Below are 70,746 nucleotides of genomic sequence, written 5' to 3'. Positions count from 1 at the left end.
CTTCCTGACAGTGAGAACAATTAACCAGTGGAACAACCTGCCTCCAGAAGTGGTGAATGCTCCAACACTGGAAGTTTTTAAGAAGAGACTGGACAGCCATTTGTCCGAAATGGTATAGGGTTTCCTGCCTGAGCAGGGGGTTGGACTAGATGACCTTCAAGGTCCCTTCCAACTTTACTATTATTATTATTATTATTATAGAATATTGTGTAAAGGTAGATTTGTGTGAGGATATAAAGTACAAATCCTTTTTAAGAAATAAATACTTTATATTTTTAAAGATATATTTTCATTCAAAACTAAAAATTATTTGACAACCAATATTATCAATATTAAGAAGTCTATAGGTCAATCACATTGCAGATTACATACTAAGAAAAATGTGCTATTAGTAATCACAAATATTCAGATATTTTATACATGAAAAATCATACTTGTAATGTTCATCTTCCAATGATAAAATCTATTCTACTGTGATCAGAAGATATAAATTATGATTGTAATTTTTCCTATATAAATTACCATGCATAGTAAATTTTTAAACAAAATATCTTACCTATTTAAAGAATACATATGTTGCTTTAGTGAACCAACTCTGAACAGTGTTACACACCTTCTAAAACAACCTTTATAGTTGAAGCCGGGCATTCCATAAAGAGAATGAAAAATACCTATCAATGAACAGAGATAGTCATGTTTCCATACGGTAAAACAACCAAGTCCTCACAGATCTTCTGATGAACAAGAGAGAGAGATATTATTCCAATTCTGTTCATTTTTCAGTACTTGATTTGTAAAAGGGTTATATCTATTGTATGAAGGAAAAAACTAAGTCTTATACAAAATAATTATTCAAATATTGTTGAAACAAAGGGTACTATGCAAGTCATTAATAGGATGAATGTTATTTGCAAATATTTCAGAGTAATAAAAAGTATAATTATATTTCATTCTTCCAAATTTTCAAAAAAAACAATGCCAAAAAACAGGCACTTACAAAACAGCACTCTCCAAATGCTGAGGTGTTTTTTTTTCATACAGTATGGTCACATGCCTATACTGAGATTTGGTAAGCAGGATAGTTTGGTGGTAATGTAGTAATGTAATAATATCAATTACTGCTTATCTACGGCTACCTAGATTATGGTAGTTAGCACTCTTCAAACTTTATGAGTGCATTGAAACATCTGTAGATATTTCAGGGCAGCTGTATGAAAAAGACATATCAAATTATTAATTTATCTGTAGACAAAATGCTGAACATGATGAATGGTACACCTTCTAGAAAACTTTGTTTATAATATAATAAGAAAAATAATTAAACAGGAATACAAATATCTGAAATATCCTGATTGTGCTTATTTGGAACAAAGCTTACAATAGGAACTCTCTTTTTTTCACCTTAAAATGATATTACCTGAACATCAATGAATGAATTAAAACTTCAATGAGCTAAATGGAACTTTTAAATAACATTTAAAAAAACACATTGCATTAAACAATCAGTTATGCTCTTCAAATTATAATTTTCATTTTTTATTCTAAGATGTAGTTACATAAATTCCTGAGATACATGGATTAAGAAAATGAAACTGCAATCCTATATGTGCATACTCAGAAAAAGTTCTGTTGAGTCCAATGAAGATTATTTCAGTATAAGAAAATACAGAGATGTAGCATATTTACTATTAAATAACTAATTTATTAATTGCCAGAAGAAAAAAATGACCTGTGGTGTTTATAAATGTAAATGCAGGACATATTTCTCATAAGGTGACTTTATTGTACCAAATGAACAATAAAACAAATGTATTCACAGCAAGAAAACATTTTACAAAGTAAAAGAATTCAAATTCATATTATAAATTTCTTCTTGGTATTAAGAGACGTTTTTCTTCTAGGTAGTTTATAATACACATATATAAGGGTATTGCTTTTGCTGATTCTGGATGGGCTTTTTCTCTTTTAATTTCTACTGTTTATAGTGCCTTATAGTCATTCCCTTTTTCAGAATAACTTTTGAATATTATAAGCAGCTAGAGCTGGAAATGCAGATGGAACTAGTGAACATTAGAAGACCCATTTCTCTATACTTACCCAAATCAAATTCTATGGATGAGATTACAGAGCCATCAAAAGTGTTGGTCCTAATAAAGCAAACAGTAAAATAAGTTTGCACATGCATCTTATTAAATTTCATAAATTTTTATTTATAATGCTTATTTTTTTAACAATGTGTGTTCTAAAAGTCTTTATAAATCATACCCTTTAATAAATCTGTCAAGATAATAATAATCAGAACAGAGCTGGAAGGGACCTTGGAGGTCTTCTAGTCCAGTCCCCTGCTCAAGTAGGAGTCCCTATATCATTTCAGACAAGTGATTGTCCAATCTCTTCTTAAAAACCTTGAGTGATGAAGTACCTACAACATTGGATTCAAAGAACTTTGAATAAAGTCATTATACAAAATTAAGTGGATAATTTATACAATTAACAAACTATGAATAGTATGTTCAAAGAGAAAGTAAATTATGATTGTATCTGTTATTTTTGTAGAATCCTTTTCAACTGTAGGTGGAGATTTTTTTTTTTTTAAAAAAGGAACTCATCAAGTGAATCCCTTTAAAAGTCCACTGATTATTAGCAAAGCTAGTGTACAAATCTTGACAGGAATGTGTGATTATCTGGAATTTGGCCATGTCTGAATATCTTTAATCTTTATGGATTAAAAATAATATACAATGGAAGAGATTTAGTACAAAGGTACAATAAAAAATAGTGCAATTTTGATTGACGTTCCATTTGAACAATGAATAAAATGTCATTTATTCTAAACATATTGACATTTAAGAAGCTAAAATAATGAAGGATGATATATATAATTATTTAATGTGTTATCATTTTGTACATTGTATCATGTATTTTATTTGATTTTATCTATTTTATTGTAAGCTTTCAAATCCACATCTGTGAAATGGGCAGCTGTGTAAATCAAGTAAGCAAGCAAGTAAATAAGTAAGTAAATACAGTATTATTTCAGTCAATTTCTTTTAAAGGCATGTATTTGTGGATGAAATAAATTTTGATTATTCTCTGGTTTGGAAGACTTACGTGGAATTTCACGGACATCATACCAGTTTCTAGTAGCTCTTAATGAACATGGGAAGAAGAGTTTTGAAGATGACAAAATGTCATGTCATTACAGGAAAGAAATACAAAATTTATTTATTTATTTAAAATGTGTATATATGTGTGTATATGTGCATCTCTGTGTGTATATATATGTATGTGTGTGTGTGTGTGTGTGTGTATTTCTCATTTTTAATGGACATCTGCTGGTTAACATTGAAAGATGAGATTTTATTATTTGCCAATAAATAAAAGTTGATATATGGGATGAACAGAATTGTGGTTGAAATATTAGAGAATGTGTTAAGCTATTGAAAAAGTTTATATTCATCTTGATGAAGGAGGAAATTATTTATTTCTATATTTTCTGTTTATTTTTCCCTTTTATATATTCCCCCTTTTCCCACTCAGTTCCCCTTTTTCCGTTTTGCATTTTCTATTTTTTTCTTGTTTATATTATTTTGATTTAGTATTTTATCTTTGCAATTTTAAACCAATAAAGATCACTGTATAAAATATATAACACACACACACATATATACATTACAACATATAACATTCCATATTTGAAAAATACAATACTGTATGAAAAAATATTTAAATAGTTTGCAGATTTATAAATAGATATTTGGACTAACTCACTTGTTTTATCTATTATTTCATAAATATCATCAAAAATGTATAAATAAATAAATAAATATTCGTTCCAAAAACATACAGTATGTAGTATTTTGCTGTAATTGACATTTAACAATATTCTAAAATGTGAATACATCAATACTTTATAAATCTAGTAATTCACCTACATAATTGAACAAACAGCATAAAAGACAGTATGATCTATTTTATTACACATTTTACATATATAAGAAAATTATTTTATATATTATTTTCTTTAACAAAAATATTTTGGGAATAACCTTTTGCAGTTGTACAACTTTATGCATTCACAGTACTAAATAATCCTATCTAATTAAAATAAATAAGGGACTCCTTAAAATCCAGAGCACTCCTTGTGACTGATACATCTATGAAAGACCAAAACAAGATGCATGCAACACATTTAAATAATGTTGTTTTCATTATTTTCTTTTCCTTTTATGTATCTCTCACTATCCATTACACATGCACAAGTATTGAAAGGTTAGTTCATTCCCATTTTTTTCTCTTTTTCTTATGCATAATTCCTTTTAACTATGATAGCATACTTTCTATCTGTAGTGCTAAAGTGCCAGATTTCATTTGTCTTTGAACTGGAACATTAACTATTTTAAGTAGCCTCTTCACTTAGTGGCTTGAAGCATTTTATGGCTCAAACTGAGTGGTCAACTTTGTTGCCTTTTCTAAACCCCCCCCCCCTTTCAAAGCTCCTTGTCCCACATCAACAATGAGTGATTGACAGCAACAGGTTGGGAAGATATTTCAAGGCACATTAACCATGGAAAATAAGGGAAGAGAATTTAGCCCAAATCATGGGCTTATTCCACCTACCAGAGATTAAAGGCAACACTGTTTATAGTTCACCTGAAACACCAGGGTGATATTTGCCTTTGAGATTCCCAGTTATTTCTCCAAACCATCTTAATGAAAATTAAAGTAATTGTGTTAAAATTTTGTATTTTACCAAATGGCAACAGGGAGGGTCTCAAATTGCCAGTGCACCTTTACTTACATCAGTTCAAAACTAAGTCTCATTTTTAATGAAAGTTTAACTGTTTGTGCATTTGCAGCCAAATAACAGCTTTACCAACATACCACAACTGTACAGTAGAGGCATTTTTAAAGCTGCTACATATTAATAGATATGAGAAAGGAAGGAAGGAAGGAAGGAAGGAAGGAAGGAAGGAAGGAAGGAAGGAAGGAAGGAAAGAAGGAAGGAAGGAAAGTATTCCTCAGAAAGATCAGCAATAGAGGAAGCTGTATTTCATTTCAACCACATATACTGGAACTTCCAACTGAAAGCATAAGGCATAGAAAATTCAACCAGAGTTGTTATATTCCTTTGGAAAAAGAAGGGGCAGAAAACGATGTACTGCAACTCTGGATTTCTCAGTCGCTATAGCCATCACTATTTTTTCCCAGAAAGAAATACTAGAAAGCATCATCACAAACAATGATTTCAGACGATTATAAACATCATAAGAAATAGGGTCAAAAAGTGGAGAAAAGTCTTACCAGCCCCAGAAGATCGCCGTGGAGCCGGGCGACCTGAAGAGCATCTGTTGAACAAAACTTTTCTATTTTTTTTTTTTTTTTTGAAAGAAAGTCTGCAAAACTAATTTCCCACAAAATCAGACTCAATTTCCGTTTAAGCCACTGCCTCTTGCAATTCTCATAACGGCCCCCGCCGGCCCGCCAATGGTTAGATGAAAATGACGCGGGTGCGTGTTTTCATGCAAAGCACTGGAAATCTCATGGATTGGGACTAAATATCTGGAACAACAAAGAATCAAAACAAGAATTTTGGAGGTGCGCGAAGGGAGGAAAAATAACCCCGATGTCTTTAAAGATCCTTCCTTTTACTAACAGTTACTTTGTTGAACTAGTGTGACCTAATACTGCTCGTTCTACCGCCCTTGCCTCTCGCGAAGCGCCCTCGAATTTTTTCCAGACACCTGAGACAATGCAGACGAGGCCACCAAGGGAGACAAAATAAACTTTCCGCTAAATGGGAAGGTGTCGCATAAAGCGAAGGCGGAAACGTTATTTTGAAAGGACGGCAATCAAGGCTCTTAGCGTGTCTTGCGCTTGGGTTTTTTTTTTTTTTTTCCCTTTTCAGGGGACAAGCGGAGTTTTTCAATCAGGCACGTGTTCTTGCGACGAGTGTTTTGTGGATAAATGGAACGAGAGAGAGAGAGAGAGAGGGTGGGGAGTACTAGACAATTGGTTTTGCCTGGATATTGATTTCGAGTCTCTTGAGCTGGGTCGCTGTAAAAGTCGACCTTGATGCCGCCATGGAAGTCTTCCAGGGCAATTGCGGGCACGGCAGCATCGGTTCCACCCGATTTGTCAAGAGCTGTTTGTTATATGGGCATTTTCAGGGGATTTGCAGTAATCCCGGGGGGGGGGCTGAGATTTCTATTTTTGTTAGGCGTGACAAAACGGGAGGAGTCCAATCTCTCCTGCCTCTGAGACGCTCCCGGATCTGCTGAAAATGAACCAAACTGATCTGGCGGGAAACGGTTCTCGCGCCGCGGATGCATTTCGGCTCCAGCGCTTCCCATTAGCGCCCCGCATATCCGAAGGTCTGGGTCTTTGCCTCGAAGGTATACCTTTCTGGACCCAGCCTCTCTCTTGCCCCCCGTTTTGCATTTACACTTCATTTGCTTATTTTTCCCCTATCCAAGTGAGCTTTTCCTAGTGAGGACAGCTTGTCCTTCGAAATGAGGTCCAGCATGACAAAGGCTCAACGCTAAACTTCCTTTCTCCTTAATGATACGGTGCCCAAATTTGTAGAAAAAAGCAGTGCCAGATGTAGAACATGATTCCCCAAATCGCCGGTCTAAACAGAACTCCACAAACTGTGCTCAATAAGAATTGAAGCTTTTGGGTCAGATGTTTTGAAAAGTGTCTGTGTGCCTTTAGGAGATTATCAGATATTTCCAGAGACAATATGTGTGGATCCAGACCTTAACAATTGTTTAGTTTTTACCAGGATTTCTCAGTCTTGGCAACTTGAAAAGGTGTGGACATCAATTCTCAGAATTCCCCAACTAGCTTGCTGGTAGTTGAACTTCACACCTCTTTTACCAGTAGTTGCCAGAGTTGAGAAGCACTGGTCTACAGTTTCAACCTGAAGAATCTATTAACAGAACTTGGAAAGTCTAGAAATGATTTCATAGGAAGATAATTTATCTATATCATAATTTTTGTGCCATTCTGTACCTGATACAAAACCAGATCCCCCAAATTTATCCATAGAGTTCATAAAATAATCTGCATGAAGACTGTAATAAAAAATGAATTGCCTGTAAACCATTGCACTCATTATCCATCAGTTGTCTATGTCTTCACCATACAGACTTCATGTCTCTATTGGGTTAATAGACCAGAGCTTGTCAAATTCAGATGCTCGCTGCATAACTTCTCTCACTCAGCCCAAACATCTTATAGAGTTTTTTTTTTTTTTAAGGGAGAAAGGAATGGAGCCAGGAATATTGAGCAAAAAGAGGATATAAACCAGTCAATCAAATAATGAGGTTTTATCCAACCCAATTAAAGCATTTGTACACTTTAATCAGGTTGGATAAGCCCTATTGGGGAAATGTTCTGTATTATTTTTCTTTACCACAAAAAATTAGCCCAAATTATTTATATTCTAGTGTAAAGTGACACTTCATAAGAATGAATTATAAATTATAAAATTATTGGTTCATTCATTGCATTTGTATCCAAAGAATTAAATGCAGTAGAAACATGTTACCTTTTTCCTAATCTAATCATTTATAGGAAGTGGCAATTTTTATAATGAATTCCTTTGAAATCTATACATTATGACCTTTTGAAGGAAAGGGAGTGTTCCTATCTGACATTAAAACAAATTTAAAATAATTCCATATTTGTGGCACATTCTGAGAATTACTATTTGGACAGAATAATGAGAACACCTGAAGACTGGCTTGGCAATCAATATTAATATAAACCCAGGTATTATTATTCCTATATTTGTAAACTGTGACAAAAAAATTCCTTAGATTATTTTGTAATATCAAGCCTTTTATAAGTTTTGGAGTCACACAATTCTAGATAACAGCCCAATCCTATGCAGTTTTATTAAGATTCATTGCCACATCTAATGATGCTTTCTCTACAATGCTTGCATAATTCCATGGAATGTGACCAAGAAAAGGCTCTACTGAGAAGATGACAAGAAGGAAATATTTATTTGCTAATGAAGACTTAATCATAATTGTCATAGGATACATTCTGTGAGAAACCTCTGCTTCTGTTCCAGGTGTATCATGAAATACAGCTGCTAAATCTGAACATCATAGGACATACATTAGCTAATGTGACATATTAGAATCCCCAACAGTTGAAACTAGGAAATGAAGCTGTTATTCAGAACTTTAAACCAATCAATGGAATTTTAAAAGCGCCTTCATTTTTATCCCATAAAGTAGAATCTCAAAAGGTAAATTTCAGTATTGTTTTCAAAATCATCAAATTCAAAAAAAGCTTGTCACATACAATGTGCTGATCAAATGGCAAGCTTCTAACAAAGCCACACACCTGGATCTGTTTAGCATAATAAACTATGCTTAAAACCATGGTTGATCACGTTAATACATTTCTATGTTGCTTTTTAAATGTAGTCATTGATGATTGAAAGTTGCAATTGTCCAAACTTTTCCTCTGTGAATAAACAGGTTGAAATAAATGGGTGCTGTTAATTTGACTTCAACATTGGCTTGAATATTGGTTGGAAATGAATTGTGATTTTACTTCATTCTCAGCATTGTTACTTTCCTTGTGAGGAGATGTCCACAATCAATATGAATGTAATGATCAGTGTGCTAGCCTGACCTTGCAGGAATTGTAATGTATAGATAGAGAAATGTTTGTGAGCAACTGGATCATAAAAGCCTTGGCGAGGCGAAAAATACACTGAATAGTGGGTATTTCTGATTTGGATATTCCCAAAGAATACAGATTTTGAATGTTCATCAACCAGGATATTCTGAGACACAATAATGCTTGTCCTGCTGATGCTATAGAGCTGGTACTGTTAGAATACTCCCACAAGATATGATACTTTTCAAGTGACAGAAAGTGGAAAGTAGAAAGACATCAAGCCATATATAGGAGCAGCTAGCCCACATCAATTCACTTTCACTCTCCAGAGCATCGAAAGCTCGGTAAAGAAATAGTAGGCAGTTTGTAGGGTCACTTGGTCCATTCACTTACTCATTCTTCTTTTTTCTGGGTGACAAAATGAGAACCTGGATTACAAAGCCCCCATTTCATATCATTGCGCTACTTAAAGAACAATTGCAGGTGGATGAATGAGAAATGACAAGAAAGTGATCTCTAGAAGGTATAGTAAGAAGGTCTGGGTTACACCAAGAAATATGAGCAAAAACAGACACCGTTCCTTGCTCACATCTGGAATAACCCAAATCCTCTCCTTCATTCTGACCAGAAAGAATACTTTACCCAGTATTTATCACAAAACCTCTTAAAGAAATTAATAGCTAAATGTTGCCCTTCCAGACTTTCCTGATTGCACTTTCTGGAACATCCTTATTTCCAGTATATCCACCACTAGCCCAAACGAGGCCACAAAGAACGACGAGGAAGCTCCAGATGTGACAGGTGTACTTCTCTTACCTTCACTCTCGTTCTGCGCCACATAAAGAGCAAGGTCTGAGCCTTCATGCCCGCGCCTTATGAGGGGCGTGTTGGGCGGAGCTCGGCGCTGGAAGGGCCACGGATGAGGGCAGGCTGGGCCCCCTAAAGGTTTCTCGCCCAGAGCTTATTAAGGTCTTGGAACTGCCTGCTTCTTGGGACTGACCCGACGCCTGGCAAGCAAGAGCGAGGCTGAACTGGGGTCGGGGGTGAGGGCAGCTGCAGGTCGCTGTTGGGGTGGCTGTTGGGCTGGCGTTCGTATGTGGTCAGCGCCGCGCCGCTAAGCCAGCCCCCGGCTCACGTTACACACTCCTGTATTTATAACTTCGGCGAGGCGCTTCCCCCTCCGATCATTAGCGCGGACCACCTCTGTTCCGCCGCCTGCGAGCCCCGAGCGGCCGCTTCTTGAAACATCCGAGCGAAGCCACGGCCGGGATTGGTAGCCAAGCGCAGGAGATCTGGATTACACCCGAGCGACGCGGCGCGCAGCCACCGGCCTTAGAGGTGGCTGGGAGGAGAGGGGAGGACCGAGTCGCTCCTTGTCCTCCGGCGGGCGTTCTCTGGCAGCGGGGTGGCCGCTCGGAGCCCTGCCGCATGCCATGGATCACACGCTTTTCGGCTGCCTGCGCAGTCCCCACCATCCCCCTGGCCAGGGCTTGCACCCATTCTCACAGTCTGCGCTTGCCCTGCACGGCCGCTCAGATCACATGTCCTACCCGGAGCTCTCCGCGTCCTCCTCCTCTTGCATCATAGCGGGATACCCCAACGAGGAGGGCATGTTCAGCAGCCAGCACCATAGGGGCCACCACCACCACCACCATCACCACCACCACCACCAGCACCAGCAGCAGCACCAGCAGTCTTTACAGGCAAACTGGCACATCCCGCAGATGGCTTCCCCGCCACCGCCTCCACCGCCTCAGTCCGCCTCATCCAGACACAGTCTGTGCCTTCAGCCCGATTCGGCTGGACCCCCGGATCTAGCCAGTAGTCCCCCCGGACTGTGCTCGAATTCATCAAGTTTGGGGACCGGCACCCCGACAGGAGCAGCGTGCGCTCCGGGAGATTACGGAAGGCAAGCGCTGTCCCCGGTGGAGACGGAGAAAAGAATGGGCAAGCGGAAAAGCGACAGCTCAGGTAAAGCCACCTCCCTTGCGTGTCTTCTATCCGGGAAAGTGATTCATTCTCTCTGTCTCTGTCTCTCTCTCTCGTGTGTTTTGTGTGTGTGTGTGTGTGTGTGTGTGTGAGAGAGAGAGAGAGAGAGAGAGAGAGACAGAGACAGAGACAGAGACAGAGAGAGAAAATAAAATAAAATAAAATAAAATAAAACCCGGGATGGGCGATCGGGCAGCTCTGAAACAACTGAAGTCGGGTATTGGATTTGTTCTGGAAGCGTTCGGCGCATGACCGCTTGATACCTCGCGTGCTAGTGACAAGACCCCAGTTGTAGCACGCGAGGGCTTAGCCACTGGCCTACCACTACAGTAACTAAAACGCTATAGTTGCTGCTCAATGTCTCATGATAGAGATAGGTCACAAGTGTTAAGAATACAGATTAGGACACCTTGGGGTTAGGACCCTTGAAGGGTTGCAGAATCAGTCTTTCTAAAGAATGCAGTTTGGGGACATCTAATATTTAAGTTTATCCCTCAGTCACCTATATCTTTTCTTTCTTGTCAAAATCCTACCTAAGAAAAAGGATAGGTCTGTATTCATGCCAGTCAAGGAGTAAATTCCGTTTCTTTTTAAGACTGCCCACCTAAAGTATTTCTGGAACACTGGTAGAATTGAGATAGAATCTACTGCTGAGAAGTCTGTAGTTTTACTTTGCTTAGAATGCTTATAGAATGAAGACAGATTGTGCAAATATGCAAACCATTCTACTTTTCAAATGAAACTGTAAAAATTGATTCCTATGCCTCAAAAAGTACATCAAAATAATCAAATGAAAGTGTATGTGTACAATTATGAATGTTTGTATGTTCCTGCTCTAAGTATAATTATTTCATATAACTTAAGTTAGCATCTTGGCACACTAATTTCATTATATTTGTTTTCTCATGCTTAGTTGGATACTTTTGAATTATATTTGTACTATTAAATGCATGTTTAAATTTACTTTTGTGTGTGTGTGTGTGTGTGTGTGTGTGTGTGTATCTGTGTATATATGTATGTGTATATGTGTGTGTCCATGCACGCATGTGTGCACATATATTACAATATATATTTAGAAAGTAATTCCAAGTTTTGATCAAGTAAAAGTCATGATCTACTTTGAAATTTAAAAGTGCAAAACTATCCATAGTTACATTTGAATTCTTAGGACTGTTATATAAAAATGTACTTCCTTGACAGTTTAATGCAAAATATTTTGAGTCCTACTTATTTTGAAATTTGTTGTACTCTGTCTTGTAGTTCAGGAAGAGAAACTGAAAAGCTGATTTGAATTGCATTTTAAAAACTATGTTACAAAGTATACTTTTCTATAAAAATGTTTAAATGGGTAAGAAATCTTCAGGCAGTCCTGGATGAAGGATGTTTCATTATAACACTGCTAAAGGTAAGAAATAGATTTGTATACATGCATAAACATCTTCACACACATGCAATAGGATGTATAAAGCTGATACAGAAATCTGAAGGATTTCTACCTATGAGTAAAAATAAGAAGAAAGCCAAATCTTTTACCGAAAATTCTATTTCCTTAAAAAAATGGCCTTTTGAATTGTCCATATTTGATCAATTTAGAATTGTTTCAACTATTTTCCGTGTTAATTAGATCAAGAAAACTGGAATTATAACTTTTTTTTAAATTTCAGCATAATTGTTTTCTGGTAATTGACAAGTGGCAGGCTAAAGATTTGAAAGAGACATCAATTGGGATTTATTTGAATTATAATTATCTATGAATTAAATAAGTAATTATTATATTCCAGAGACATAATGGTTAGTTGACTTGTAAGGGTAATAATGTTACATAATGCACTGTACGAAAAGTGCTATGTAATAATTAAAAGGAAATCTTTATGAATAGAAAGCAGAAATATTAATCTCCTTTAACTTTTATTAAAGCTTAGATACATAGATAATTAAAAGTTAATTACAGTAGATTGCTGTGTGATATATTAAATTAAATATTAGAACACAATTCCATAAAACTTTGATGGGAATTAATCTTAATTATTGTTTTATGTTATGTTTTACAAAGAAAAAATTCAGTATGAGTAACTTTCCAATATAAGATTATAATATCAACCACTTTAGCATTAATAATATATATCTATCTTTAATCTTTCTTATACAGTATAAAATACACTCACTAGACTTTTGAACAGTATTTTCAATATAAGTGTAACTATGGATTGCTAATATCAAGTTTAAGATAATAAAATCCATATATTTTCATATGCCAAATGTTTCTGCATATATTATGATAAATGGATTATATTTATTTACATATCTGAATATTTTTATGGAGCTGTATGATTACCTTATTTGTATCTTATCATTTCTTATGTTTACATACATATATTTAAAATAAAAGATTTAAAGCCATACGAGAGACTAATTTGATCAGTGCATTAATTAAAAAAATACTTTTCTAACATAAAGAAATCAAGAAAGAGTTTCGCAAAATACTTAAGTATTTATTTAGCGTTAAATAGAGAAAATATTCTTTATTAGTTATTTCTGCAGTACAGTATTCTCTGGTGTTGAATTATTTGTGGAATACTTACAATATAAATGGCAATGTGTTTGTGCTTTGCTAAAACATTGGCATAGATGCTCTATAGATACAGAGGTAACAAGGAGGGTCTCACAGCCTCATTGTTGCTCTTAGGGCCCCTGATCTTTTAAAAAAAATCTTATTTATTCTCCTATGGGGCCAACATGGTCCCATACCGAAATCTAGACAATTGTGCAGGGTGGCATTATGGTTTGTGGGTGGAGCAAGTAAGTAATGGCCTCAGAATATATAGTTAGTCCTTGACTTACAACAGTTTGTTTTAGTGACCATTTGAAGTTACAGCAGCACTGAAAAAAATGAAAATGTGAAAAAAAAAGTTTCACACTTATGACTGTTGCAGCATCTCCATAGTGAATGTGATTTACATTCAGATGCTTGACAATTGGTTCATGATGACTGCGGTATCCCGGAGTCATGCAATCCCCTTTTGCGATCTTCTGATAAGCAAAGTCAGTGGGGAAGCCAGATTCACTTAACAACTGTGTTACTAACTGCAGTGACTCATTTAACAAATGTTGCAAGAAAAGTTATAAAATGGGGCAAAGCTCGCTTAACAAATTTCTTACTTAGCAACATAAATTTTGGGCTCAATTGTGGTGATAAGTCAAGGACTCCCTGCACTAGGTACCAGGAGATAGTACCAAAGAGAAACAGCCAATTCTCTTTGCTTTTATCTACTCGAGATTTTGGTAGCTCAAATCTGATAGTTGCAGTCTGAGGATACCTTGAACTGTTTCTGCTGCTGTTTATTCTTGTGAGAAATTCTGTTCTAGAATTTTATAAGGAGCATTTCAGTCATCACCTAGGCTGATGACTGATACTGAAAGTGGACATCCAAGCAGTGGCGGGATTCAGCTGGTTCGCACCACTTTGGCAGAACCAGCAGCTGCCCAGGCCCAGAATGGTCTTCTGGAAATGGCATCCACACAGAGAACTGGTTGTTCACTTATTTGAATCCCACCACTGCATCCAAGGTTGTTACTGTAGAAGCCAAGGACTTCCAATTATACCTCTGCATAGAAAAGAAAGTCACAGAAAGCTGAATAAATATAATTTTTATTCTGTCTTATACTGATGTTCCATGGACAGTAAGGATTTCCCTGCATATAACAGAATATAACAGGAACCCAGTAAAGCAGAGAATGATATATTTCATAGTAGGAAATATAGTAATCAAAAGTAATAGACAATTGCTTGTATTTTGTTTCCAAAAATTTATTCTGACAAAATATACCCACCTCCTCTAATATAATCCAACATAAGCAAAATAAAATAAAATAAAATTGTTCATATTAAATGACTCATATTGCCTACAATTTCACTTTTTTATTTCAGAAAATATTGTGTAATATTTATAATAAAATCTTAAAAATAAAATCACAAATAAATTTACATTTAGTAAAACTTACAACTCTGAAAGGAGATATATGGTTAAGAAATAGGAAATTAGATGATGATAAATAGATATCTCTCTCTCTCTCTCTCTCTCTCTCTCTGTGTGTGTGTGTGTGTGTGTGTGTGTGTGTGTGTGTGAGAGAGAGAGAGAGAGAGAGAGAGATTATAGATAATTTCTCCTCTTTATTCTTCCACCATCTGCTCTGTTATTGGAATTCCAAAATATTATGTAGTATATGTCTTTCTTCATTATTTTCTTGGGCTGATAATATATTCTCATCTTCCTTTCATGTGATGTTACAGTTTGTATTTAAAAGGCTACACAGGCAATTAAAAAGCTCTGATCCAAATTAAATTAAAGGCTACAAGACCAATTAAGTTCAGGGGACAATTACATCAGTTTAACAAAATGATGATTGAAAGGTAAAAAGATTTTAGCATTTATTTTGGATTACACATTGAAATATTTAATGATCTCTCTATAAATCACAAAATTAAAAAGAACAGATACATTTTTAGATATATGTTTTAATTTTTTCAAAAATTAAAAAAATGAAGCTTTTCTAAAATTCTGACTTCTAGTGTAATACAGTATATGTTGCTATCCAATATTTAAAGATCAAGACAGAATGTACATGTTTTAACCTTTTAGATAAAGGGCTTATAATTTAGTAATTCTGTGTGAGTACAATTGATGTAGTTTTCTATACTGAAGTAGCCCTAATATAATAGTCCTATGTTACCCCAATGGATAGAGATTGTCCAGAAGTAATGTTTGATGGATTATTTTATAAATATTTAGTGTAGTTTCCAAGAAATGTCTTTGAAAAAAACATGTACATTCGAAGATATACATGTCGGAGAAAATGATTTGATAAATGGGTGTTAACAATATGAATTCATTGCTTTTAGTAACTTCTAATTACTCTCCAAAACATTTCAGTAAGAAAAATGATCTGTATATCTTTTCAAAAGGAGCACTATAACTGATTCATCAAAGTTCTTAAACCTTTCAGCATGCTGCTAAGTGTAAACAAGCAAATAGAATTCTTTGTGATTTTCTTCTGGAGAGAGTTAATTTGTTAACAATACTGGGTTTCATTATCAACATGCTTGATGCCTATTGGGACTTGGGCTTCCTAGTTCTTAAAAAGCAACTCTCCATGCTGCATGGTGAATTGCTTTTGAACTTTTGTTAGGACATGGGAAATGCTCCTCTATAAAAACAGGGGAAAATTTCCATAGGAAATGTTTTGGTCATTTAAGTTGAGCATTTGGTTCCTGGTTAATATTGGCAGTACAACCCCTAATACTTTTTTTATTCCATTTGTCTAAATGGTAGACACCAGTACCAAATACAAGCTGTTTCTGAAGTCCCTCCAAATTAAAATGCAGTTTTCCATGTGATACTGGGAGTTGCCTTATCAAAGTTAGATCCTGTTGGGGGGAGGGAGGGAGGGACAGAGGGAGGGACACACACACACAGAGAGAATAGTATATAGTATAGTATAGTATAGTATAGTATAGTATAGTATAGTATAGTATAGTATAGTATAGTATAGTATAGTATAGTATAGTATAGTATAGTATAGTATAGTATAGTATAGTATAGTATAGTATAGTATAGTATAGTATAGTATAGTATAGTATAGTATGGTATGGTATGGTATAGTGTAATATAGTATTTTGGAATCATAACTACTATGACAATAATGTAGTAGAGTGTAGCTTGTTTGGGGAAAAATTTAATTTTATATTAATCAATTTAAAATAAAGATGATTTCAAATTTATTTTAAAGAATTAGACCAAATAAAAGTGGATCCCTTCTGCAGGCAGCTAATTTTAAGCTTAATGAAAAAGAAAACAAATGTTAATTATTTAATGTAATTGAATATTGAATATGTATTGAAAAAGAAAATTAGCTTGATCCCAATAATTTAACTTTAAAATGGAAAGTTTCATTTTTAAGAATCACTGACATGTATCTCAATTATTATGGGTTGGAGTAGGTGTGTTTTAAGCATTTATTATTTCAGTTTATAATCAGCTTCTTCCACTCATAGAAAATATAAGGCAGTAAAAAACAGGTGGTAGCTTTTTTATTGTAATTGTGAAATCCCAGTGGAAAAAGGTAACATTTATTATAAATATATTTCAAAAGACCTGGCTAAAGAGAAAATTCTTAAGGTTGAAAACATCAAGGCCAAGTGTAGTTTTTAAATTACATAGTTGGGATTGAAACAGGAATAGATTCTTTTAAAAGACTAGCAATGTATGTGTTTTTATATTCTAAGCAAGACATATTTACAGTGTCTTGTCTTGTCTTGTCTTGTCTTCTCTCTTTACCTCAAAAGGATTTTTTCTGGTGACTGCTTGGAGAATTCTCTGCAGTCTTCTTGGCAAGATTTTGGAAGTGGTTCGCCATTACTTTCTTTCTGTTCTGTTCATGTTCCACTCTTCACTTTGTTTAAATGCTAGAAACTAGGAAACACAACTAATGATTCAAACACTGAATAATCAAAATCTTCATAATCCGTATTTAAATCTTTGTAATCCAAAATGCCGTACTAATGGACTAATGGATATTATGTGTTTTAGTGATACACTAACATGGCTCTTTTAGAAACAGGTTGTTTTATCTGGAATGATATGCTGGATCTGGCTGTTAAATTTTCTGGAATTTTCTGATCCAGTGGATAGCAAAGTTGACCTGCTTTGTGGTTAGCTGTGCAGCATGGTGGCAGTAATAGAGCCAGCAAAAACAATTCTGAAACATTTAATAGTGCATCATTATAATATTTGACTTAAAATTATTCATTTAGCAATTATTCAAAGTTATAGTAGCGCTAAAAAAGTGACTTATGACAGTTCTTATGCTTAACAAATATTGTAGCATCCTGACAATTAAAAGATCAAAATTTGGTCCTTGGCAATTAGCATGTATTTACAATGGTTGCACTGATCACATAATCATCGTTTGTAATGTTTTAGGGAGAGCATCCAAAAAGGAAAAAGGCTGTTTAGGCCACTAAATTCATGCCATTGCTGAATGCAAGAATCTAACAAAATATTTGGATCTTCTGATCTTGTCAGTATTGATTATCGACTTTTTCCTGAATTTCATTCTGTTCAGTGACATTCAGAATTTACAACTGCCGTCCTGCAAATGATTTTACTTTCCTCATATCTATTTGCTTTTTAGAAGGCAATGTAAACTTTCTTGAAAATTGTTTTATTGGAGCCAGTGTTGGGATTCAAATATGTGAATAACCAGTTCTCTGTGTGAATGCCGCTTCCAGAAATCCATTCTGGGCCTGGGCAACACAAAATTAGCTACCGGTTCTGCTGAAGTGGTGTGAACCAGCTGAATCCCACCATTGATTAGAGCTGATTTCAGAGTTATTTTATTGTAAATAGTATACTTACCTCTTTTATTATTTGTATGGAATACAGAAGAACATAGCTTTGACCATGGGGGAAGTAAACATTTATTAAGCAGTTAACTTGGAACCTATTCTACAAGTCATTTTTCCTCACTCCTTTTGTTGACATAGCTTTTAAATGAAAAACTCTATTTTGTGTTGGAACTCTAAAAACATGTGCCACGAAATTCAATTTGATAGAATATAAACCAATTCAAGACTAAGCTTGTTTTCCTTTTACACAAATAATTATGCATTAAGCTCAACAATAAGTTTTAATTACATAACCTGTGTACAATGAAAAGTATGAATGATTCTGTTTTCCAAAAACCAGTGCAGTAACCTAAAGTCTTTCCTTTTCTTTAGCACATAGGAGAAAGTCATGTTGACAACCTTTTCCAATCATGATTTGGCAGCAAATTACCGATCTTCCAACACTTGGCAATTTAACTTAACAGCTTGCAAGACTTTGTAGGAAGATCACAGTTTGACTAGATTAGAAATTTAGTTCTAGACCAAGAATGAGCCATACACTCTACACCCACACTCACTCCCACATACAACAGGTGGTTAATACTACCAGTCAGAAGATGTAAATGGCCTTTTTAGTCCTCAAGCTTAAATGTAGGGCTTCTGCTTCTGTCTTCCTGAAATAATGGATATGGTATGGTCTTGAAGCCGTGATGATCTTGAAGCCAAGCAGTTAACTACCATCTGTAGCCTGGAATCCCTGGTTCTCATTTCAACTGTTACTCTACTATATCTTAATATGTACTTGTGTGGCTATATGTCAGATGCAACACCAAAGACAAGACCACTGAGATCCAATCAAATTTGATCCTTTATTTGCTTGCAACTAATGGACAGAATCTTGACACATTAATGCTATAATTTTAACCTACTAGATATAGCCTGAGAGATTCCAGAATCTGCCTATTGTGATTCTCTTTCTCCCTTTCCTATCCAAATTGGGACTACGCAGCTTCTTAATCTATTCTTGAATAAAAATAATATATTTAAAACTAGCTGTACCCGGCCACGCGTTGCTGTGGTTCAGTCTGGTTAAATGGAAAAGAAAGAAAAGAGAAAGCGCATGTTTGTGTCACCGGTGTGACATCTATTTAATAGTAGGTACATAAAAACACACGCGTATTCGAATGCAACGTTGTGTCAAAATTTCAAAGCAATCGGTGAAGAACTTTCAGAGATTTAAGATTTTGAACAAACGAACATTTACATTTTTATTTATATAGATAATAGGGTTGATAGCTATCCTGCATTCATGTTGCTGATGTAATTCTGTTAATTAAATAACATTCACTAAAGATGAATTTTCATATGCTTTATATGTCATTGTTTTTATCAACATTATAAAAATCTTCTCAGAAAGAAGGAGGAAGATTAAAAAAGGCATTTTCTGGCAACTGTCCATCATTTCAATGTAAACATAAAAAGTGGCTTCAAATTAATAACTGCTGAAGGTGCTGTTTTATTATTTAGAAAGTATTAATTATAAGTATTTACAATAGCAACAGAAGAGCTTTTTTGATTACTTTTAAAACAAGATGAGAAAAAATCAATTTGTTTTCAAAGAAAGGAATTAAAAACCTTTTACTTCCAAGTTTCACTATACTATTAAGAATGTTGTCAGGATCAAAGTATATCCTGATTCTTTTCTTCAAACCTCTATCCCATGAAATTCTTTTTGTTTTTTACCCATAATTCTTATTACTTCCTCTTCTTGATTTATTTGCATTTATTCCATTAAAAAGATGACTGAACAACAATAAAAACATGTGTCTGCAGCTTTCTTGAGAACAATACAAAACCAATTTGTTAATAGCTTCTTCTACTGTTGTTTTCAACTTCAGTCACTTTCCCAACTCCACAAGTCTGAAGGTTTCCTTTCCAAGTAGAAGTTAGCTATGGAATTCCTGCAAGATTGGCTACAGAGGCATTTAAGAAAGCAAACTATAAGTAAACCTGTTTAATTTTCTGAAGAACAAGGTGGAAATTAATATAGCAGTTTCCTTTGTTGTGCTCCATGAAATCCTCTCTCTTTTTTTTTAAGCCTTGTTTGAAGTGGCTTACTTTCATGTGTCCCTTAGAATGTGTTGGACTGTAAACTCCAAGTCAATAGGCTTTAAGCAATGGAGGCTTCTATGGTATTTAAGTATAGCTGAAATGAGCATATAAATTAAACGTTGGCTGGTCTACTACTTATCCCAAAGGCGTCTTCGGCCTGCTCCCATTTTAGAAATCCCCCATACAATTTGACAAAGAATAAAGACTCAGTTCCAAAGACTTCTGTTTTAGGAATGAAATGAAGGGAAAAATAGGTGTCATGATTGAGTTGCATGTGCACAATTCTTTTGGAGATATTTTTACAGCTTTTTGTCTAAGTTAACCTGTCTCTAGCCATGTATAAATCATTTAATTTTTATGAATGCTAAATTAATCTTAGTTATAAAAAGCCAAATTTCATGGCACTTTTGTGAAATAAAATAATAATCTTATGAGTATCGGCCTAGAATAGTAAATCATGATATTATCCAAAGACAATAAAAGAATTTTCACAGATGTTTAAGGTCTGCAGGAATCTTGTCTATATGAGAAGTACCAAGTAAAGAAAAAAACCTTAAATATTACTCTATTCAAACCATACATATTTACTAATTACTACTAATTACAATTTTATCCACCATTTTAATTTTATTTTTAAGCAATTATATTAGTTGCTTTATGCATTTCCTTTTTTGAAGAACACATGCATTTCTCAAACACCTAGCTCCACAGATTGCAGTTTCTTATTTGTTGCTGTTCTTTAGCAAACTTTCAGTGGCCTCCCAGTTACATGTTGATTTTCAGTCTGTCCAGACTCCTATTTTCTTATCCCATCATTTGCCAAGTGAGACAGATGTGGCCTGTTTATATCAGTCTGTGCACCTCTAAAATACTTATTTTGGAAGACTTATAACTGCGCCTAAATATGCATTAAATTTTCCTTTGGATATTAGGAAGGAAAGGATAAATGTTTAGCAATATCTGAAAGACCATGCCACTGAAATATTGTTTTTTGAAATATTGTTTATATTGATTTCTTTATATTAAATAATTGAGAAGTTAGAATTATATAAATAAAATCAAGGAGCAGTGGAATTTAAGTAATTACTTAAATATTTATATTCTAATGAATGGAAAAGATCTCTGCCAGAATTACAAGCAGCCGCTTTGGCCATTTTTTTTCCTTGATCTTTAAGAAATCAGGCAAGCTGAAACAATACCATTTAGATTCAATATTCGTGTCAGATACTTTCAGCCTGGCCCACTAATCTAATTCAGCACATTTGATAGCTTCTAGCTGCTATTATAATTGTCTACAGTCATGACAGTGCAGGGTTGCTAAGATTTTAAATTTCATTTTTGAATTTAGAGTAAATGACTATAATTGTTTATTGAATTGAGCATCTACTTCTCAAATTTAGTTTCCAAATAGAAAAGCAAAAACTAGCTAAATCATAAAAGATGCTGTAACAAAATTCAAATGAAATTCAAGATCACATCCTTAATCAATGTTAAAGAATGGAGAATTAGTCTGGAACCCCTCTACATGGTAAAAAAGGATATATGCAATGTTATCTTCATTTTAGATGTCAAAAGGGTCTCTCTCTGTCTCTCCTCTCCCCCCCCTCTCTCTTTCTCTCCCTCCCTCCCTCTCTCTCTCCCCCCTCCCTCTCCCTCTCTCCGATCTTCCCTTACTTTGCAAGCTGGCTTCAAGCTGTTCTCCAACAAACTCAGGGGTAGGCAACCTCGGCTCTTTTATGACTCATGGACTTCAACTCCCAGAATTCCTGAGTCAGCATAGCTGGGCTAGATAGCTCTCTCCTGCCCTTCCTGTTTCCTGCTTCCTGCAGAGACGCAGCAAAGGGAGGAGTGCCACCCAATAAGCTTTTCAGCTCCTTGGAGAACACCGTGAGTTCACTCTCTTTTTTACACACACACACACACCACACACACACACACACACACACAGAGAGAGAGAGAGAGAGAAGGGAAGGCAAGTGCCTCTCTGTGTCTCTGTCTCTCTGCAAATGGCAGAGGAGGCTGGGAGCCGCAGGGAAAGGCTCAAAGAGCCACTTGCGGCTCCGGAGCCGCAGGTTGCCGACCTGTGCTTTAGATTGTTCATTCTTATTGTTACTTGATCAGTCTTTATGAATCACAAATGTGATCCTGAAGAGTCATCTCTAAATAAATCCGCACTAGTAAAATATGTTTATGTTATATTTAGCAGTCAGAGAAAAGGGTCAATTTGATGTAGTTATTAAAAGTACCAAGCAAATCTTGGACCTTTTTAAGACCAGGGAGGAAGTCACTTTAGTGCTTAAAGTGCTTTAGTACTTGAAGCACTGGACCAAGGGTAAGAAAACGTCTGCCTTCAGCACAAAGTCATCTAAGTAACCTTGGGTAGACCATTCTCTCTCAGCCCCAGGAAGAAGGCAATGGCAAACCATTTCTGGAAACATCACCAAGAAAACTGCAGAGACAGGCAGTCACTAGGAGTTAAGGTTGAATTGAAGGAACAAGAAAAAATCAGGGAGAAATATATTTAAATGTTAAATCTAGTATGGATTTCTATCTGTGTAAGATACTGATATTATTCAATTAATTCTGTCTATAGATATGAGGCAAAACTATTTTTTTAACCTTGATGAAAGTAACATATATTTTCCAAGTGACCAGTTTTACAGATGTTTGGCTGAGACATCGGATTTTAAATCAAAATTAATCTGGATCAAAGATTATTTCCTGATTGGATTTCATTGCCTGCTGCAATCAAATCTTTCATATATATAATGGAAAATCAGCAGTTAGCCAAACTTGCTGATGCTGCTATGATTCCTTTCCCTTTTTCCAGTGATACAGCTATTAGAATAGTCATTATGTTTTCTGCTTACTGGCAGGCTGCGCTAGTTCTATAAAACTCAGATTTTCTTCACTAAAAAGGATTTGTGCTGTCTTATTATAACATACCTTTATTTTATGTTTAAGAACATCTGGGTCTGCTCTCCTTTTTTTGTAGTCTAAGTTTGACCAGTCACAGTGTTCGATTTATCTATGAATTTCTATATCATGATTACTAGATTGCTCCTTGTAACATCCTTCTTTACAACTACATGAGAGTATGGCAAGTTCTAAGAATGCAAAAAGGTTTTTTCCCTAAGATGTGATGAGGCTTAAAGGTGGGACCTCATTGTTTTATGTGGATGGGTGGGTAAATGCTCAGGGGTAGCAACATCAGTATCTTATTGGACAAAATCAACAAAATCAAAATCAAGCAATAGGAATTATTGATACATTTTAATAGACTAAGCACTCTCCTTGTGTCTGTGAATTTTCAAATTACCTTGAGCATTGTAATTCCGAAAATGATCAGAGAGTTGCTTGTTGTCAGTTTTTAGATAAACCATGATAGCTTAATATAATATTCAGAGATATGTAAAATAGATGCGATTATAAAAGGATAACCTTAAAGGCTGATTTTTAGCATTCAGAGTATTATGTTGCTATAAAATTCTGAATGAAAATAATTGAATTTTAGTAATGCAAACCTCATATTTTATTATGAATTTCTGCTTAGAATCTAGCCGATCCAGCATGACTGAGTTTGTGAGAGAGATGTTCACATAAGTAATAAATCTGTCATCACCGACTGGCCTCTATTTCCTTTGAAATAAACAAATCGCTATTTGTCTCTTTGAAGCAGAGGGCTTCCAGGAAACCCAGAAGCCACTTTGGTTCAGCTATTGAGATAAAATAGTCAGAAAGTGGAAATGAGGTGCAGCTGAAGGAATCCTCCCATGCTCACACCTGTTGGACAGTGCAGTGGATTTGAAAAGGAACTGAAACAAACCCCAGCACCCTGGGATGGTGGGAGCAAAGCTGATTACCAAAATACATTAATGGTAGCATTTTCAGAATGGGTAAAATAAAGCCAGTCTGATATAAACGTAGAAAATTTAAAATTGGAAAGCGATAAAAAAAACTATCTAATAAGACAATTATCCTTTTCTTAATAAAGAACTGAAAATCAACTATTTTGGAACAATGCATTGTTAGTTTTGTATCATTGTCGTTGTCATCATAGTCATCATCATCATAATCATCATCATGTAACGCACACCCTCTGTTCTATATAAAAATGTGGAACAGTTTAATTCCTTCCTTGAAAGGTTATTTTATAAAGCTGACTGTTTCCTATGCCTTAATTTTTATTAGTTGTATCACCATGAAAATTTTAAGTATGGGTTATTTGTTCTGAAGTTTTAATTTCTCGGTGCTGCTACCTATATGAAAATTAAATACGTTTTTGCATGTCTGTATGAATCTTAAGAAAAGTAAATCTGACTACATTTTCGTGTCTCTAGAAACTCAGGCAAGTAATTGTGGAACAAAAGTCAAAGCAGTGATTAAGCAATTTTATTTCAGTTATATTGCAGTCCTAAAAAGAAAAGGGAGGGAGACCTAAGCTTTTAGTCTTAAAAGCCTTTAGATAGAAGTAAAAGTGTTTAGGACAGGCCTATACAACATGTGGCTATTTACTGCATGTGGGCCACTAAGGAGCCTTGCATGGTCCTGGACGTTTTTGAAAAATAATCCATTGCCACCAAATGTTGCCGCCATAATAAAGGATCTGGCACAGCAGCCTAGATTTCTGCCGCTACTTCCACCGTGAAAGACACACTCGCAAGGGCCCCCAACACCTCCAGCCTTCACTAGAGCTGCTGCTGTGCTTTAGTTACCATGTAGCTGATTGACGAACCAGCTATTCATTTGTGGGCCACAATTACTTTTAAGCTATCAATCTGCTCTCTTCCCTTCTACAGGCCTGGTTTAGGAGGTGCTTGTTGAAATATATAAAACTATTAGGAAATTTGAATGGTTAAAATTCTTTGTAAATGCGTTGTAATTCTTTGTTCCCCTACTTGTACTAAAACATAACACCAAATAAAAATGTGTTTAATTATCTTATTAAGATTGCAGGTCTCTTCTTGGCACAGAGTTTTGATTATTGTAAAGAAAGTTTGTATATCATAGTATTTTTTAAATCTAGAGAATATTTAACTTTTTTAATTACGTCATTGATCTGATAACAATCTATGGCTATATTACTGACTTAGCTCAGTGTGATGGGAGTTTCAGTTCCTTGCAAAATTAAAATTAAAAAAATAATTAGAAAAATAAACCAGAATACATGAAATGTAGTTCTTCAGTAAAATATATAACCTGTTACAAGTAGGTGAGCAACAACAACCCAGAATATCTCCGTATTTTAATAGATGTCCTTCTAAAACTCTGTAATATCTTTACAGATGTCAGAACAAGACTTTGTAAAATATCCTACACATATTACTCCTGAAATAAAAAGTTCCATCTTTAGCAATACAGTATAAGCTTTATGCTTGGGTGAATAGAAGTAAATGAATAGATTAAAAAGTTAATGATTTCTTATGTGTTTGTAAGTTTTGTCAACTTCCAGGGGATTTACTTATATTTATTTCTATGTAGAATTCTAGTCTAAGCGGTTGACAGTTGTATGGGATATAATGAGTGCTATTGCACTGAAAAAAAATCTACTGTTACTATAGTTATTTTCCCCCATTATATTATTACTTATTATATTAATAAGTCCTTGCATTTTAAAAGGAATGTGTTATTCTATTATTTCTTAAGTACAGGGTCTGGAGATTTTTAACATTTCACTCATTTGTCATGTTTAGAACTTTGGGTCAAGTCCAGGATGGGTCCTTTAGTCTCCCACAATTGCAGAAACTGAAACACAGTTTCCTACCTTTCAAAGCACAGATAGTCCTCAACTTATGACCACAACTGAGCCCAAAATCTCTGTTGCTAAGTGACATTTGTTAAATGAGTTTTGTCCTATTTTATGTTATTAACATAAGTAACATAAACATTTGTTAAGTTAGTAACATGGTTGTTAAGGGAATCTGTTTTCCTCATTGACTTTTGTTTGTCAGAAGGTCTCAAAAGCTGTTCACATGACCTTGGACATTGAAAACTATTGTTAATATGAGTCAGTTGCCAAGCATCTGAATTTTGACTAGTTGTGACCATAGGAATACTACAATGATCATAAATTTAAGAAACATTTTTTCAGTGCCATTATAACTTCAGTCACTAAATGAGCTGTTTTAAGTCAAAGACTACTTGTAGAACACAAAATAATTACGGTAAAAGCCCCAAATATCACAGTTACAAAACAAAAAGTATTTATTTTACTAATATGCACACACACACACAAATCTGGATCTGGATATATTTAGGAACAGCTAAGATATTGCATCGAACTGTCAAACTCCTCCCTGGCCTCTTGTAGTACAACTAAGACTGAGGAAGACACATACCACTTATAATGATAGGAACAGAATTTTTTGTTTATTTTTAAATAAAGTTTAGAAAAATTTCAATTGTTGAACCTGGCTCATGGCTGTGTTTAGTTACATATTCTAGAGTGATGTTATTAGTAGGAAATCATATGAATTTCATATATAAGAATATAATTAAATCACACATCTTTCCAGATGAATGGCAGTTTAAAATATCTATATAATTAAAGACTTCGTGTTTCTTTAGCACAATTTAATGCAATTGATATTAAAAAAACATTTAATTAGAATAATATTTCAGCTGAAGTTATTAAAGAAGTCTGAAAATGCTTACTGCATAACATTGTTGAGTGGTTTAGGCGTATGATTTCATTTCTTTGGCATTTGCTCAGGATGTTAGTGTATCTATTTTAAGTGTCTTTGTTCTTTTACATTTATTTTTATTTCTGTCAAGCATTGCTAAGCTTGCTATGGGCATTTGCAAATATGAATCATCATTTAGATTAATATTTTCATACCTCTTTAAACTGGTTTGAAAATAAACGTAGAAACGGAAGCAAAGAAAGCTAAACAAGGGCAGGTGTACCTCTCAGGAAGTATAAAAAAGATCTTTTAGAAGTTTTGAAGCATGTTCTTGGCAGATTTATTTATGTAACAACTAAATCACATTTTGCAGGAAGGAAGAAAAAAATTAAAGCCTATTTAAACACTTAGTATTATACTTTATGGACTGCATGAGAATGGCCATTTAACTACAATAACGGAACAATCAGTTTTAGTTTTGTTTAAAGCCAAATGTGTTCATTTTCTGTTTATAGTTTTTTTAGCAAAGCACTTCTGTAGTTTTGGATTGGACAACTGTGAAAAAATCTTGAATTGTTTAACCAAACTTTTTTTATTTTCTTACCCAGTATTCTAGTGAAAGTAGTTATGGATTCCTAGAAAATTAATATCTTAGTCTTCCACTATATTTCCAAAACTAGTAATTTAAGAATAAAATTATGATATTTGGTGTGGAAATGGAATAATTCTATAGATTTTACACTTGAATTATCTGTAATAATCAGAATAATGCTAAGAACATTAGAATATTATTTTAAAAAATAAAATGCAGGGCATTTGGCATTCAAACAAATTTCATTTTAATGCACCATTCACATTTTCTTATTAAAATGGATGTTTAAGATGTGTTTGCTTTATTTGACTTTCATTAAGTTTGTTGCCAATCACAATCCATTAATTATGATGGATTGCTTTTGCTTTATAGTTCTTTTAGATTTGTCATACCATAATTTAAGTTCAGTGGATCATCTGTTTCACTCACAAAGTTATTTTTTAAAAAAACATAATAAGCATTGCATATAGAGAGTTCCAGCTGATTACATCCATGCATGAAATAAGCAAGACACAAACCTTTGGGAGTTGTTAGCTATCATAAAGGTGTTTCAGGGTATTTGTCATTGATTCTTGGATTGTAGCTGATATATCTGCTTTTCCTCTACTACACATTTTATCCTTGGGCTATTGTAACACTTTCCTTTCAGATGGCAGTTTCTCTGTGGAGAACAATGAGAGTGGATAAATAATTATATCATAATCGGATCGTCTATGGAGCATAATTTTTGAACAACACGTATATAAATAATGAAAAAAAATATTTCAAACAAGCAATTGGAGGATATTTCTTAAGACAATTTCACCTTTAATTCATCAAAGTTGGTTTTAATTTTTTTCCCCAAAGTTAACTTATTTGCATTTATTTTGTTTACATTTAGGCACAACAAATTTATTTGGTGTTTCAAATTTAAATAGTTATTTGTGGAAGTTTTAAATTTTATTCTGCTTGCTTTCAATCTTTAAATGTTTTGTTTCCTGTTATAATGGATAATTTTATGAAAGTTTTTTAAATTTAATTTATATGAATGATGATGATGATGATGATGATAATTTTACAGAACTGTTGAAGAAATATTAAGCAGGGAGTAAAGCAAGGATGTGTCTTTTTTCCTAGTTATTTAATATAGCAATAGCAATAGCACTTAGACCAGACATGTCAAACACAAGGCCCGGGGGCCGGATGCGGCCCGTGAAGTGGTTTCATGTGGCCCGCAAAGCCATCCTGGAAACAATGAGGGAACAGCCCCTGCTACCTTGGCCCTGGCCCAGGCCGGCCAGGAGCCAATGTACAATTTTGTGGTGGCCATCTATGCTGAAACGCATTCAGTCTTAGCTCCACAAGGCTGTTTAGAAACAGTGAGGAACCAGCCCCTGCCGTGTCGGCCCTGCCCCCTGGGTGCATGCTGGGGAAGTGTCGTCCTTTGTGAGGAATGAAGAAATGGACCATGCCTTGGCCCTTGCCCTGGTCCCACCCCCTTCTGCCAGAGACCCTCAGATCTGTCCCACTTCTGCCCTGTAGAGCTGGCCATGCCCACCCAGTAGGCCACATCCACTCCATCCACGCCCACCCAGTAGGCCGCACCCACCCTGACTACACCTACCCAGCCCCCCGAGGGCAACCGCAGTGCTGATGCGGCCCTCAATGAAATTGAGTTTGACACCCCTGACTTAGACATATACTGCTTCATAGTGCTTTACAGCCTGCTCTAAGCGATTTACAGAGTCAGCACAATGCCCTCAACAATCTGGGTCCTCATTTTACTGACTTGGGAAGGATGGAAGGCTGAGTCAACTTTGAGCCGTTTAGGATCAAACTGCTGGCAGTCAGCAAAGTTACTGTATTCTAACCACTGCACTACCACGGATCATATATAAATATGGATAAATGTGTAAGGAATGAATATAGTGTTACAGGTAAATTGGATAAATATGACAAGACATGTGTGCTTCACTCAACCAGCAACTCAGTGTTGTTGGTTGACAGAGGTTATTTTGCAGTGAACAGTGGATAAATTATGTGATACAATAAGAGTATGGATCTGAAAATTAATGCATTAAAGATCAGTGTAGCTATGATTGACAGGATAAAGGAGTGACTAATTACCAGTTATATATTAATGCCTAAAAATAGAGCAAATGGATGAGTATATGAATTTGGTATTGTTGAATTTTAATACACATAGTGAAACAGATGGGGAGATTTTAAGAAGTGCAAATACTGATAGGAAGGTGGTGGTGAGTAGTATATTGTTTCCTGTGGGTTGAATGTTTTTCAAAAGAAGTCAAAATGGTTATGTATAAGTTCTAAGAAAACGGGTGTTTGATTTAAGAAGGTATTAAGGAGGTTGAAATAGAATGCAACTACACTGTTGAACACATATTTTTTTCACCACTGTGCAGTTATTCTGTAAATTTAAGAAAATGAAGATTTTTAAAGGAGGCATTGACAGGTAGAGTAGGTCTGCCAGTAACTCTCCAAAACATAGTTTCTTCTTGGACTGATATGTGTCTATGTTCCTGTGTATCATCTTGGTTTTTTTAAGAGCAATTTATTATAGGGCAATGAATAAATTTTAGAAATAAGCTGTTGTTGGTGTAATAACTTCAAATGATCCTAGGTTAACTCGTAAAGCTCTGGCTTAGTTCCAGCACTATATGTATGTAAAAACTGAAACATGAACTGAATGAAAAACTAGGGAAAAAACTCCAAGCAGACCTCAGACATGGTGGTGTTGCCAGGAAGACCTCTGTTGTTCTTTTTATCAGCAGGAACCTTTTCAGCATCTGTGGCTTTATTTCCAGATGTGTGCTTAAAAATGAAGCCAACCTATACTAAATCTTAATTACAGATCCTGGGCATATAGCCAGAGGCATGGCATGCAGTAACTTAGAAAAATTAGACGTCTTTCATGCCATGTCTGGTAAATAATCTACAGTTACCATAGAACTTTAAATGTTTCAAGAGTTGTGTTTTGCATCAGAAGGTCCACATCAAGAGGCCACTCTTTTCTCCTATTCCTACTCTTGTTTATTTATTTTTTCTTCCCAATGTCTGTTAGCTGACAAATATGAGAACAGGAAGAGTTGTTTATTCTTTATAAAAATTAAGATCCAAATCATCCCTACCACATCAGCATGTGTATAATTCCAAGAAATTTTGAGCCAACTAGCTAGAACTTCCTGATAAGACTTGAGAAAAATGACATATCAACATTTCCAATGTTTCTTCTTGTCTGAATGATGAGCTCACCGTGCCTTTCTTATAAAGAAGCCCATTATAGTTGCAAAGTTTCTTTTATTGTTTCTAAAAAAAGACTTCTGATCATTTTTGGATTTAGCATTTAAATAGCTATAGCTATATTTAGCCTATATTTATAAATTATTGAAATATCTTTGTATTACATTCTTACAGTCTTTAATAGAAAAAGAAAGAGAACTTCTTTCACTGCAGTGCCACCAATGCTGGTTCAGAATCCATGTTTGTGTCTGAAAATTCTTTCTTATTTCAGGATGCAGTCCTTAAAATACTTTTTTGTGGACCTTGCAACCTTTGAACTGATTGCAGCTAATGGCAGGAAGCACACAAAAATATAGTGCAGGACCTACATAGGCAAAAACTCTACCCTTTTCCCAACACTGAAAAAAAAATATGGGAACTGGTTAAGAGACCAAAATAGGGCAAGCAATTAACCAAATTGGTTAGACTTCATTATATTTGTTTGAAATTAATTTCTTCCTTCTCCCAGCTTTTTTTCAACCAGAGATTTGGCTCCTTTAAAAGGCAATTGTTAATGTTCTTTTTACGTGCAAGAATGCATTGTTGCAGTTTCAAGACTGGTTTTGGGCTAGTCATTTCTTTCAGCCCAACCTCCCAGTCTTGTTGTTGTGAGGAAAAAAGGAAAAAGGAGTACTAAGAAGGTTCACCACCTTCAGTTATTTAAGAAAATAACATAGGATAAAAAAAATTAATCAAGCAAACAAATTAAGGTCTTTATTCTTGAGTTTTTTTGATAATATTCTTAGAGCTGGGCTGAAGAGAGACAAAACGGAATAGACTAATGCTTTAGGAGGTTCTATCTGACTTGTAGAAGCCTTTATTAATTATCATTATTTTTAACCAGAGAATCCTTGGAGAAAAAAATGCCACTGAATTTATTTATTTTTTCTTCCTGTAAAATAAGTAAGGTAATTTTTTTAAAAAGTCTATGTAATTGTTTTTCCTCCCTGTGAATTTGGGACAGTAATCTTACATTCTCTGAGAAGAGCGAAAACTCTTCAAAACCAAAGAAATATTGAAAACATATTCAAGGGTAGGATGTATAAGTGGCTACAGACATCATGCTCAAAAGAAGAGTAGTGTTTTTAAGGATCATCATCTCTTGGGGTGTTAGGCTCTGCCTTTTGTCTCTTTCCAAGCACTTTTATCACTGCCCTTCCTTTTCCCCCCGTCTTCATCCTGTTCGTCTGTGAGAACAATTTGTGTGTGAACAAGATATAATGCTTGATATATTCAGATGAAAATTAATTTATTTATAAACAAGACATCTTATTTGTAAACAGTTAATTTTAATATATAGATTAAATTCAACCTATGTTAATTATTTTTGCTCTGACCATGCTTTTTTGTGAAGTGTAGTTTCTGGCAGAAATATATAAATATACATGCACACTAAAGTCATACATTGTATATGAATTTATGGGGTAGGATTCCAAAGCTTCATCTGTAGTACGCAACTTAGACTAACAAAAATCAGACTGGACAAGATATAATTTTATTTCATGTACTTTACTTTGAGAAATAGCAGTTGAAAAAAAATAACAACAAACTATTCAAAATTTAATCAAATAAATTTACCTTTCCCAATTGTTAATAAATTCCTCATTCAGCAATTTTTGAAGAATTTCTTCATTTAAAATTAGAAGATAGGGACTGTGACCAATTACTGGTGATTACTATGTTTGAAACACTTAAAAGATTTCAGCTGTGTCACAATTCATTAATTGTTGGGGCATAACATAATTGGATTAAAAATAAGTTTAAAATAAATATTTTTTCCATATAATTTATTTACTGTATCTATAAAGACATTAATTGATTGATGGCTATTGTAAAAGAACTACACTGAACATAAGTTAAACTAGCATATGATAATTATCTTTCAACATAGAAAGATGTTAGATTAGAAATTAAATGAAATTAAGGCTTGGATTGGGACTGATATTCTAGAATTTTAAAAAAAAGATAATTTGAAGTAAATTTCATATTTCTAGATTGTTTTGCACCTGATAGAGTTTAGGTTTGTTTGTTTTTAAAAAGCGGTAGTTACTAGTTAAATGAAAAGCATGAATGTTTATATTCATTCATTAGTTAAGATGTGTGGTAGGAAAAACATAATTTTTTTTTCTTAGTATAGTTTACTTAATGCTTTGTACTTATTTATTATGGTTATATGTATGCTTTTATACATATTTAGTGCAGTTAACTATATGTTTTTATAATATAAACAATACTGGATAGTAGAATTGTTTATGGTGAATTGTAATATTATTTGAAATTTTGCTAATTACTTTGAAAGCCTGAATAGAGCAAAGTAAATACACATATAACTCTTGTACTAAAATACAGCTTCAATTCAGTTTGCTAAATATTTTCTTCCGTAAGGAAATTGTTTCATTGATGTAAGTAGATTTATGCCAAGGAAAACACACTTCTCTTAGGTTCCAGCAAATAACCTCTCCACGACTTTAGAGGAAATATGGGCAAAAGCTGGTTGAAGGGTTTGGTTAGAACAGTAGTGCTATTGTACCAGTGGGTCAGGATCTTCGGATGTAAAATGACTCGTCCATTACAGAGGCCATAAGTATACCTTCTGAAAGCACCACATGCATAAATGTATCACTAGCCGTGTTTCAGCCAGAAACAGGACAAACATTCTAGATATATATCAGGGCAGACATTTGTTTCATTCAACGCAAAGAGAAATGTCAAGACTCAAGACTCTTGATGTGTAGATCTTAAACTATAATTTTTCAGCAGTATCTAAAGCATACTTCTATCAGAGATAGTTCTTGTGCAGTCTCTTGCACGACAAGGCCTGGGCTTCCATTGACTTGTCTCGATAGCTCTTTTGTTGAGGAAGACATTTTTATTCTACTTTCATTTATTCATTCTCCATTTACCATTACATTTATTGATATGCTTTGATTTTTAGGATATTTGTTATTTTGTTTTTGATATTTATGTTTGCTATCTTATAGTTTTTGGGTTATCTATTTGTGTGTCATTCACAATCGCCTTTGGTGAGCTGGATGGCTATATCAATTTGATAATTAAAAAAATAAAATAAACACATTACACACATTTTCAGGATGGGTCTGTGATAGGTTTGGATAGAATAAGGTCTTAAATTAACTTTGGGAAACAGCTGGATGCTCTTGATCATATTTCATCATCATTTTTCATCTCAGTTATTAAATGAAAAAGTATCTCCATTTGAGGTTTAAATTGTTTAATCTGCAATACTGTCTACCAGGATTTTTCATTTGGGTCTATTCACCTAACAATGGATTGATTGATCACATTAATCACAGTTATAATCCTACATTTTTTTTTATTATACTATTTTTCTTCAAATTATATTTCCTAATTTTTACCTTTTTCTGGGAAAGTAACAGACTTTCCAGTAATGTTGGAGTACTTAACCATTTTTATTTTTTAAAACAGCTTCTGAGAATGTGATTATCCAAGCTGACAATTGATTCATTGTTAGATGAGTCATACACGGATTTTATCCAGCATGAACCCTTATTTTATGGAGTTTAACTGCTGATTACAAATGGAATTTTTTTAGGCACTTTGTAACATTTCATGTAGTTTCTTTTTCCTGCTGGCTTTCAGCTTGTTTCTTTCCTTTTAATTTTTGAGGTTTTTTTTCCTGCAGTTTTGAGTAAATTAATGTTTATTTTTATCAGATATGTGGAGATGTGGGCAATGTAATGCAGTTTTAAAAAGTGGAACACTAACATTTTAGTTTTTTTAAAATATTTTTCATAAATGATAGAGAACTGATTAACTGGACAGCTTTGTTTACTTCTTCAGAAGAGGTTGCTATATATTTTAATTATTTAATTATTTAAATCTATCTGTTTCCTACTGCTATTTTAATATCTACATGAAACCACCGAGTGAGGTTATCCATTGGCATTACAAAATCACTCTTTTGTATTATCCCACTTTTTTTTCTAGTCAGCAAAACCACAAATCATAAGTGCATTTTTATCATTTCATGCAAAAAATCTATGAAGGGTTTTCAGTCAGCCATAAATATACTGTTATTTCTCTAATCAGAAGTGAATTCACCAACTATACATCTATTGTGGGTATTGTTAAACATTTCCACTTTTGAGCATAGTAATTTCTCTGCAGTTGTCATGCATAAAAACAAAGTTCCTTGACATTTTTCTAGTTACATTTCCATTAGTCCCAAAAGTAAAGTCTCTGGTTTCAATTGTACATTAACCTTTAAAATCTTCTGAATTAATTTATCTATTTGTATCCGCTTTTTAATCTATATGTCCACCAAGCATAATAAATTATCCCTTCATGTATTTCACATTTCCAGCAAAGATTCAAAGTGTTTTTATACATTCTAGACAATTTCTCTGGTGAAAAACAACAATATACCATTTAAATATGATCTCTTTGTCCACATATGCACATTTAGAATTGATGGGTATCAGGAACAGTCACCATGTTAGTGTAGGATATTTATTTATTTATTTTTAAAAAGTTGGAATTCATGCAATTAATATTGGTTATTTGTATCTTTTTTATTATTTTTTCCAATTAAAAAAAATAAAAAGAGGAGCACTGTATTATTTATTGAAAAGAAAGCAGACAAGTTGGGGAATATTCATTGTTGATGCTTCCAGTGATCTGGAATCTTAACTCTTTCAATGTATGTAATATCTTATATTACAGGTATTATTGATTAAGCATGTTTGTGATTTAGTATTGCTGCATGATTAATTTGAGCTACCTGCATATGTTATAATTCTGGCAAACTCAGTGGAGTTTGCAAAGCAAACAGCATTAGGAAACTTTACTATTAACTCAAGTGCCTTTTGTTCACAAGGAGAAAAGATATAACAATGTACACGTTATGGCTCCCTTGTTGAGTGTTTCATATTTCTGAGAATTGGGCCCTATCACACTTATTCCTATCCTTGTTGTCATCTAAGGCTGATGTTAAGCATTGGTGAATTTAAGGTGACCAACCGTCCTCCTTTAGGGAGGACAGTCCTCCTTTTGTGAGTTCTGTCCTCCCTTGAAAAGTGTCCTCCTACATGTCCTCCTTTTCGATATTTGAAGAGTAATCTGCAGGAGTTTTTTTTTTCTCAGAATGCTCAGAACGGCGTTCCGGCATCTTTTTTTGATGGTTTTTTTTCCAACTTTTGCATGAGCTGTGCTACTCCTATTGGCTTTCGAAAGCCAATAGGAATTGCTGCTGAGCACGCCAAAACACCCGGCTGGCAAACTTTGCACATGTAAGTTGTCTGCAGTGAAGGCAAATTGGCAGGAACTTTGCACCCCTCCCTGCTACCCAACTACACCATCTCCTAGTTAGTCCCGAAGATACCTGGGGGAGACTGGGGCGGTGACGCCACGGTAACTTTCTCTTGATTTTTGGCCCTGCTAGGGCAATAATGGCTGTAGGCGCAAGAGGCAGGGGAGGTGGGGCTGCTGTGGGCGGGGGTGTGAGGGGCGAAGGTGGCCGGCTGCCCCCCGTGCTGTGGGAGCCGCGGGGCCTGCTCTACACGGGGCTGGGCAGTGTGGGCGGTGGTGCTGGCGGGGCAGCTGCAGGCGGGGTGTGTTGATGTTGGGCTGCCCCCTGGGGCCAGAGCTGGTGCAGCTGGTGCTTTGGGAGCTGCGGGGCCCATTCTACACGGCGGGGCAGCAGTGCTGGTGGGGCGGCTGCGGGCGGGGGTGCGGCATGCAAGCATAATTACAATATAAAATGTTATTGTTACAAATGTTTTTTATTATGCATTTATCATATTATAGTGTATTCTGTATTATTGATGCAATGAATAAAATGTTTCTTTTATTTACAATATTTTTTTCTTCAATTTATTTGTGTCCTCCTTTTCATTGTAAAAAAGTTGGTCACCTTAGTGAATTGCTAATACAAACTGCCATTTCATTCTTTGCCTTTCATGCTTTGCCTTTCATTCTTTGCCTTTCATTCTTTGTGCAACCTGCCTGCACAGTTGACTTTCCAAATAATATTTTTTTTCAGCCAATAAAAAAAATTTGAAAAAAAAAACAATACAAAACTCAACTAGTCTTTGTCAATGTTTCAGTTTTATAGCTAAGCAGAGGAAACTTAAAGTATGGTTAAAACTGAGCCAAAAGAACAGTGATCAACCTTATTTCAATCAGTTTGTGGCACCGTTCTACTCTGGATTATCTTGTGTTTTCTGTGAACAAAGGTATGTGATGAGGCAGCCTTTTGTTGCTTTGGTACTATGCAAATAAAGAGTAAATGGTCATTTTATGAAAGGTGGCAGATGGAAGTAGAGAATGGAATTTAAGAAAAATAAGAGAACTGAGTGTTGGAGAAGGGAAGGGAGAAGTAGGTAGGGTGTGTATGTAAAAAAAAAATGGAAACAGGTCTTGTGACAATTGCTTTATCCTTAAGTCCACCAGAGTTTGTGTGATGTACCTCTGAATGGTAACAAGTTGTAACCATAAGATTTTTTTAATTTGATCAAATGATGAAAGTAGTATGATCTCATTTGAAGTGCTGCTCCTTTGGAGTATGTATGAGACTTCACATCATACACATATTTCCAGCATTTTTCAAAAAATGAATCACTTATTTTAGGAATCAAAATGGAATGATGTATGGTGGTAAAATACCTTATATCTGTTTTCTCTGAGTATAATATTTCAAGAAAATATTTTTCCGATGAAATTTCCACTTCTCCATAACTATACTCAGATTTTCCATTTAATTATATAATAGTGCATTTCCTTAGCTTTTAAGCAGTGGTGGGATTCAAATATGTGAATAACCGGTTCTCTGTGTGGATGCGACTTCCAGAAGTCCATTCTGGGCCTGGGCAACAAAAACTTAGCTACCGGTTCTACCGAACTGGTGCAAACTGGCTGAATCCCACCACTGCTTCTGAGTCATACTTCACCAGTAAACTATAGATTGTACCTAATTGTTCAGTATTATGTATTGTAAAAGCTTAAAATTGAATGGAACTTTTCAGTATTTACTTTGATACTAAGGTGAGTGGTATATAAATTTAATAAACAATAATATTCTCCATTGTACATGTAGTTTTTTTGTTTTTTTGTGCTGTTTAAATAAAAATACTGGAACCAAGTGAATGTAGAAAAGTACTGTGTAGTAAAAGATTGTAAGTATCTAATCTTGTTGTAGTGTAAGTAAGTTGATATATCTTGTCATTTTTAGTACCATGGTCATCATATATTTGCATTAAAAATAAGCAAGAGGAAAGAAATTTGGTTTATCTTTTTATTATAAATGTCCCAAATATTTAATAAGGAGCTTAATATTGCATAACAAATTGTTTACGTCTGTAAATATAGGCCAAGATATATCTATGCAAACTCTCTGATAGAGCTTCATTTCCCTGGAAGAAAAGGAACCATAAAAAATATGAAATCCATGTTGGACACTAGCATGATAATAGTTGGAAATTTGGAATTGCTAGCCCTTTTGAATTTTTTTTTTTGAATCTTGCAACTTTTTGTATTTGAGCCTTTGTCTTGTAATAGATCATAAATAGTTCATTAAATGCCTTGTTCTCTATAAAAACTATAATTATTTGAAAGATAAAATTTCATTTCAGTATAATGTTTTTTTTTAACCTTTTAATTCTTTGTTACCAACTGGTCCTCTGAGTAAATGCCTTTCCACATACATTCCTAAGATATTACATGACTAGGAAAAAACTGCTAAGAGGGAACATATCAGTATAACAATTGACGTTTAACATTTTGTGATTGTAGTTGTAAAATTTTGAACTATGCTAATTTCCAAATTACACTTAGAAAAATGATGCTATTTTTGAATAAATGAACTATGTTTTACCACATCACACCAAGTTTAAGAATAATTTTTCCAGGTTTACCTGAAGGTGGCAGAGTTTGAACTATTCTGCTTGTAAATATTTGCTCTCATTTTTTCCCCATAACCTTTCTGCTTTTCTAAGGGTAAACAAATTAGCATAAAATTGAGTCAGAGATTTTTTTTGTATACAAAATAATCATCTGTGAGAGCTTATTCTTAGATAAGATTGTAAATGCTTATGAGAAAGCTTAAAAAAGTAAAATAAATGTTGCTTATAGTGAGCACAAGTTGTGATCTAATTTCCTCTGTACAGTTATATCACACTCAAAAATCACCACAAATTGTAATTATAGAAACCAAGATGTTTGTTCAACTTCACTGAAAACTACAAACATGTTCTAAAAAAAGTGCTTAATATGATAACAAAGACATGAACAGTAAAATTCTTTGCTTTTTCTGTTTAGTTTTACAAGATGTCCTATTTGATACAAAACTTTTGAATATATTATTTTTCTACACAAAAAGTAATTCTTCTGTAGAAAATAATATGTGATTAACAAATATATTTCTTAACATTTTTATGTGTTTGAATTACATCAATGTTCTGTTGGAGTGTAAGTGATCAATGAATAACAAGAATTCTAAAGCTAGTTTCATTACTCTTGGGCTAAACAAGTTTTAACTTAACTGAATGGAAGAAAAAGATGTAGGATATGTTTCATTGTATGGGTTTTCCTTTGCACGATAAGTAATATAAATTATTACATAATCTGGTAATTACAGTTTTTAATTGGTTTCAGCTTTGTTTGTAATCTTCATTTCTTTCCTTGTCTTTCTTCTTCTTCTGGATCAATTGCTCCTCTTAAAGAATTGCACCATTTCCATTTAGACAAATATCTACTTTGAAATAATAGAGAATACTTGTAGCTCAGGTTTTAGATTTTGACTGTGGCTTGTTGCCCAAGCTTATTTCAATATAATTTCTGAACGTTTCATTACAAACTAATGTATATAAGCTAAAGACAATAGGACAAGAAAATCCTGCTGACGATGTTACCTAGTTTGGTAACGAAACGTTCAGAAATTATATTGAAACAAGCTTGTACAACAAACCACAGCCAAAATATCTACTTTATTTATGTACAGTGTCCAAAAGGAAGTTGTTGTTGTTGTTAGTTGCGAAGTCATGTCCGACCCATCGTGACCCCATGGACAACGTTCCTCCAGGCCTTCCTGTCCTCTGCCATATTCTGGAGTCCATTTAAGCCTACTGCTTAGTGACTCCATCCAGCCACCTCATTCTCTGTTGTCCCCTTCTTCTATTGCCCTCAATCTTTCCCAGCATTAAGCTCTTCTCCAGTGAGTCCTTCCTTCTCAACTTCAGGATCTGACCTTCTAAAGAGCAGTCAGGGTTGATCTCCTCTAGGACTGACCAGTTTGATCGCCTTGCAGTCCAGGAGACTCGCAGGAGTCTTCTCCAGCACCATAGTTCAAAGGCCTCAATTCTTTTGTGCTCAGCCTTTCTTGTGGTCCAACTTTCACAGCCATACATTGCAACTGGGAAAACCATGGCCTTGACTATACGTACTTTTGTTGGCAGGGTGATGTCTCTGCTTTTTAGTATGCTGTCTAAATTTGTCTAGCTTTCCTCCCCAGGAGCAAGCGTCTTTTAATTTCTTGGCTGCAGTCCCCATCTGTGGTGATCTTGGAGCCCAGGAAGATAAAATCTATCACTACCTCCATTTCTTCCCCATCTATTTGCCAGGAATTGAGAGGGCCAGATACCATGATCTTGGTTTTCTTAATGTTGAGTCTCAATCCATCTTTTGCACTCTCCTTCTTCACCATCAAGAGGCTCTTTAGTTCCTCTTCACTTTCTGCCATTAGAGTGGTATCATCTACATATCTTAGGTTATTGATATTTCTCCCTGCAATCTTCATTCTAACTTTTGATTCATCTAGCCCTGCCTTTCTCATGATGTGCTCTGCATATAAGGTAAATAGGCAGGGTGATAGAATACAGCCTTGCCGGACTCCTTTCCCAATTTTGAACTAATCAGTGGTTCTGTATCCAGTTCTCACTGTTGCTTCTTGACCCACATATAGGTTTCTCAAGAGACAAATAAGATGGTCTGGTACTCCCATCTCTTTAAGAACTTGCCACAATTTGTTGTGATCCACACAATCAAAGGCTTTAGCATAGTCAATGAAACAGAAGTAGATGTTTTTCTGGAACCCCCTAGCTTTTTTCATGGTCCAGCGTACGTTGGCAATTTTATCTCTAGTTCCTCTGCCTCTTTGAAATCCTGCCTGTACTTCTGGAAGTTCTCGATCCACATACTGCTGGAATCTAGCTTGTAAGATTTTAAGCAACTTTACTTGCATGTGAAATGAGTGCAATGGTGCGATAGTTTGAACATTCTTTGGCATTGCCTTTCTTTGGAATTGGAATGTAAACTGGCCTTTTCCAATCCTGTGGCCACTGCTGAGTTTTCCAAATTTGCGGGCAAATTGAGTGTAGCACTTTTACTGCATCATCTTTTAAGATTTTGAATAGCTCAGCTGGAATACTGTCACCTCCACTAGCTTTGTTGTTGCTCAGCTTTCCTAAGGCCCATTTCACTTCACATTCTAGGATGTCTGGCTCGAGGTCAGTGACCACCCCATCGTGGTTATCAGGGACGTTAAACTCGTTCTTGTATAGTTTTTCTGTATAATTTTGCCACCTCTTCTTAATCTCTTCTGTTATTCCGATTATCTTTTGGCTTCCTACTTTATTATCCCAATCCCCCATGATGATCAGGGCATCATTTTTTGGTGTTGATTCTATAAGGTGCTGTAGGGCTTCATAGAACCGGTCAATTTCATCCTCTTCAGCACCAGTGGTTGGGCATACTACTGTGATATTGAATGGTTTCCCTTGGATTCGCACTGAGATCATTCTGTCATTTTGGGGATTGTATCCCAGTATTGCTTTTCCTACTCTTTTATTGACTATGAAGGCTACTCCATTTCTTCTGAGGGATTCTTGCCCACAGTAGTATACCTGATGGTCCTCTGAATTAAATTCACCCATTCCTGTCCATTTTAGTTTGCTGATTCCTAAGATGTCGATGTTCAGTCTTGTCATCTCTTGTTTGACCACGTCCAATTTGCCTTGATTAATGGATCTTACATTCCAGGTTCCTATGGAGAAAAGATCTTTACAGCATCGGACTTTCCTTTTACCACCAGATGCATCCACAGCTGAGCATCCTTTCGGCTTTGGCCCAGCCGCTTCACTCTTTCTGGTGCTATTAGTATTAGCCCTCTGCTCTTCCCCAGTAGCATATTGGACACCTTCTGATCTGAGTGGCTCATCTTCCAGTGTCATATCTTTTTGCCTTTTGGTACTGTCCATGGGGTTTTCAGGGCAAAGATACTGGAGTTGAGTTGCCATTTCCTTCTCCAATGGATCACATTTTGTCAGAACTCTCTGTCATGACCTGTCTGTCTTGGGTGGCCCTGCACGGCATAGCTCATAGCTTCATTGAGTTACTCAAGCCCCTTCGCCACGACAAGGCAGTAATCCATGAAGGAGCCAAAAGGAAGTAGGAGACATTTATTATTCTATATGACCATAAAATGAAGGAAAGGTAAGAAAAGTATCAACAACAGTTCACAGATGAGTTTAAGAAAATCTTCCAAAACCAGCATGGGACTTCCAATGTGCCCATTTTAACAAGGTACATGTAGTCCTTGACATAGAACAGTTCATTTAGTGACCATTCAAAATTAAAATGGCATTGAAAAAAGGGACTTATGACATTTTTTTCATACTTATAACCATTGCAGCATCCCATGGTCATGTGATCAAAATTCAGATGCTTGGCAACTGATTCATATTTTTGATGGCTACAGTCTCCCATGGTCATGTAATCAGATTTTGCAATCTTCTCACAAGCAAAGTCAATGGGGAAGCCAGATTCATGTTACTAATTTAACAAATTCAGTGATTCACTTAAAAACAGTTGCAGGAAAAGTTGTAAAATGAGGCAAAATTCATTTAATAAATGTTTTGCTTAACAACAGAAATTTTAGGCTCAATTGTGATCATGAGTCGAGGACTACATGTACTAACTGCTTCAATTAACACTATAGGGTTGCTTAACACAACAGTATATTATATATATTGTAAAGAAAATTGATGATGCACTTGGCCTAGTAATCTACAAGAAAACAAAGAGAACAGCAAGAAACCAACAATTCAGTCTGGAACTACATAGTGTGAAAAAAGAAAACACTTATGGGAGTGAAGACCATGTTAGAGAATGCCTAGCAATATGTGGAAATATATAAAATAGTAGCAGATTAATTTCAAGCAGTGAATTGTAGCATAATGTATGACATCACTAGACCATCAATTTGGTCTAGGCCCTGGACTAGAAAGTGGGATACCATCCCATCTTAGCCATGAAAGCCAGCTAGGTGACTTTGGGCCAATCACGCTATCTCAACCCAACCAGAGTTGTTGTTGTGGGGAAAGTAGGAAGGGGTGTTGAATATATTTGCTGGCCTAAGTCATTTGTAAAAATAATAAAGATGGAATATAAATATTGCTGCATTGAAATATAAGAAATGTTGAAGTACATAGAATAAATATTCAGTGAAAGTTGTGACTTTTATACCAGCATTGTCAATGGCAGACTCTGTGTCTGTGTGTCTGTGTGTGTCTGTGTGCGTGCATTATGACTTTGATACTAGTACTGTCAATGGCAGAATATCTCTCTCTCTCTCTCTCTCTCTCTCTCTCTCTCTCTCTGTGTGTGTGTGTGTGTGTGTGTGTGAGAGAACGAGAGAGAGAGAGAGAGACTCTAAAGCCAATCTGAATCTAATGCTCTGGTTTAATTCTCTCAGCTAACATAATCATAACCATTTGTCTTACAGTTTCTCTCTGTGTCCATTTGTCATATGTGAAAAAGGAGAACAGTTGAATATTTGCCTAGGCATTGAAAGGTTCAGTCCCATACTAAAAGAAGCCCTCTGTCTCTTAGCAAAGGCTTGCAGTTTCTTCTCTTACCATAGCAGTTAAATTTAAGATCCCCCCTGGAGCATTCTAGAGCCTAAAGGGGAAACAATTCTTGGAAGCAAACTGGTATGTTTCCTGATAATTTGTTGTCTGATTGAGTTAGCTTAATCAGAGAGAACAAAAGTTTTGCAAAACAAAAGCTACAACTGAGCAATCACTCTGATGATTAATTTACATTTTATAAAAATATATGCAAGTTGGAACAAGGGCAGGAGTACAATATATCCTGTGCATAATGGCTTCCTTTAACCTCAGGTGTTACATACCATATGTTAATACTTAAAGTGTTATATAGGGAGAGGGAGCAAATTATGTGGCCCTTCCAGATTTTTAGTCTTCTATTGCTGCTGCTACATCTACCATTTGGCATATGATAGAGGTAGAAGAGGAAAACTGAAGGGCTTTGCTTCAATTGCAACAGCTGTGAAACATATGGGAGGCTGACATGAATCATGCCAGAAATCTCTTCCAGGTTTTTTTCAGCCATTTTCCACCAAAGAAAAAAAACATTCAGGTGATACTCAATACAGATTATGAACTCAAAAAGGAATGAAATCTTTCAATACCTGCTGCTCGAAATACCTAAGAATGAAAAGGGAAGACTATAGTAAAATAACATTGATCTGTTTTGAAAAGCAAAACAGTAAGTAGAGAAACAAATGGAAGTAAATTGGTTTTAATTGAAAATAAAGAAAATGTGGTACAAAACAAAAGACAAAGAAAACAAAAGTAGGGTCCTAAAATTAAGTATCATGTTAAGCCTATTCTTCCAGAATTTATAACCTCAAGGGTATTTTTACTGTTAGTTTCTCAAATCTATAGCTCCACTGGCATCTCTGAATTACATTACAATAATATACCATGTAAGTGATTATACCAGAGTGAATTCTTAGGAATAGCTTAGGCAGTTCCTGAAGGTATAATGATTAGATCAGTAGCATACAGTATATCACACAGATTGTATTTTGTTTTTTAAGGTGATGAACTCCTGAAATTGTAAAATGACAATCTGTATGTTTACTAATTTCATGTCATCCTCTGAGCAGCAGCTGAAAGGATCACCAGCTGATAGGCCTAAAGTGAACAAATTTATATAAAAAGGTTTTTTTTTTGTCTAGCCACATTCTTTCATCTGTTTTAGTACTAAATTCATAATTTTGGTAATAACGTTCAGGGCCATACTATTAACTGGTACAAAGGGAAACAACAAGTGTCTGCCCAAAGTATATCTAGAATTTAAAAGGGAGAACTAAGCATAATAGAGAAGAATATGCCCCAATCAAGAATTTAGTTTCCATTGTAAATGAAGAATGGAAAAGAACAATCCGGAATTTTTTGGTCTGAAAGGAAGATTTAGGGAAAGAGCATAGTGTTCTGTTTAATATAGATATTAAACATTAAACATTTCTTTATCCCTTTATCCCTTTTGGCATCTGTTCCATTGCAGTTTTTCAGTATGCCTATTCTTATTGGGTTTCTGATTCAGCTGGCAGAAATCACAGAATTAATAGAATCATAGGACCTAAACACCATGATGCCAATAAGATTGTAATGTCCTGAATGGTTTCAAGTGGTCCCTGGCTAGGAAGGCTGCAATAGAAAATGCTGATACCATGCAATGTTAGGAAACATCCTGCAAGCATAAAGAACAATCAAGCTGGAGCTACTTGTAGAAAAGAACTTGGAGTTATTATGGCGGGAGGAATAGGTATTTGGGGCTTTGGGGTTTGCTCTTTTAAAAGATTGTTATGTTTTTTAAATGACTTAAGATGACTTAGATTTCTGGAATTCCAAGTAAAGCAATATTTAACAAATTTCATTTAATTAATATTCAAATGAAATTTGAATAAAAGCAATGCATTTGTGAAAATGCAGGTGTTAAAAGTTTTCTAATTCTGCTGCATAGGTCTTGTAATCAGGACTTTGGATTACTATGCACTTTGGAAATTTTATAATATATTTTATTTATGTTTTATTCACTTTTTTACTGACTTGAATGTTATAATATGTCAAATACATCATTTATATATGTCAATATGTCATTTAATTAAATATTAAATATAGTGTAACTTTTAAATTCATTTTATATCTCAAATACTTCAGTAAGGTCAATATATAATTCATCATGTTCAATATATTAGAAAGGGCATTATAAGCAACATTTTTAGTAAGGATTTCATAATAATATTATAGAAACTATAACTATCCTATAATTCTTTTTTTATGTGTATCAGTACTTTCTAACAATCTGTTTTACATTTACTTCTTTGATACAAATTATGAGGAAATAATATGAATTTCAGCATGAATTCATTCCTGTTGCATGGTTATATGTCAGTGATGGCGAACCTTTTAGAGACTGAGTGCCCAAATTGCAACCCAAAACCCACTTAGGCATCGTCGAGTGCCGGGCGGGTGTGGCCCATTGGGTGGGTGTGGCCCATTGGGTGGGCGTGGCTGCGGTGGTAACGGCAGACTGGATGGGATTAAAAAGTTCAATCAATCAATTCCAACTTTGCAAGATCTTTTTTTTCCCCCTCGAGAAGTTGAAATTGACTGATTGAACTTTTTTTTTTTTTTTTTTTGCACACAGTGGCGGAGGCCTAAAGTGAAAAGACTTTATAAAACCCAGCTGAACCTAGGACTGGGGCAATGGCACATGTGCCCACAGAGAGGGCTCTGAGTGTCGCCTCTGGCACCCGTGCCATAGGTTCGCCACCACTGTTATATGTGGATAGCTTTAAAAATATATGTTTTTATTTGATCATTAGTAACTATTCATGATTAAATAGTAAACATTTTTGTATACTCTTTACCACTGTTCTTAATTATGATTAATTATGTGTGAAAATATATTTCTATAAATTTATAAAGATTGAAAACAATAAGATGAATAGTCATGACATAAAGACTTTGCCAAGCCTTCAAGTCTATGAATATTCAGTGATACACAATAAAATTGTAGTGTGCAGACTTTATTATATGCCAGTTTGCCAATGAAACAGTGCTACTCAGTAAAGGCAAGGAGATCTAATAAGTTAGTTTTCTCATGTGTTAGCTTTAAACAGGATCTTTCTGAATTGACATAATATGATCTGTTGTGCATTCATACCTAATCATTTAGTTTACAATCCAAATAATCAATTTTTTTGCTAGACTCATTTTATTCAACTAAGAAACACACCAATGGCTTATTATTGACTGAGGTTTAAAATGTGAAACTTTAACCATTGCTGCCACTGGTCTTTATGGATAAGTGTAAAAATGTAAAACAAGTGTAAAAATGTCTTACCAATTTTGGCAATTGCTTTGTGTGACAAGCTATTGTAGGTATGAAGAAACAATCTATATCTGAAGCATCCATAATTAAGGAGGTTCAGTATGGTGGACCCAGCTGCAGACTCCCCTTTTTATTTGTGCTGCTGTTGTATGCTCAAAGGGTGGGCTTTTGATTCATAGTTATGCCTGTCATTTTGTCCTTTGCAGGCATGCCTGCCCCACATGTTGGTTATGGAATACAAGTATAGATAGATTAGCTGATGAAGTTACTAGAGAGTTACCTGAGACTTAGGCTAGTAAAATAGACCAGATTTTTGTGATACAAAACAAAAGCTTAAGAAGTTCCATGAGTCCAGCATCCCAAAATTTCTCTGAAAAGCTCAGGAACAGATAATAATGGTATTAGCCTACTTTTTCAGCAACGTTTTTTTCTGAAATCACTTTTTTTCTGTCTCTGAGCTGAGAGATTCAATAAAACCTTAAACAAGTAATCACTAAAAAAATGCTGTCTGTGAATTTCCTTGAAAGCTATACAGGCTTAGTTGTGGATGCCGTAAATTTAATGCATGTGGCTAAAATAGTGCTTTCTTTGGCCAGCTCTGATTTCATTAGTTTTGCCTGAGGACTTGGCATTCTAAATTAAAAAAGAAAAAAAAACTATTTCCTTTTCTGCCATCATTAATTATATATGACCCCTAATTTTAATTAACCTTTTTTAAAAAAAAATAATTATTCTGTCATTTATTTTTATTTTTTACTATTATTATTGTTTTAATGCTTTATTTGCTGGTCTTGACTATAATAAAGATTGATTGGTTGGTTATCAACTTTGATCACATTTCCTTCTAGTCACATCTTTTATTAAAGCCAACAAGACCCAAATTCTATACTAATCTCATCTATTGCTATTAATTTGGATTCTTTATCTTGCTTTCATTATGTGTCCAAATACTGTCTATACTGTATTCTAAAGTTTATACATTTAATGCATTATTTTATTATTTATTGGAGTTTATATGATTCATGCACAGGAGATCTGTATCTATACAGAAACCCAGTCAGAATCCTTTAGAATTTAAATGATGATTGGTAAGAATTTCACCCCTCTTGCTTGACACACAAATAGGCATGGCTCCCACTGAACATTGTTGATTTGTTGTTGATCTCTTAAAGTTAGCATGTACATTTTCTCTTCTATTGAAATTATTTAGTTTTTCTTCCTTACTTTCTTTCATTCAACTCTTATTCAAAATCACTTAGAGTTGCTTTTCAAGATACTTTTTTTCCTTTCCCAGGCATCAAGATTTTTGACTTACAGTCTTATTTCATACATGAGAATATTTCAGAGGCAAAGATCCTTATCTAACTTGAAAGGCAATGAATTATATAATTTTGTGTAGGTAAACATAATGCACACTTATAAACATTGGTAAGCATTTGCTAAACAGTAAATTGCAACATTTTTCTTATCTGCAATATTTTCAAGTGTTTATTTGCATCCAAAAGGCCTTCAAAATATTAGCATATTTTCTTGAACTTGAGGTTTAGCTCACATTGGAGAAATGCTGGCTACTCACTTGTTACTGCAGTGCTTTGAATAGTCATATGAAAATTCATATAATCTCCTTCCTATTCCACTTGATCTCAGGTGACCTCCTGGTCTTTTGGAACTCTGTGCTATCAAACTGAAAGGCTATGGCGAGAACCTAGTAACATGGTACACATAGGGAATGGGATTATAGAAGATTCCTAATGGGCTTTATATAGGTACATAAGTCATGGGTGTGAATTCAGATAACCACTTTAAACTACAGTTACAGGTAAGTACACAGTTCTTTTTTAAATGTGTGCTTTTAAATAAATAAATGGACCTGTGGGTTTTCCATAAAATATTTTCTCAATGGCCACTACACTAATACCAATAATGATTAGATTATCACAAAAATATCTTTTAAAACTATTATTTTTTCATCGTTTCTCTAAAGAATGCTGTTTAACATGGATCCAAGTCTTTTACAGCTTAAAAGAAGTTGCAGTCAGTAAACATTTTGTGGCAGAACATGATAATCTGCAGAATGCTGATGTTGTATCCTTCAGTGTCATAAAGATTCTGCTTATGAGACTGTCTTTTTGGAAGCTGAAGCAGTTTCTATTTAAATCATCAGCCGAAGTGTGAATTTATCTGTGACATTTTTAAGATGGTTGATGAAGCCAAAAGTTGACCAGTGATTCTCTTGTGGAACACTAGCTAATTTTGGATTTACAGCAGATAGCATAGCCAAGATTAGAAACAAATAGCTATAAAATTGAGGGTAGGGAGGACAAAGAAATCTGATAACTGAATCATAGTTTGATTTAAAAGCATGTTTCATGGGATGACTTCCTATATTGATATAACTTCCATAAATTAACAATATGCTATAAAGACTAATGGGTATGTGCTTATCTTTTTCATAGAAGTGGTATTTATCAAGTAAAAAAAAAATGCAAAAAAATCAAAGAACAGAAATAGGAATCAAATAATCAAAGGCACCCGTAAATTGATATGGAAAATGGATCTTATATAAGATACAATTTTACATAATTGATTCAGGATGAATATTTGTTTATAGTATAAGACTGTAATTACTATTGTACTATGAGATTAGAACATACACAGCATAATAGGTAATAGGTAAAAAAATAAAAAGTGCATTCCTGGTTGACTGCATGAAAAAAACTAATAAAATGATACTTTAATTATTAAAAACATTTAAAAGGTTTTTTCTTAAATGAACTTTCCATAAAAGTATTATAAAAAATATGACTATATTGCCTTTTGAATGATATAAACAATTAGAATGAGAGGATGGCAGTTTGGTATAAATTATAATGATATCATTGAGTCTATGTATTACTGTTTGTGTCTTTGCCCGAGTTGGTTATGAAGGTCTTATTATTGCATAGAAAACATTTTGTAATGAACAAATGAGTTACATCTAGATTTAATTATGCTTAATAAGGGGACAGTGAAATCAATGGAGCATATTAATCTTACTGATTTTAATTGGCATGTATCAATCACTAATTCAATCTAGGATTGCTACAGTCTAACTTTGAAAATCTCAGTGAATTGCTGAGAAAAATTCCAGTTCACCCTCTATTGCCATGGTTATTGATGACCGGTATTTTTTTTAAAAAAAACCCTGGGATTAATGGTATTATTCTGCCATTAAGATTAATAGCACAATGTGGCCAGATGACCTTATAATTTACATATGAACTGCTGTTCTCCTTGCTTCTCTCTAGATTAATATTTTGACATGGAATTTGTTGTAGATTCTTTTCAATTTATTTATTTAAGCAACTCAGGTAGCTCACATTTATAATCAAACAAATAAATAAAACAATAATAATACCAAAACAATGAAACAATAACTAATATGATTTTTAGTGTTGACATCAGTAATGCAACACTGAGTTGGTCTTGAATGATAATCCAGTCAACTTTAATGACTTTAAATCAGAAACATGTTTATTACATCTATTTTTATTATAAAATATTTACTACAATGTTTTAATCTATAACAATATTTTCATATGTAATATTTCCTTGCAAATAAATTGTAGAATTGTCCTGACTCTGGACCTGATTTTGTCTTTGTTTCAGATTCTCAAGAGGGAAATTATAAATCTGAGGTCAATAGCAAACCCAGAAAAGAAAGAACAGCTTTCACCAAAGAGCAAATCAGAGAGTTAGAAGCAGAGTTTGCCCATCATAACTACCTCACCAGGCTGCGGAGATACGAAATAGCTGTGAACCTGGATCTCACTGAAAGACAGGTATGGATAGACAACAAGCTAATGGTGTTCCAAGTGGAGTTGTAAGTTACCTCATACTAGATCAAACCAAGTTACAAATAAACATAAGAATATGCAGAATAAAATATGATTATAATGCAACATTTGTATAATGTGTATCCCTATTGGATAACAATAATTATCTTTAAAAAAGATATTTCCAAAATTAGCACACTATAACAGCATGGAGAATTAATTATCTTAGTCTTTCTCTCCCAGAGATACTGTCCATTTATTCACTCTGCCTGCTTTCTCTCAATGACAGCATGTTTCCTTTTATTTCCTTTATCAAATTTCTCTATTGTAATCCCCATTCATCCATACACATACTTCATTTAATTCTGGCATTTAAAATAAATACGAAAAGAATTGATGTTGAAGTTGCTAATAAAAACTGAGCCTGATGCTTGCTAAGTATATAAACCTTTGTACATACCTGAAACTTACTTTCACATGCTGCAGGAATAAGGTTTTCTGAGACAGACATAGTCGGATGAAGGATTATGTTACTGTTCTGTAGCTTTGTTTTCATTTGCCTTATTGCTGTGATGCTACTATAGTTTAAATAAACAGATATGGTATAAATAGAAATAGTATAAATAAACAGAAACACAGTTAATCTCATACCAGGTATACGTTATCTGATATTTTTCTTTTTTGTACTCCTCCAAGCTATTCATTCTCTGCTAGGAATAAATTGTATATCAGTAACAGAGAGTTCACTTTTCATGCAATAAGTCATTAATCAAAACAAAGCTACAGAACAGTAGCATAATCTTTCCTCTGACTATGTCTGTCTTATTCCTGAGCATGTGAAAGTTTCAAAAATCAGCTCCTGGAATCTGGGAAAGACCCACACATAAGATCCTATGGAGTTGATATTCCTCAATAGAGACAGTACTGAAGTCAAAAGCCCAACGTTTGACTTCAAGTTTTGTTTCCAATAAATTAAAATTGCATTTAGGGCTTCTGTGCTTAGGGTTCCTTGAATTAGGGTGTCAAACTCGCAACATCACATGATCTGTCTCGATGTATCACAACTTTTTTTCCCATTGCCGGCAATGGGGTGGGCGTGTTTTTGCCATGACACATCTGGCCCGCGGGCCGGCAGTTTGACACCCCTGAGCTAGACTCTTAGTGATTATGGAAGTATTTATATCCTTTTCTTGATTACAGTACTGAAATGATTTTCCATTGCCTTCTGAAATCTTTATTTTTATATTCCATCCCACTCTAATCCATAGCCCCCACATTTTATAATTTTAGCCTATCCAAGTACTAACCAAGTCAGACCTTACTTTGTTTCTTCAAAATTAGCTAAGGTCAGCCACCTGCTGGTGACTTATTCAAATCACAAATCAGCCATAAAATAGCTATAAAACCATTGACCTGGGATTCATACTATCAAATATAAATCTACTATATAAATCTATCATTTCAAAGGATTTTGGAGGAATTCAAAAGTTGATTTTAAAGGAAACCCATTTATTTATGTTAATAATAAAAATGAAACAGAATCATATTAACTCCAAGGCATCTTAGAACCAAAAAAAATATTTATGCAGCATAAAGAACATATTTATTATTACATATAATTTAATTGATTACAGCCCATTACATGAGATAGAGAACAAATTGACTTTAATCCAAAATATTATTATATCAACAAGAGAACAATGATAGAAAGGAAGCGGAAAGATATAATTAATACAGGTAGTCCTTGCTTAACAACCTTAATTGGGAATGGAATCTCCATTATTATAGAAATGTAGCTGGAACATCATATGACTATACTGCTTAGTAATAGCAATTTTGATAGTTATGGTCATTACGCCAGGATCTCACACTTCTTCTGCCCTGCTTACACTTGCCTCTACTTTAATTCCCCTCACCTGCTTATCTCTCCGCCCAAACCTATATCCTATTGGACATCCTGCATGCTGCTGACCTGACTGTCCTGCTGCTATGCACTCTGCCCCCTCCTGCTCTGCTCTCCACCCACTCTTATGAACTTTTCTGTCCCTGCTGTTTTCTGCCACCCTACTTTTGCCATTTGCTTCCTCTTTCTGCTGACAAGTCTTGATTGGCCTTTGTGAGGCAAGGCCTTCCCGATGCCTCATTGCACATGCCCTCAGGAAGACCTCAGGGTGCCAACAGCTGCCTCATCAAGGGCAGGACAGGCTTGCCTCATCAGCCATGGGTGGAAGAAAATGGCAAAGGTCAGGTGGGGCAGTTAGAGATGGGGCAGGTATTGGAGTGGACTGGCTGGGGTAACAATGTGCAAGGCAGTCAAAGGACCACAAATGGGAGGGAGATAGGTATGTGGAAGGAATTGAACTCTGAATCATTCATGTGGATGGGCTCCAAAGAACGTGAATTTGGTCACATGATTATGCGGGTGCTGTAACAATCATAACCTCAAGGACAGGCTATAATTACCATGTGCTCAGTGCTTTGCCCTCAGGCTTTTAATAGAAAAGTTATGGAACACAAACACACACACACACACACACACACACACGGAGGAAAGAGAGGGGAAGAGAGAAGAGGTAGAAATGAAGCAACAAATAAAGAGGCAGTAAAATGATTGCATTGTCCCCAAAGCCATAATTCATTTTTTTCGTGTGATTCAGCACTCTATAAAGAAATAACTGATTATGTTGCTGCTGCAGCACCATCAGCATAATTTGAGATATATCAAAACTGTAGGAGCTCTCCAGGAAGGGAGTGAGTGAGAAAGAAAGAAGTCTCCAAGCTGGTATTGTGCAGAGATATTTCTCCCCCCCCCCCTCTCTCTCTCTCTCTCTCTCTCTCTCTCAGTTTGCTGAATAATTATAGAATTATCCTGGAGGTGGTGGGGGGGGAATGTTTAAGATGTGAAGTACTTTTTTTTTAATTTCTCAGAATTTTTCTTTGATGTATACCTATAGAATTCTCAGATGGGAAAGTAAGATGCAAAGTAGTTTTTTCCTTTGTCTTTTGGGGGAATGGAAACTATTGTGTCAAATTAGCTGCAATTATTGTTCAATACTGGTAATCCTTGACTTATGACCATAATTGAGTCCAAACTGTCTGTTGTTAAGCGACCCATTTAAGTGAGTTTTGTCCCATTTTATGACCTTTCTTGCCACAGTTGTTAAGTGAATCACTGCAGTTGATAAGTTAGTAACCCGCTTATTGAGTGAACCTGGCTTCCTCATTGACTTTGCTTATCAGAAGGTCGCAAAAGGGGATCACATGACCCTGGGACAGTTGCCAAGCATGTGAATTTTGTTCATGTGACCATGGGGATGCTGCAAAGGTCAAAATTGGGAAAAACGGTCATAAGTCACATTTTTCAATACCATTGTAACTTTGAATGGTCACTAAACTGTTGTAAGTTGAGGACTACCTGTAGTAGAATTTGTAGAGTTTTGAATAATTTGTATTCAAATGTTACTAGATTCAGCTCCTGCCCTCTCTAAAGACAAAGCAAAAAGATTCCCATCTGTCTTTGTTTGGGCATCTTCCATATATATATGCATAGGAATCATCGTCCAGAATTATCAGTTCTGGTGGTGCTACTCTAAAAATGTTGGGACTAAACATATGAAGAATACAGAAAAACAAAGCTTGTGAGAAAGGAATTTCTGACATTTTTCTTTTTGTTGGACAATTTCTTTCAGTTAAGTATGATAAATACACCATGAAACTTTTGCTTTAGTTTAAAAAGCTTCATGCTTAAGGCATGCTACGACTGCATTCATAGAATTATTTGTTTAAATGAGCATTAGATAATGGGAATAATGGGATAAAAAAAAGGTGCCGGAACTCACACACGTCATACAACCCGCCTTGCCTACCCTACAAGGTTCCATTCAAAAAAAGTGCCGGAACTCCGTTCTGGGCGTTCTATGAGAAAAAAAGCCCTGGATAAAATTATATGTACATTCCTGCTGACACTAATCTATCTTCAGGCATCTCTCTTGCAATCCATTTAACTTTGGTACATGAAGCTGGTATACTTCGCAAAAGAAAGCACTGATCTCCAATTGTCTTTATTTCAAAGAATACACATGGGATCCATTTTGTCAGGTTAATTATTATCTATTTTTTTCCAGATCAGAAATGCAAATAATGTAAATAAGCAACTGGCATTCAAAACTATGGGGGGGGGGAGGGCCAGGATATCATGTCACAGAGGGAACCATGGAAAGAGAAGCTGCTGGATTTGAATCCAAATATGAGATGCTCAGAATCAGCCTAAATGGCTAATTACTATTTGTAATAACTACCATTCTTGAATTACAATAAAGATTGAGTCCTAGCCATATAGACTCTCTGGCAAGTTGTAGTAGTCTTGGGGTGGTCTAACATAGCCATAATTTTTCTTAGAAAAATAAAATAAAGCAAAACAAATTGATGCCTGTAGCCCAATGTATTATTTGGAAATGTTCCAGCCACCTACAAAAAGTTAAAAAGAGATGGTGGCCAATTCCCTAAAGGGATAAAGTAAGGAATAACATCTTCAACGTAGCTTCTGATAAATGGGAGTTTAGAGAATTGAAAATTTCTGAATGGGCTAACCAATTTTTAACCATGCCTATGAAATGCCTTCTTATGTCAACCAGTAGAAATATGTTGATTGTCCTGGTTGAAGAGAAGAGTTGGATCTCAGTTAGACTTTCTGTTTCTTAGACTTCTTATGAAACATTTTCAAGTAAATGAGATCCATTAACAACCCTTACATAATGTTTATAATAGACTGCATAGAAGCAAAGCATAATCTAATATCTGGGCATGGTAAATCACAAAATAATTTTAAAAGTGATTATAATAAAGGGACTCATGTTTCTTTCCTTTATTATAATCACTTTTAAAATTATTTTATTTTCATCTCTGGATGAAACTTTTAAGACAATAAAGAGATTGTAAAAACTCTATAATGAAGAATAATTACATTACCATTTATTAGCTGTATTAAAAATGTTCCTAATAGTTTATCAGAAATTTATGGGACTGTCTATCTCTAAGGGTTTATAGGTTGTACCATATCCACAGAGTAGGTGCATTCTAGATCCCTTCTCTCTTAAATTCTCTTAAATATTATCATCTTGTGGGATCAAGGAAACTTTCTTTATATGCTTTAGCACTAGCCATATAGAACACCTTGTCTCAAGGTATTCTGATGCTCTTACATTCCCAAAGGTGGTTAAAAGTGGCCTTTTGTCCTCTGATGAATCCAATAGATATGGATATTTGATGGAACTTTTTTTTGGTGCTTTGATTATTTGCTTGTGTTTTTTATATAATATTTAAATGATTAGCAGTAGCAATAGCACTTAAATTTATATATTGCTTCACAGTTCTTTCAGGCCCCTCTAAGCGGTTTATAGAGTCAGCATATTGCCCCCAACAATCTGGGTCCTCATTTTACCGACCTCGGAAGGATGGAAGGCTGAGTCAACCTTGAGCCAGTGAGACTTGAATTGCCAAACTACTGGCAGCCGGCAGTCAGCAGAAGTAGCCTGCAGTACTGCATTCTAACTACTGCGCCACCACAGCTTTTGTTAGAAGTTTTATATTTCTTTCTGTTTAGTTCACCTTCCAGTTACATGCTTAAGATAAGGAGCTATATAAATTTTTATAATATAATATAATAGTATAATTCAATTCCATTTCAGTGGATATTTGTCTTTAATGATTGCTTTTCAAATTCAAATTATTTATTACAGACCAATGATCCGGACTATATCATACTCACTACATAAAACTTACTACATAAAACAAAATAGAACATGCAAAATAAAATAAGGCATATATGATAAGAAAATATACAATCATGATTTTTATATTTATAATCATAAATATTTTATCATTTTATATGATCACATATATTAGTCATATGTGATGATATAAACTATTTTGTTTTAAATATTAAGATAATAAAATTAATTAAAAAGATGCATAGGTATTATTGCTTTGGACATTTATATTCTATTTAATATAAATATTAAAACATGTATGACTTAATTTGTTGAATAATAATTGTAGCACCTCAAAATGACAATAGTTCATTTTTTCATTAGATTTTAACTAGGAACACCATATCTTTCTCTTTTATTTTTAATTGCTGGAGATTTTATTCCCAGAAGTTTTGTTTTGCATTTATTTAACTCAGAATATTCTGATTTTTTAAAAAGATAATGACATTAATCCATGTATTGATTTTCCCTAAATAATTATTTACTATCTGACAAAAAACTCAGCTTGAAATTTGAGCTACTTCATGCTGGGCATAATCTCCCATATTCTTTTTTATTTTTTCAATTTTAGTTAGGCTGAAGCTGCAATCAAGTTATAAATCTTCAGAAATTAATAATGTAATAAACAAAAATAACATCTCCTCTTCCCAATCTGATAACTTTAGAAGTGTACAGATTTTACAATGCTTTCCTTTCAAAATATTGGATACTTCACTGACTTCTTCTGTATAGGATGTTTTTATAAAATGTTGCTAGGTGGATTCAGAATCAAGTTAAAGAAGAAAATCATGAAAATTATAAATAATAGTTTTTTGTTTTATTTGTGAAATCTGTTCCCTCTGGAAACATAGTAGTTCTTCACACATAACCCTTTACACATTCCAGATGGATTGTACATCCATGACATTAAAAATATACTCAAATAAAGAACTGTTGAAAATTAATTTCAAGCTGATTTCACTCTTACTCTAGAACAAAATACCACTAACAAATATATTTTCATAGGATTATGGTATCAGGTTTGATTCTTTGTCAGATTCACAAACTATTTGTATAAAAATAATTGCATTTAGAATGACATGATATTAAGGTGGTTTATTCAAAGTAGATTCCTGCCGTTATTAATTGTGGTTATTTCCAAGTAATAATGCACAAACGTGTAATTTTATTTATTTACAATTCTAAATTACATTGGCAGAATCCAAACCAATGCTAAATAAAAAGTCAATGCTGTTCTGTGAAAAACTACAGTTTTTGCTTTTAAATTAAAACATCATTCCAGAGGGACTATTGTCTGGAAATGTTGCAAACAGATTACAAATACAAACTAAAATTTATAGTCATTGTAGCAAAAGAGCATCTAGAACACAATTGATTTTAATTCTTCCTTCCACATAATCAAATTTACTCTGGAGAATTAGGAAATCTTTTGGACTAGATTTGGACACATAGAATAGATAAAAAGAAGAGAAAAGTAAAAAAAAAAGTCCATCCTCATAAAGTTGGCTACAACTTAAAATATTTTCCATGTTGCAACTACAAATGCAAATGCACAGCTACATAACAGTTTGAGCCATAAAGCTATGAAAAATCTATAGTTGGGTCATTACTGCCAATAAAAATGACAGAAAATGTGGGTAAACATTCAGTTTTTCCAGAATTTTTCATCAGGTGCACAATAAGAAAAAGCTTAAGATAAAATCCCAAAATCTAAACCATGTGCTCTGTACTTCAAAGTTAATTTTAAGATGGAATATTTAGGGAAACACCTTCGTTAATGGAAAAAGTGTAACCTAAACATACATAAGGATAATTTAACATAATTTTAATTATTTTGTGAACTGCTTTAAAATCCAACTGATTTTAGAAAAACAAGTTTCTAAAAATGTATTTAAATAATATATAATCTAGCAAAATTTTGTTTAATGTGGTGGTCAGAATTTTATGTTGATATACTTTTTATATTGTCTCCAACTACAAGATTTGTGTTTTAGTTCCACTAAAATACAGGTAGTCCTTGACTTACAACTGTTTGTTTGAAAAAAGTGAGTCATGACCGTTTTTCACTTACGACCATTAAGGCATCCCCTTGGTCACATGATCAAAATTGAGACACTTGGCAACTGACTCATATTTATGATAACCTCAGTGTTCTTGGATCATGTGATCACCCTTTGTCACCTTATGACAAGCCAAATCAATGGTGAAGTCAGATTCACTTAACAACCATTTTACTAACTTCACAACTGTGGCAAGAAAGGTTGTAAAATGTGGCAGAACACTTAACTCAGCAGCAAAAAGTATGGGCTCAATTTTGGTTGTAAGTTGATGACTATCTGAATATGGAATATACAGTAATTGATATTGATTTGTGCAGAATAAAGTTTGACTAATTAAAGGGATCAAAATATTTCAAAAGCAAAACAAACTTAGCCATTTATTTTTCTAAAAATAAAGAAAAAGAATGCATTTTTTCTTACTCTGATAATTCTTGTTTATAGAGATCCAGATTTTCAAGGAAGCTATTTAATAAGTTCAAGTGTACAAGATTTACAGGAATTTAAGATAATTCATTCTCAGAATTCATATATCCTTCCTATTTCTGAAATGTTACAGGATAATATATCCATTCTGTTATTGACTCATCATGAAATCCAGTGGAAGTTCAGATTTCATCTCTCTAAATTTGATCTCTGAGGAAATAGCATATGAAACATCCAGGATGTTATATTTAGTACAAGTGATAAATGGAGTTCAGACCTATTTATTTCCAAAGGAGATTTATGGAATTTGTTCTCTAATAAGTAAGATGTAAGAATTTGGCAGTCTAACTAACTAACATCTACCTGGAAGTAGATCCTACTGACATGATAAAACTTAATAGGTTTAAATAATTACATGCAGTATTGCAGACTTACAAAATATTTGAAAGCCTGTATTTTAAATGACTAGCTCAAGCTACTCATTATAAATTCAGTTTAAAACCAATAATTAACATGGGACAGCCAATCTGATATAGTGGTTACAGCACCAGACTAGAAACTGAGAGACCACAAGCTTTAATCCTATCATAAGGTCCGAAGTCAGTTGGGCCAGTCACTTTCTTTCTCTCTCAGGCTGAGAAAGCAGAAAACAGCAAACCACTTCCAAAATTTTACCAAGAAGACTTGCAGTCATGGAATATTTTAAGCCAGACATGTCAAACTCGCGACATCACGTGAAGTCACGCGATGTATCGGGACAGTTTTGCCATTGCTGGCAATGGGGTGGGCATGGCTTCCACGAGATGTGTCTGGCCTGCAGGCTGGCAGTTTGACATCCCTGTTTTAAGCTGTTAAGCTGAACTATATCAGTTTTACAGAGGTCTAGATGCTTTATGATGTCAACTTAATTTAAAAATAATTGTTAGAAGTTTTAAGAAATAATCTACAGAAAGGTAGCAGTAATAGAGCAGAATGGGTTGAAACCTATGAAAATATTTCTGCTAAGTGAATGCCAGGTAGCCTCCTAGTTGGCTTAAATATCAGTTTAGGTTTCTGTGTTTTGGTTGAGCTCCAAATGGAGAAGATTGAGAAAAAATAATAATTTTTATTATTGTAAAAATACCATTACTTTATCTTATTATTGCTCACCAGCTGGAGTTAGCACATATTACAAAATGTAAAACACAATAATTCACTGTTTAATTTATTCTGTGCTGTTCCATCTGATAGCTTAATATTTTTTTTAAAAAAAATATTAAAACACATTTCAAAAATACCTAATATAATAGCATTTTAAAAGACCTGGTTGAATGATAAGCCTGAATTCATTTTCTATCAAAGAAGGAGAGATAAATAATTTTTAACTTAATTTAATTAAATAATTTGAGGAAGTTCTTCCATAGTGTGGGAATTATCTTCAGCATGTTGAATGAATTGGCTTCTGAAAGCAATGCCATCTTTAAGAGAATTCTGCAGTTCTTAATAACTGGATATTACTTAATTTGATTTGATAAATGTGAATTTTGCAATTACTCTAATGGACCAGTTTGGTATAGTGATTAAGACATCAGACTAGAAACCAGGAAACTGTGCGATCTAGTCATGTCTTAGATACAAACACAGCTAAGGCAAGCCACTTTTCCTCAGACCTAAGAAGGAGGCAATGGCAGACTACTTTCAATATCTTGCCAAGAAAATTACAGGGAGTAATCCAACCAGTCACTAGGAATCAACACCGACCTGAAGGTACATATACAAAATTGTTCTAATAATTAAGACTATACTGGAAGTGGCTTTTCAGCTTTTTATTAGAATGCAGAAAAGCTTTACTGATGTGTGTGAAAGAAGTATTCATTTATAATTCCCTTTATCATGGGTTTATTATTATGGTTTAAATGTATTATGGTTGCCCATAAGGCCCCCATGAAGCCAGATGTGGCAGCTCAGTCTAAAAATAACTCTACCATTAAAACATGACAAGGGCTTTACAGGATACTACCTCCAGGCCAGGAAACAGAGTCAAGAGGAAGACCTTAAAGGTCTTCCAAAACCTAGGAGAGTGGATGTCATAGGTGTCTCTGGGATGAGGATATTCCAGAAGGCAGGGGCTGCTGCAAAGAAAGTATGTTTCCTTGGTCCAATAGGATGACTAGTTTAACTGAGAGGACTGAACCTCAGAAATGATTGGAAATAAGCAGTCTGTCAGATAATGAGTTCATATGCCATGGTTCAGTTGTCACACTGATTTTTATATCATTTCTGTCCCTGACCCAGTTCTTACAAGACTTTAAAGTCTTTCTCAACATGGACACTTGAGATCTTGAAGTTCAACCCTGCAATCTTAGGCATGCAAAGCTTATGTTCAATCAGTGAGCTATGGTCTTCTACTTCTCTCCCTTTGACTTAGTGTATAATTCATAGTAGAGCAGAATTTATTTAACCAGGGTTGCTGAGTAAGTCAATGGCTCAATACCTGAGTAAGTCAATGGCTCAATGATGATCAGTCGCAAATAAATCATACTTTGCTTTTGCATCGTGTGAATCTAACCTCTGTGTCAGCCTTGAAATCTAATGCATAGGTTGGCCAATTCAGTCCCTAAATTAGAGCACTTCCCCTTAAATTTCCTTCATTAAATGGAAAGTACTAAGACTCATGCCAAGAGAATAATAAATTAATTGACATTATCCACAACCTGGTCTAATGGAAGTAAAAGTGAATAAAAGGAGTTAGGGAGAAAGGGATTGTCTTGTTTTACACAGACTACTTTTTGATTTTGCCAAAAGACATCTAAATTTAGAGACAGCTCAGATGGTTTAACTTATGCTTTCTTCCAGGCATTGCTTGTATGTGCTAGCCAACCTAGCTTCCCTTAGATTGACTTAGACTCCCTTAGGCTTACTCACTTCCTTAGACTAACCAATACTTGCCAATTTACACCTCTTTTTACATATGACCTTTGCAGTTTAGCCTATTATATTTCAAGCAATTTTATCTGTTTTTCCGTTCTCTTTGTGATTCTTCTGCAAAAGACAATGACTTAGATATATATTCTTACAAGCCGAAAGAAAACTGAAGTCTGATTAGAACTGACCAGCCCAATTTTTCTTCCTCTAGAGAATATTGCCATAAAGGACTATTATTAAAAACTTGGCTAGACCTGTTCTCTCACTTCCATTTCCTTGGGTCCTCAGAGGGTCCTTGCCTTGATCCTTTTTATGTATATGCTTTGCTAGAGTGAATTCAGCTAAGATATCTTTAGCTACCTGTTTTTGCCCAACACTACAAATCAGCTTGGACACACAGAACACCCCATAGTGCAATTAAAAACCCAGAGTCACCCCTAGACAAGATAGTTGGAATATAAATCTAATGTTAATAAATAAATAAATGTTAATAGCATTTGTTATTTTATATACATGATTATATTTGACATTAGTTTCCTCATGTTTACATTCTACTTCAGGCTCTTTTTTTATCCTATCTGAATTTCTCAGATATACAGAATGGTATTTTTCCTTTCACATTAATCTGTATTTCCTTAAAACATAACAGTTGCAAAACTGAACACATCTGCTCTTTCATCTATCTTAGTAATAGGCTATGATCATTTACTTCTGAATATAAATAAAGGTAAAGTTTACCAACTGATTAATCTGAGAGCTATTTAGTTTGAACAAACATCTCTCCTTTTGTATTATTTCTAAGTTTGCTGTACAAAATACAAGTTGACCTTATATTCCTTTGTGATACAATGCAAATTTTACAGGAATCTGTCTTAGATTTCCTTCAGTCAAGCTTCATAAAATTTTAGGTCTCCAGTTTTGGGGGGGGGAGTTGGTTACATTTTGACATAATGGAAGGTTGCTGTATTTGTATTGTTAGTCTTTGTTTCCATTAGAGGTAATTCTTGACATACAACCATAATGGGGACCAGAATTTCCATTGCTAAGCAAAGTTGCTAAGTGAGTCACACATAATTTTACAAGCATTTTGCCATGGTTGTTAAATGAATCATTGCAGTTAAGTAAATCATGTGGTCCCTCCCCCCCATTGGAAGCTGGCTGAGAAGGTCATAAATGGTAATCACATGACCTCAGCAGGCTGCAACCATTGTAAACACATGCCAGTTGCAGGGTGTTGAATTTTGTCCATATGACTATGGCAATGCTGTAATGTTTGTAAGGGCAAGTCATAAGTCACTTTTTTCAATGCCATTGTAACTTTGAATGGTTACTAAATGAATGGTTCTTAGTTGAGGACTACATGTGCTGAATAAGGGTATAAGATTTTCATTTATCATAGTGATAGGAGAATAGTTTAATTTTTGATCTTGATTTGCTCATTTCTCTTGAGCTAAACATGGTTTTTTTGCTACATTGTATACTTTATAGAATGTTGTATATATTCTATTAATTGTATTCTAAGAAGACAGCCGGTTTGGTCTAATGGTTAAGGTACCAGGCTAGAAGTCAAGAAATTGAGTTCTAATCCTGCCTTTGGTATGAAAGCCAGCTGAGTGACTTTGGACCAATCACTCTCTCTGAGCCCATGCCATCATGCTCGGGCAATAAGCTGCTTGGTTAATTCCTATGACAACCTTTATTTGGTTGATCCAAATAAAAAAAAATGATCTTGCACTTGCAAAAAAATGTTAAGAAGAAAAAAACTACAGACTGAGAAGTTTGAATAAAATACATATGATGTCATTTTGGACAAAAATGTATGCCCCAGCCATCTTTAATTTCTAATTCCTATATATATCCAAAGGGAAGACAATAGTGAATATAACTTAATCATCACTCCAAAAGAATGGAACATACAAAACAGTAAATAAATAGGGTAAAAATAGTTCAGAAAATCCACCTTTTACATCTTATCAATTTATTTATTTATTTATTTATTTATTTTATTTGATTTATATCCCGCCCTTCTCCCAACAGGACTCAGGGCGGCTCACAACATATTAAAAAACATAAACACATTTACAACCCCACCCAAGTAAAACCAATTAAAACCGAATATTTAAAGCTGTGCTATTTAAAATTACTCTTAAGATAAACCCGATTTAAAATCCTCCCTAGGCCANCGCCAGCCGACATTGCTTGGCCGACGGCACCCTGAGGAGACTCACTCTGTGGGAGCGTACCGGTCTATGGGAGGGAATCTGTGGCAGAAGGCGGTCTTGGAGATAACCAGGTCCGATGCCATGGAGCGCTTTAAAGGTGGTAACTAACACCTTAAAGCGCACCCGGAAGGCCACTGGCAACCAGTGCAGCTCGCGCAGCTGACATTCCAATTGAAATTCTTCCTTTACCCAATAAAGATTTCCCTGTGAAAGATTTGCACAGGTAGTTGTCAACTAACAACCAATTAGTGACTGTTTGAAGATACAGTGGTGCTGAAAAAATGACTTTAACTGGTCCTCACGCTTAAGATTGTCATGATCACATGATCAAAATCCACATGCTTGGCAACCACTATGTTTTATTATGGTTGCAGCATCTTGGGATCATTTACTGTTACCAACCAAAAAAGTCAACGAAGGAGGCCATATTCGCTTAATAATTGTGATAATTCACTTAATGATCATGGTGATTTGCTTAATAACCCCAGCAAAAAAGTTGTAAAATTGGAGAAGTTGTAAAATTAGAGCCATATCACTTAACAACTGCCTCACATAGCAATGGAAGTTCCAATCCCAATTATGGTTGTAAGTATATATGTATGTACACATGATGCAATCTATGTGGCTGAGCATGCCTGTCAGGTGCCACACTTCAAAAATGGACAGATGAGGAAATTAAAACAATTGAATTAATAACTTATTGTTTATTAGCAATAGTATTTCTGTATTTATTTTGCGCTATCCTATCCTACCCTACCCTACCCTACCCTACCCTACCCTATCCTATCCTATCCTATCCTATCCTATTCTATCTCCTAATATCTCCTGTCTCCTATCATTTCCTATATCTTATAAATTCCTATCTCCTATCATCTCCTATCTCCTATCCTATCCTAATCTATCCCATCCCATCCCATCCTTCTAATTCATAGCTTAATTATGTGCAGAGAAGGAAACTGTGTGTTTCTATCAGGTAAATACAGCATGCAGATAGACAGACAATGACAAACGAATGTTTCCCCCACTTCTCCAAATATGTTTGTTCAGTTATGAATGAAACTAATGAAAAAAGGATTTGATAAGATACCAAGATATGTATTAACCTATAGTTTATTAAATTCACCGATTTTGTATCAACATAATCATCCCAAGTATTATAGTTAACGCAGGCTGGCATTAGCCATCGTATCAACATTTTACTAGAGGAAATTCATTGTGAAAACTGACAAGTATAATCTATCAAAAAAAGTACATGAAGAGAACAAGCATTATGAATCTTTTGACATTGTTTCTTTGAAAGCTTTTGACAGATGGCATAACAGTATTTCTTCACCTCAGAATAGTTAGCAATTAAATACATTCCTCATTTGACCAGATTTGTTTTACTAGCCTGCTTTGGCAAATTGTATAAAAGAAATGTGTGCTCAGCATGGTGGAGAAGCTTTTTACTAATCTGAAATCATTATGCCCAATTTCTAGACACTTCAGGTAATCTAGTTACAATAGCAGACTGAACATAAATAAGTGGATTATACAAACTCGTATTATAAGTCTCAACTTTAAAATTAAAAATTAAAAACAAAAACATTTTAATAGAATTTAAATTAATTTCCAAATGTATTCTTGATTTATACATTTCGTGAATATAAAATATGACTTTGGAATACAGAAATATTGTGGTTCTTCAGCTAATGTACAATGCATCATGCTCTAAAAGTCCTTGAGGTTGCTTTTTTAAAGCTCTGAAACATGAATAATTAGCTATAGCCAAAGATATGGCAATTTTCCCCTTTCCACAAGTTTCCACTGTGCAGAATTTTCTATCCAGTTCTTTCTCCCTTAGAATGACATATTTTGGATATCCCAGGACCACAGTATAAATAGATATTTAAGATTAATAGCCTGTCTGCTTTTAGAGGTGCAAATGAACGTCTATGTTCCAATACTTTATAACAGTGGTGAGCTAATCAGTCAATTACTGAACAGTGGTGAAACTAATATTAATAATGGCATGTTGGTTCACTTTGGCAGAAAACCCAATAGGATCTTGGAAGATTTTTTAATCCTCAGATGACTCAAATGTGTTTTATAATTTTTTACTAATAAATACAATGCTTGGAACACCAGACAACTACTTAGAAACTATAAATATACAAATGAAAGCCCACAAAAGTAGTTAAATTTAAAAATATATTCAGATTGGCTTATTTTAAATTCATGTTTCTGTTACCAATTTAAGGTTTTAAGCAACATATCCTTGGCTAGACTTCGAACATGAAATAGGCATGCAATTTTATAAATATTTCCTAATAGATACAATAGTTGCAATACCATAAAACCATTTGAAAACTATAAACACATAAGTACAAGAACCTTTAAACAATAAGCATTTATTTGGAATGACTTTATCCTAAATAGTTTCTTCCAGTGCATTTTTATAGGATACCATATGCTGAGCCTGGTTGAAGAAAAATACCTCTTATTGCTTTGACACCAAGTTCTGACAATTCGGTCTAGTGGTTAAGGTGCTGGCCTACGAACCAGGAGATCATGAGTTCCAGTTCTTCCCTAAGGATGAAAAACCAGCTAGGTGGCTTTGGATCAGTCAATCTCTTTCAGTCCAACCCACCTCACAAGGTTGTTGTGGGAAAAATAGGAAGAGGACGGAGTATTAGGTATGTTCATTGCCTTGCATTATTTATAAACAATAGTAAAGATGAGATAAAAATCAAGTAAAGGTTTCTTTTCTCTTTTCAACAGGACATAAGGACCAACTGATAGCTCTTACCAGAGATCTGAGTGGATCTTCTGAATATATTTCAGAAATTAATCATAGGCCCATCAAGCCTAGGACCATAGGTTGCTTATTGCCTGTTTTAAGCAATTTAAAACATAAGGAGCGAGCACCTACTGTTGCTTTTTCCCGATGAGAGATGTATGGCCATTTACTGATGGTGTTCTTATTTGTTTGCATGTTCTGATTAAAGGTAAAAGTTTGGTTCCAGAACAGACGGATGAAATGGAAACGGGTAAAAGGAGGGCAACAGGGAGCTGCAGCCCGAGAGAAAGAATTGGTAAACGTGAAAAAAGGCACTCTGCTCCCTTCAGAGCTTTCTGGTATTGGTGCTGCCAGTCTCCAACATACAGGGGACTCCCTGGCAAATGACGACAGCCACGACAGTGATCATAGCTCTGAGCATGCACACTTATGATAAGGCAGGAAGGAATCCTAGCTCTGTTCTCAGGAAAGCCATGTTTAACACAGCGAGCTTATGTGGACATTGATGTGTGCAAGTGACTGACTTTCTGACAATCAAAATGAAAGTAACTTAGGACTTACTATTTCTGCTACTCTTGAACTATTATTATTTTTTGTGCTTAGATTCAGTAAGTGCCATGCCTCCCATGTGCCTTATGAGTAGAAACAGGAGATACACTTGCTTTTGAACATTCCAGATTCGCTTGTCCTTTCAGTGACAATGGAGCAGATATTGTTGCTTTAGCTTGCATCAAACAATGACGTTGCTTTCCACAGTGTCAACAGAAACACTATCTCAAGAGGATAAGAATTATATTTTAACTCTGTATATATCTACTTTTCAGCATTTTTACTTTTCACCATTTTTAGCTGTGCATTCATATTAGCTGACCGCAATAGTCACCCATGAGAATAAATGGCTTTTTTAAATCTATTTTTTTTGTTTTGTGTTTCAGAGTTATAGAATACATGCAGACATTTACATTCATATAACAAGTAGTATAAATGAGTCTGCTAGTTGAAATCCTTATACCACAGACAAAACAAATTTTATGTTGCATTTACTATCAACTGCTGCTAATAGGAAATTATTAAACCTTGTTCCTCAAATCTTCTTACTTTCTAACAGCAAAGGTATTTTTTAAAGAATCATGCCTATTATGAAAATAAAACTAAATTTTGATTAATAATTAGAATTTATTATTACAATAATATAACAGGCATATGATTCTTGTAGCTGGATATAATTCAGAGTAGCATCAGTATATCCAATAAAGCTGCTTAAAAATGAATTGTGAACAGTATTTTCTTACAAATGGGAAAGTTGTTACCTTCCATTATTTTGTGTTAGTAATCAGGTATTAATTTTTCAATATTAAGTATTCAAATTAATAAGGTAAAGTTCTCTGTGTTATGATCAAGTTTTATTAAATATGTTTGTGTACAGAACACAAAAATAAGGATATTTTCTCCCCTTTTAAGTTTTTGTGTATATACAATGAAATAGGAACAATCCAAAAATTTAAACAAAACATTGATTGTACTTTGTAAAGGAAATGCTTAATAAATGTTCCTTTTGAATAAGACTTGTTCTTCTTTAGAGTTTTATGGACAATTCAAAATATTAGAACCATAATATTCTCTATGGTACCTGTGTTTGCATTATACAAATGGGGCACTTCATATTGGATAAAGCTTTTACCTTGATCCAGTGGGGAAATTCTTTCCTCTAATAGGAAAAAGCAATCCGAAAGAAGCCTTTTGCCAAGAACAACATGGACTATGCTAAACTACTTTTCCAGGTTTCATACAACTGTGAAATGGATATTTTTCTTGCACTTACTTTCTGGAAATGGAAGGAGGGAAATGGCAACTTTAAAATGTGGTGTAAATTAAACAATCATCTATTATGATCACAACTATTTGAAAAGACATAAGTCACCCAACATTTTTAAAGAAAATAAATTTTAATAAATAAATATTAAATGGAATTTAACTAATAATAATGTAATATCCCATCTCATCATAGAATTTGTCAGAAGAATAATTTGGGAGTCCAACTTGAGCAGGGATTGCACAAGAATAAATAAAAATGAGATCCAGACAGTTGTGAGGAAAGAAGAAACATTTATTCCTAAAAGCAAAGAATTTGCTTTTAGTGGCAGCTGCAGCGAAATGGGGTACAGCAACACAGTTTTTATATGGGACCTTGTTCTGGTGTGAAAATGTCAACATGCGGGTTTTAGGGTGATACTTGAGATATTGTGTGTGTGTGTGTGTGTAGGTATGTCTATGATGTTTCTTCTTGTGAACATGCAATTCTGCTGGGAGATCTAATTTAATTTATTTGTGTTTACAGACTTTATCCTTTGATATGTGGATTAGGCCTGATAATTTATTTGGGGGTTTGTGAAAGTCTGAGTAAATTTTCCCCCCCTTTTGCTATTTTACTCGATTAAGTTAGTTCATCTTGACTGTCAATTATCTAGTGGAGATACTGATTCTCAGTCCATTTATATGTGTGTGTGTATATATATATATATATATATATATATATATTGTTGTTTGTCCATCGATTTCGATGAAGACCTTGACATCTTATGGATTATGGGCCATCAGCGGTGTGTTCGTAGATGGCTGATGAGACCGATGTTAGCACAATGTTAGCACAATGGATGAGAATCAGCATCTCCACTAGATATATTTATATACAACATACACATTATTAATGAGCATAGCTTACAACCATACATTTTGTCTATTTGTAACATCATAAGGGAAACATCTTTAGGAAGAGTGGTTCATTAATTAACATTGTTAGGAAAAACAATGCTGTAGTAATTCAAGGTTTTCAATCCTATGTTCTATGGACTGAGAAATTATTTTGAGATGAAAATAATTTGAAAGGGTCAATATAAGACCAATTATCCCAACAAGTGATAACCTTCACATTCTGGTACACCCAGTCTACTACAAGTTTTTCTTGGAGTTTCATTTGATGGGGGGTTCTTTTATAGTCTTATTTTGCCCATATGCATTGTTGATACTTGGTATATCAATAGTAATAGCATATATTAGAGTATGCCAATAGTTACAAGCATACAAACGATTATCCATTTTTCCCACTGTTCCCTTGTTCCATGAGTCCCAGTATACAGTATATCAATCAATTCTATTACTCTTCAGTGATGACACTCTGGTAGGTTGGTTTTGGCATCTGTTGTGATCAGCAGGAAGAGGCGCAGTAGAACATCATTGGTTAATGAAGGCTAACCAAGTTCAATGCTATTTAATTTTCAGTAGCTTGGAGAACTCTTCCTGAAGTGACTATTGAAATCTACTGAATCAAAAGACAATCGTTAGCATTATTATGGGGGAGCCAGGTTCCATTAACACTCACGATACATCTATACCCAGTAGAGCCAAGTCTGTTATTAAGTGTCCAATCAGGTTCCATATTGATGATATTGGGCATTTTTCAGATATATTTCTGTAGTTCTCAATTATGTCCATCAGCAGGAAAGCAGGTTCTTCTTACCACATATGAGGTGTGCAAACCTTCTCTCTTGGGGGAGGGTTTTCTTGCTAGCCATAGATTGGGTGAAGCTCAACAAATTGAGATTCAGGATGGCTTAATTTCAAACTGACTTTAAGTTCCATGGTCAGGCTGTTTACAACCTCAGAATCTGGTAAGTCTCCTGTCATGGGCCTTATCCCAGTTGCTACCCATACTGTGATAGGACTATTTGCATTCACCTATATTTTAAGGCAAGACTTGAACTGTGTTTTACTTGAACTGCAAAGGTGTCTAATGCTTTCCCATTTCTAATAATTACCCAGAATAAGGTTTTGCAAAGTTGGATGGGTACCTGAGAATATATTTATTTCTTGTATTGCTTCCAAACCAAGAGGTAGAAGCATTTTTTTCATGTTTCCGATGGACTATTGTTTAATCAAATACTGTTTTCCCTCCTCCCTTTTTATCCTTACCAGAT

General features: G+C 34.6%; 1 protein-coding gene across 1 annotated transcript; it reads left to right on the top strand.

The window, feature by feature from the left end:
- The first annotated feature begins 10,076 nt into the window (after positions 1-10,076).
- Positions 10,077-68,322, top strand: MEOX2 (mesenchyme homeobox 2). Its single transcript, XM_015810795.1, has 3 exons — positions 10,077-10,614; positions 50,450-50,622; positions 66,981-68,322. The coding sequence occupies exons 1-3, from the start codon at positions 10,077-10,079 to the stop codon at positions 67,203-67,205; spliced, it is 936 nt and encodes a 311-aa protein (XP_015666281.1). The 3' UTR covers positions 67,206-68,322.
- The last annotated feature ends 2,424 nt before the right edge of the window (positions 68,323-70,746 follow it).

Source organism: Protobothrops mucrosquamatus, unplaced genomic scaffold, assembly GCF_001527695.2.
Source record: "Protobothrops mucrosquamatus isolate PMUCROS unplaced genomic scaffold, P.Mucros_1.0 scaffold21, whole genome shotgun sequence".
Taxonomy (NCBI): Eukaryota; Metazoa; Chordata; class Lepidosauria; order Squamata; family Viperidae; genus Protobothrops; species Protobothrops mucrosquamatus.
Note: the sequence above shows the minus strand (reverse complement) of the source record. Positions and strands in the feature narration are given on the sequence as shown.

Coding starts and splice junctions, on each gene's coding strand:
- MEOX2 (XM_015810795.1), top strand. CDS start 10,077: ATGGATCACACGCTTTTCGGCTGCCTGCGCAGTCCCCACCATCCCCCT. Junction 10,615..50,449: donor GCGGAAAAGCGACAGCTCAG/GTAAAGCCACCT, acceptor TCTTTGTTTCAG/ATTCTCAAGAGGGAAATTAT. Junction 50,623..66,980: donor TGGATCTCACTGAAAGACAG/GTATGGATAGAC, acceptor TTCTGATTAAAG/GTAAAAGTTTGGTTCCAGAA.